This window comes from Lactuca serriola, chromosome 8, assembly GCF_051521515.1.
Source record: "Lactuca serriola cultivar US96UC23 chromosome 8, Lser_US96UC23_V15, whole genome shotgun sequence".
Lineage (NCBI taxonomy): Eukaryota > Viridiplantae > Streptophyta > Magnoliopsida > Asterales > Asteraceae > Lactuca > Lactuca serriola.
In genome coordinates, this window is record NC_136415.1 from 250,050,420 (window position 1) to 250,119,129 (window position 68,710).

Sequence of the window (68,710 nt, forward strand, 5' to 3'; positions counted from 1 at the left end):
CTAGATCTTGATCCATAAGCCATTAATACTTCAAGCTAAGGCATATAAACTGATATCTAGACCCTAGACACTACATGAACACGCAAAGTCTCTGAATTTCTCTCCATGCATGGCCTTTTGGAGCTTAAAAGGTTAAAATGACATCCTAAAGCTTGCATGGGGATTCAATGACCATAAAGTTTGCACCTTTATGCCATGAAAGTCCTTCAAGGCTCAAGATCTGGAAGTATACTCACTTGGGACGTCCATTTCCCAAGGACCATGCTATTTGGACCAAAACCCAATAAAAATGAAAAAAAAGAGATTTAAGTAATCATTAAGCAAGTTTGAGACTTGCCTACCAGAAAATGCTACAAATGGAATGAAGTTTATGGACATAGGTGGATCCAAGGGGATCCTGGGGTAGCCCGGGATACCCCTCAAAAAAAATTTGGTAGTGTAATTTTTGTTTAAGAAGTCTTCAATTTTTTTCAGTATAATGTATATATATATATATATATATATATATATATATATATATATATATATATATATATATATATGTATCCCTTCAATTATAAACACAAACAAATAGTAGAGCTACTGGTTAAGGCGCTGCCTTATTAAAGTAAAGCTCTTTGGTTCAATTCTTGCTCCTTGCATATTTTTTGTTTATTTTTGTTTTATTTTCCAATCTATTCTATCCCACATCGCCAAACATATGTAAACTCAACCATTTTTGTCTATTATATAAGCCTGTTATCCTCATACTTCATTTGATATCTACTTTGAATCCCACATCGATTCAAGTATAAAAATATATTTCAACTTCATGTTTATATAACAAGACTTGAGGTTAGCTAAGGATTCGATTAAGGTTTGGGTTTAAAACTGAAATTGAACCGGGGATGCCAAAGTACACCGGTAAAAATTTTGCGTTACCCTAAAAATAAAATTGGGATACCCCTTTACTATGATCCTGGCTTCGCCACTGTTTTTGGATCTAAAAGCTTTATCTTGGCACTCAAGCTTCAATACACAAGTTTTATCTCAAAAATGACTCACAGGCACACACAAGGCATTAGGTTTTCGGGATTTAGGGTTTGGGACTTGGAGGCTGGAAATGGGGCTAGCAAGAGGGAACTAAAATGCTTAAATAGGGTGTAATACCCTAAAATAGGGTTTCACCTTTGCAGCCTACTCGTTGAGTTGAGGGCTCTCAACTCGTCGAGTAGGTTACTTAAAACCCGCGCCTCACCTGATCTCTACTCGACAAGCATAAAATTTGAAATATATAAAAGTTGTAAATGAATAGGTAGATTATTTTTTTTAGATTTACAAATTATAAAATAAATGATCAATAACTTTTTGAAATATATAAGTTATGTATTAACAGATAGATTATCATTTGAGATTTGAAAATTATAAGACAACTAAGGTTTGGACCATCCGTGCGATGCTACAAAAGTCCAATACATTGAAAATGCATATTGACATATATATAAGGTTTTTGGGAGAAATTTATGTGCATTGCGCCGAAAAACTTCTTTACAAAGTGAATTATAAAAGTATAAAATAACGTTTCGAAGAAAAAAATTATGTTTGGATGATACATACAAAATGAAGTTTGAAAATGTATCTTAAACGTATTAATCATCGTTTAAATAAAAAAAGTAATATTAATAAAAATAAAAACTATAAAAACAATTATGTATAACTTTAAAATATAGTAAGGGATCAAAATTATAACTTAAAATTACCAATAATTTAAATTTAAAATTATAAAGGATAAACACTATTTGATCAAAATTATTTCAGGGTAGAAAATATAAATATAAAAAGTTTGTTGTAATAAGAATAAAACTTGCTATTTCCAAATAAAACCTTATTTGCATTTTGTACAAAAAAAACTTTAAAAACTATAATATGATAGGAATTTAGTAAATTTGGTTATGGAAAAAGAAAAAACCAAATGAAAACCGACGTATACTTGTTGGATTAGTGTCTAAGCCCCGTAACTATATTTGGTATGTACTGGACCTGGTTGTGCATGGTCCTTTTGGGTTGCCTTCACCAAAGCAACTGGACAAGGTAATTTAAGGAGAGAGAGAGAGAGAGAGAGAGAGAGAGAGAGAGAATATTATGGTTTATTAATATATTATAAGAATAATATATTAAAGGAGAAATCATATTTATTCAATTAGTATTGGTCATAAATTAATTAGGAATTAATTTGGTGACTAAAAGAGATTAATTGAATAAATGGGTATAAACTATCAAATGTATGATAGTTGAGTTTTGGGCTGGGAAACCTAATGGACTAAGGGGGGACGAAATTATAATGGAGATCCATCATATTTTCGTCCAAGGCCCTAATATAGAAGGTTCCTTGGGCTGTTTGGTGATTAAGTTGTCCATTAGGGTTTAGACTGAAACCCTAGAAGCATGCAGTATAAATAAGACCCCTAGGCTATGAAAATCGGTGACACTGGATTCCAAGAGAACCCTAGGGTTGGTTTTAGCATCTCTCATCCTCTCTCATATTGCCTTCTTGCTTGTGGGATTTGTGAACCATTAGAGGAGTTACAATTGTGACTCTAAGCTCAAGATCAAGAAGACTACAAGGATTTCAAGTTATTTGAAAGAGGTAAACACTTAGATCTGTTCTTATGTTGTTATTTTCGAATTATATATGATAGATCTAGGTTTGCAAGTCTTGGATTCAAAGCATGTACAATAGAGAAACCTAGATCCAAACATTAGGGTTTGTATGAGCACATATGATTGTTCTTATGCATAAAACCCATCAGTGGTATCAGAGCCTTGATTGGTTTCAATTATATGTGATGCTTTAATTGTTTGCTTGCTAAAAATCATTTTTTGTGCCCACTACTTGATGAACTCGACGAGTTCCATGAGGAACTCGACGAGTTCCAAAGTGGACTCGACGAGTTTAAACGTCAGACAGAAAGATTTTCAGGATTTTGTTGCTGTTTTGTCATGGGATTAATGCCTAAATCATTTTTGAAAGATAAAAACCGAATTTTATATTATTTGCATGATTATCCCTGCCAAAACAATAGATAATTTCAAATCTTTTGAATATTAGTTGTTTATATGATAAATATGGATTATTTAAATTATTTGGTAATTATCTTATGACTAAAATTGGATTAGGTCAAATATAGATAATTATAAAGTTAATTGTTTAATTTAAATTATTTGTTATTTGATCCCTTTTGTTTTGAAAAGTTCAAAAACTTGCCCTCAAGTTTTGAAATTTACATTTTGTGATTAAAAGTTTAATCTTGAATAATTTAAATTTCAAACCCTTAGAATTTTACAAGTTTAAAATTCAACCTTATACTATTATATTATTACAAGCTTAATTAATATATATATATATATATATATATATATATAAAACTTAAAATGCTAGTCTTACCGTTAGTAGGTCTCATTCATGAAGCCAGTCTATAAGGTGGGTATAAGGTTGTTGCCTATAAAATGACGCTTAATGGGTGTACACTCACACCCACCGCTTGCTTGACTGGTGGAGGGTCGTTAGCCGAACGGGTAGGATAGGGCAATCCTCTCCTCATTAAAAGTATAAATTAAGATACAAAGTAACTACAATGTTTTACAAATTCCCATTCTTAGTTACTTTAGGGTAAAATGTGAAAATGATGCTAATCCATGGAATTCCACTATGTACCCTTGTCAAACGTTGGTGAAGCGCATGTGGTTAACCGGCACACTAATTTAGGGATGACATTGGTAGCGAAGGGTGACTCAATGTTTGTCATAGATCAATGGAGCGTGTGTGGTTTACCGGCACATTGATTAGGTGATAGAGACATTGAGTGCACCACGTTGATTCGCATGGTTATTCACAACTTGTTTTCAATCCTCGGTATCCCAGTCGCAAATTTGAAGTGCATATCGAGATTTAAACATTCCATTGAAAAGTTCAATGAATCTCAAAGATCTAGGAGTTTTCAATACATTTAAAACCTAAATCTCTTTTTCGTTTTTCATGGTGAGAATTAGTGAATCGTCATTCACTTACCTACAAATTATTTACTTTTAGAGTACGACATCCCTTTCTAAGTTCTAAATAATGTTGTTGGATCCTAGCCCTAATTTCTCATTTGGGTGTTTAATTAGGGATTCATTTCTAATCAAACTTTGTTCCTTTCTTTTTCAGATGTCTGCAAACAACAACAACAGCGCTTCTGGGTCATTCTCGTTGATGAACCTATGGCAAAAGGTGACATTTGATGGGTCAAACTTCAACAAGTGGATGAGGTACATTCGCATGATCACACACTACAAGGACAAAGAATATGTCCTCAATGAAAAGCTTGAGAAGATTATCCCAGATGTTGCTACTCCTGAAGAGTTGGCCGCCTTTGAGGCTCATGAACGTGATGCTACAAAAGTTCATTGCATCATGTTGGCCACCATGAACCTCGAACTCCAAAAGTCCTATGAGGAAATGTATACGTATGAAATGCATTAGGATTTGTTGGAGAGGTATCACTAGAGCGCGAGGCAAGAGCGCTATGAGATCTTTAATAACATGATCATTGCATCATCCCCTGTTGTGGCTGCTCCTGTGATGGCAATAGGTCAAGGAAAGGGTAAAAAAAGGAAGGCTCCATGTAAGAGCCACCAAAAGGGGAAGCCCCATGATGGTTCATCCTCAAGTGGGACCAAAGCAGGACCCACTAAACCCTCCTCCAATCCCAAGGAAGCAGAGTGCTTCTATTGTCACGAAAAGGGCCACTGGAAATGAAGTTGCCCGAAGTATCTGCAAGATATAAGGGATGGGAAGATTAAGCCCACCTTTGCAGGTATGTATTCTATTAAATCTAACAACTCATCATTTTCTACTTCATGGGTTCTTGATACAGGGTGTGGATTCCACATTTGTTCTGATATGCAGGGCCTAAAAAGAAGTAAGGAAGTGGAACATGGAAAGATGAACCTGATTATGGGAAACAGAAGATCGTCGTCTATGACCAAAGTCGTAGTTTATTCTTTAGTGTTGAGTAATGGGTTAGGGATAGATTTAAACAATTGTTGTTATTCGCCATATATGGTAAGAAACATTATTTCATTTCATTGATTGTTTAGACAAGGTTTCAGATATTCTTTTGATAATAGCAATGGTTCTATTAATCTTTATTTGAATGGTGTCTTTTATTTCAATGCATTACCTTGTAATGGGATTTATGAATCTGTGATGATTGTTGGTAATTTAGGAAATGATGTTTTGAATATTGATTCGTCTACTAGCCTAGACAAAGTATGCTTGTGGTATTGTCTCCTTGGCCATGTCAACAAGAAACGCATAGCCCAACTCCAAAAGGATGGAATGTTGGAGTCATTCAACCTTATGGACGATGGCACGTGTGAATCTTGTTTACTTGGGAAGATGACCAAGTCACCCTTTACTGGAACTTGTGAAAGGGGTGAGGGTCTATTGGATCTCATACACACCGATGTGTGTGGGCCCTTTATATCTACCACAAGGGATGCTTGCCGCTTCTACGTGACTTTTACGAATGATTATAGCAGATATGGATATATCTACTTAATCAAGCAACAGTTAGAAACCTTTGAAAAGTTCAAAGAGTTTAAGAATGAAGTGGAGAATCAGTTGGGCAGGAAAATCAAGATGCTTCGGTCAGACCGAGGGGGAGAGTACCTAAGTCTTGAGTTTCATGACTATCTAAAAGAATGCGGAATTGTTTTGCAATTGACGCCTCCGAGAACACCACAATTGAATGGTGTGGCTGAAAGATGTAATCGGACCTTGTTGGACATGGTTCGTTCTATGATGAGTCGGACTTCGTTACCAATAGCTTTATGGGGGTATGCCTTAGAGACTGTCGCCCATATCCTTAACTTAGTTCCTATCAAGAAGGTTGCCAAGACTCCTCACGAGATGTGGACAGAGAAAGCTCCCTCGTTGGCACATATTAAGGTTTGGGGTTGCGAGGCTTTCGTAAGACGAGAGATTCACGACAAGCTCGAACCTCGTAGTGAGAAGTGTTATTTCATCGGCTATCCACAAAAGTCTTTTGGCTATCTTTTCTATAGACCGAGTGACAATGTTGTCTTCGTTGCTAGAAGAGGAGTTTTCCGAGAAATGGAATTGATAAGCCAAGAAGACAGTGGGAGGCAAATTGAACTTGAAGAGCTTCAAGATCAAAGCGATGAAGGAACCTCTGACACTGGCACTCAACCCAAAGAGGAAACTCCTGTTGAGCCCCGTTGACGAGTCCTTACCTCTTAGACGTACTAGTAGGGTTAGTGTTCAACCCTAGTTTTATGGTTTTCATATTACTTATGAAGGGGATACGTTTATTAGTGATGAAACACTAATGAATTTGGACGAACCTAGCAGCTACAAGGAAGCCATGACAGGCCCGGAGTCTGCTAAATGAAAAGAGGTGATGGACAGTGAGATTCAGTCCATGTACGACAACCAAGTTTGGAATTTGGCTGATAATGTACCGGGTCGTAAGACAGTCGGGTGCCAAGTGGATCTTTAAGAAGAAGACGGACATGGATGGGAAAGTGCATACTTATAAAGCTCGATTGGTTGCGAAGGGCTTTACTCAAACTCCTGGAGTTGACTATAATGAGACTTTCTCACCAGTTGCGAAGATAAAGTCTATTAGGGTAATGCTTGCAATAGCTACGTTTCATGATTATGAAATGTGGCAGATGGACGTAAAAACCGCTTTCCTTAATGGAAAGTTGGCTGAGGATGTTTACATGAATTAGCCAGAGGGTTTTGTCGATGCGAAGCATCCAAATAGAGTATGCAAGCTTGAGAAATCCATTTATGGATTGAAACAAGCATCTCGCAGATGGAATCATTGCTTTGACAAGAAAGTTAAAGAGTTTGGCTTTCTGCGAAGCGAAGATGAATCTTGTGTATATGTCAAAGCCAGTGGGAGTATAGTGAGCTTCCTCGTATTGTATGTCGATGACATACTGCTCATAGGAAACGACGTCCCAACCTTGCAGGAGGTCAAGTCCTGGGTTGGGAAATGTTTCAATATGAAGGACCTCAGAGAGGCTACTTATATTCTGGGAATAAGAATAGTAAGAAACAGGGAAAAGAGACTAATAGGACTCAGTCAGGATACATACTTGGATAAGGTACTAAAGCGTTTTAGTGTGGAAAATTCCAAGAAAGGGGAGTTGCCAATCCAAAGTAATACCAAGCTGAGTAAGACTCAGAGCCCGAGTACAGAGGCAGAGATAGCTGATATGAGTCGAGTACCTTACACTTTCGCAGTAGGATCTATCATGTACGTTGTGACTTGTACTCGCCCTGATGTGGCCTTCGCTTTGAGCATGGTCAGCAGATATCAAGGGAACCCTGGTAGAGCTCATTAGATTGCAGTTGAGAATATTCTTAAGTACCTACGAAGGACCAAGGAATGGTTTCTATTCCTTGGTGGGAGTGATGACTTAAGGGTACAAGGGTATAGTGACGCTAGTTTTCAGACGGATCGGGATATTTACCGATCACAGTCGGGCTGGGTCTTTACCCTAAACGGAGGAGCAATGACTTGGAAAAGTTCCAAGCAAGAGACCATAGTATATTCAACGTGCGAATCAGAGTACATTGCGGAGAGCGAAGCGTCAAAGGAGGCTATATGGCTGAATAAATTCATTGGAGACCTTGGAGTTATGCCATCCATAAAGGAGCCATTGGAAATTTTCTGTGATAATGAAGGAGCGGTTGCCTAAACCAAGGAACCAAGAGATCATGGTAGATCTCGACATATCGATAGAAAATACCATTTTATCAGACATTGGGTAGAAGAGGGACTCCTCGTTGTGAAGAAGTTATCATCAGAAGAAAACCCAGTAGATCCCCTTACGAAGGGACTAAGTAGGGTCAAACACTTGCAGCACGCTAGCAGCATTGGGCTGAAGGATGATATAAGTTTGGATTAGATAGGAAACATGTAATAGATATGTTGTACTTAACATTTGATGAATAAATAAAGTTGTGTTATTTATAAGTAAAGCTACTATCTTATGTTGGTTATTTATCTATTTTTTCAGTTTTGCATGTTTTGACTTCCCGAATGATAGGATTATTCGAACAATCCACAGTCGTTCATATTTTGGAAGTAGATGTAAATGAAGACTGTTATGAATTGTTTGTAGATTGTCTAAAAGGTTTTAGGCATAGAAAAGGTTTGCTGCAAAGTTCATGAGTGCTTATGAATATGATTTGAGCATTGGAATAAACTCGCGTTTGTTAGAATCACTTTGTGGTATTTTACCTTAAATGACCGCAAAGCGATAATATCATATAGTCTTAAAACTTAGAGATATGGTTGTTGTTTGCTGTTTGGTTATCCATTGATAATGTGTAAATGCATTAGTAACTTGATGTTATAAAACACATTATTGTGCATGATTTAATTAGTATATAATAGATGCATATGAGTCAAAGTTAATATGTTCCTTTTACTCTATGAGAATAAAGGCGATGTCTTGGCCACTCGATGATTTGGTTTGACTTATGTGTCGGGCCCGGTCAGAATGAAGTTGATGTGTTCAACTAAATTCTATGTTAAACAAATCAGAAATCGAGAAACAAATGATGGACGATAAGCATTGTCAGCATGATATCTAGAACAGAGGATTATACGATCCCCTATCTGAAGCTACGATTGCTAATCGGATCGCGAAGTCATATGTGAGATATAGTTACAAGACTTATCCAAGTGGGAGACTGTTGGATTAGTGTCTAAGCTCGTAACTATATTTGGTATGTACTTGACCCGGTTGTGCATGGTCCTTTTGGGTTGCCTTCACCAAAGCAACTGGACAAGGTAATTTAAGGAGAGAGAGAGAGAGAGAGAGAGAGAGAGAGAGAATATTATGGTTTATTAATATATTATAAGAATAATATATTAAAGGAGAAATCATATTTATTCAATTAGTATTGGTCATAAATTAATTAGGAATTAATTTGGTGACTAAAAGAGATTAATTGAATAAAGCGGTATAAACTGTCAAATGTATGATAGTTGAGTCTTGGGCTGGGAAATCTAATGGACTAAGGGATGAACGAAATTATGATGGGGATCCATCATATTTTCATCCAAGGCCCTAATCTAGAAGGTTCCTTGGGCTGCTTGGTGATTAAGCTGTCCATTAGGGTTTAGACTGAAACCCTAGAAGCCTGCAGTATAAATAAGACCCCTAGGCTATGAAAATCGGCGACACTGGATTCCAAGAGAACCCTAGGGACGATTTTAGCATCTCTCATCCTCTCTCATATTTCCTTCTTGCTTGTGGGGTTTGTGAACCATTAGAGGAGTTATAATTGTGACTCTAAGCTCAAGATCAAGAAGACTACAAGGATTCCAAGTTATTTGAAAGAGGTCAACACTTAGATCTGTTCTTATGATGTTATTTTTGAATTATATATGATAGATATTGGTTTGCAAGTCTTAGATTCAAAGCATGTACAATAGAGAAACCTAGATCCAAGCATTAGGGTTTGTATGAGCATATAGGATTGTTCTTATGCATAAAACCCATCAATACTCACATACTCGAAGTTAATATATATATATATATATATATATATATATATATATATATATATAGGTAGGTTCAAATGTGGATTAACAAATATTGTGTGGATGTAGGGATTAATATGGGCCAAGTATTATTTAAATTTAAACAATTAATTAAATCTTCCAGCTTTTAATTTAGGCAAATTACTTTATTTAAAACCCAATTGCCTATTTCATCCACACCCACAAAATCGCCTTCGGCTTCCATCGAAGATGTCAAGATCGTCGGCACAAAATCGCCTCCTGCTTCCATCGAAGATGTCAAGATCGTCGGAGGGAAGTTCTCAGATGCGTTGTCTGCTATTCCGGATGTTGTGACCAATCGAGATTGTCTCCGGGGTTCGAAGAGGTTGAAGAGATAGACTGAAGAGGGGAGGTCGTCGTCTCCGGGGTCGACGAGGCCAAAGGGAAAAAGTTGCGCAGGGTCTGCTCCGGCAATCAAATGTGTAGAGAAGGGAGAAGGCTGATCCGAGAGGGTAAGGCAAGAAGCAACAACACACGATCTGGGGAGATGCGAAGGAGGCTGCTGCCCTCCTGACCACCGGGTACCTACAACCTCTTGAATAATCAGAAAGCCCTCCTACAACGGTACTGGAAAGCTTACGAAGATGAAGAGGAGTGTTGCTCCGATTGATAGTAGGTTTTCTTTTTCTTATCCTTCGTCCACATCTTTACATAATTCTGAGTTTTGGTGTCCTTAATTTTTTCTTAAATGTACCAGTTGAGTCGATTCTTAGATGTGTACACCTAATTCTTATGCATAGCAATTTCTATAGAATTGATGTATTTATGTGGATTTGTTTGTCTGTATATATACATAATGGTGTTTCTAAGTGTGTTAGAAGACAATGAATGAACCACATGAATTCTTGAAAATATAATGATGTTGTTTTCTAAAAAGGTCATAACCCACATAGCTTTTAGTAATTGTAAAGTTTGAAGCTGTCAAGTTTTTCTTAATTCAGCCATAAAACTTAATTTCTAAACCACATGTTTTCTTGTTATTTAAATAATCTTATTCCCATACTTATTTTTTTTTAATACAGTTCTTTGTTTACTCGTTAGTTGAAGATCTAAAGTCAAAGGAAATAAATCCCCTTCTAGGAAGAAGGAGAATATTCTTATAGAATGAATATTTTTTCAAGACTTACTTACTATGTGTAATGCCCGTGTTTCTAGGCTAGGCATTAATATTGACATTATAGTCTAGGTTAACCTTTGTAACTCATTTTGAAGAAATGAAAAGGAATTATGTGAATATTATGTGAATTATGTGTTTTATGCTTAATTATTAGGGTTTAATTAATTAAAAATAAAAATAAGCGTCAAAATTAAAGTGTGAGATAAGTCTGATATCTTTACATAAAGTTGTAGTGGTCGAAACAAGGATTTCGGGGATATAAAGAATACCAAAATCCGAGTTATAACGAAGAAGTTATGACCTGTCGAAGTTTCGCGACAAAACCGGCACGGTGTTGAATGTCGTAAAAAGTGATTTTTTTTATAAACTACTTTATAGCCTTAGTGATCTAAACGAAATTCGTAGATTTCATTAAACCGGGAAGTTTGATAAAAAGAACGCCCAAATCTGACTTCGTATGAGGAAGTTATGATTTTTCGAAGTTTCAGCTTAGCAGTAGACAACTAAAAACTCGAATTTTTAGATCGAGCGATTTTTAGCTGACACAACCTAAACGAGAATTGAAGGTCTCGTCATTAGTAGCACAACGGTAAAAAGTCTGACGAAAACGGACGTTGGATGAAGAAGTTATGAATTTTTAACGGATTTCCTGTCCCGATCTGTTAAAAATAATAATATAAAAATTAAAGTCAAAACTAGCCGATGAAGTCTAAACGAAAGCTGTAGAGCGTAATTTTACCTACGCGTGTATATAAAGAACACCAAAAACGGAGCTTGTATGCAAAAGTTAAGGATTTTAGAAGTTTTGGCGCGAAAAACGAGAAAATCCCCAAAACCGAGGAATTTCGCATACGTGGACTTCGGCCACGTGTCCTCGCCTCGCATCCGACGCGTGTCTTGCTGAGTCATCCGACTCGGAGAGCTTATCCGAAGTGGTCCAATGAAGCTGCGACGCGTGCCCCTTCCATCGTGCATCCGAGCTTCGCATGGTGCCAAGGACCCCCTACTTCGAACTAGACCTCGGTCCAATCAGGAGTTGCCAGCAAGCCTTCGCATGCACAGCCATGTGCGAGCCCACGTGCGAGCAGGTACTGCGAGCTCTCTGATCTACGACGCATCGCTTCTTCTCAGCCCTTGGATCAGAAGCCTCCACCCTATAAATAGAAGGCGGCGAGCCTTCCCGGGTAACTTTGGAAATTTGCCACTTTTCACCCTAAATCTCATATTTCTTTCATATTAACATCCCCCGAAGCCCCGGTATCAATTATAACCACCGGAATACGCCACGAAGTGCCCGTGAAGCCCGGAAAATTTATATTTTCGGTTTCGAAGCCCGACCTTTGTAGAGCTCGGTTTCTTAATAAAACTCTCGGTTTTATTAGAAACGATCGTTTTAGGAAACGAATTGATGCCCGATTATCATCAAATCAAGTGAGTGTATAGTCACCTTCATCTTACACCTAGATATGAAGTATTTTACATGAAATTCATGCTACGTGTAATTATATTAATTGTTTGACTGGGGTGACTGTAGAATTCATGTTTTATACAAGTTTTAAACTTTATATGTATTTTTATCTACAAATATGTTGGGTTAAACATGTGTAGATAGTGATGTGTGATAAAATAAAAGGGATGAGAGGCCTCGATGTGTTTTGAGATCTAGTCATCTAGCGGAGTTTGGATGACGACCATGGACTTTCTAGACAGTCCAGTGGGAAACATTAGCAGGCCCGCAACCTGTAGGTGTTAATCAACTTGGGTGTTTATTCGATGTACTCCATCCCCCTCATGGTTGCCTTTAGGACATGTATGGATGAGGAAACCCCTTAGCAGTAGTGTCCATCCCGATGATATTCTTTAGGCTAGGTCCCTTGTGAAACGTGTTTAGGGACGTAAAGTGAGGATAACGGGAACGGGTAATCAGGGTTATTGTTGATTGGTGAACTTAATAAGATTATTATTACTGTGGGTTGAAAACCCTATATGCTCACCAGGATCCCAAGCCTGACCCACTTAGATTTTTATGTTACAGGTAGTGGACCCCGAGCATAGTCGGAGTGCGATAAGAGATTTTTGGATTATAGGCCAGTAGTTGTAAATAACTGTTGAAATGCTTATAATGTCTTGTTTATGCTTTTGATCTGTATCGGAACATGACATCCCGAGGTTTTGATATGAAATGAAACTATACATTTCTTAAATAAGGTTTTGATAAACTTTTATCATGTTTTGTTTTGGGGACCAATTCCGCAACATCTTTTAAAAAGATTTCTCTGATTTTATTTTAAAAAGCATAAATTAAATCGGTCTTTTCTGGCCAAGAAATTAGGGGATGTCACAGTTGGTATCAAAACATTAGTTTAAGCGAACTAAGAAATTGTAGGATTTCTAGACTTAAACTTAGAATGCTAAGTGATGATTGTGAGATGAGTGTCTACCATATTTTAGACACGAGCACTAGTTTATTTTAGGAAAGATGCCTAAAATGCCCTGATGTGCTAAATGTTATATGTTTTCCATATATGCCATTGTTTGTTCGGATCTATGGTCTGTTGTCGACCGGATCTGGAAACCTTATGTGTGTAGGATTCTAACCGTACGATTACAAGATTAGAACTAACATGTAAACGTTTCAGAGGGACAAGGGAATTTAAATACCTATCGAGGGTAAAGACCTAAATTTGCCTTATTTGGTATATAGATTATAATGGCAAGAACTCGTAGTGGAGTTGCAAATGCAAACGGAAACAGGGATCAACAGCCTCAACCTCAAGTAACTGAGCAAGTACCTGTTGTATGAGCTGCACCTGAGCCAATAACGATGGTTGGGGTACAAGCAATGATGCAGATGATGTTAGATCTCCAGATGGAGGAGACAAGGAGATTACTACAACAACATAGGGAAGAGACTACGATACCTGTTGAACAGTCCATATTGAATGAAGGGCAATCAGTAGGAGGGAACTACAATGGCACTCTTGGTCAAGCCAACCCACCGATAGTTAGACAAGACAACCAGGATGGAGGAGTTGATGGACGTGGGTGAAAATACAAAGATTTCATAGCATCTAAACCACCATTTCTTTCTGGGAGTCCGACACCGATGAACGTCATGAATTGGATCTCCGAAATGGAGACGATGTTTGAAAGTTGTGAGTGCAGCGACAAAAAAAAAAGACCGCACTTGCAATTCCTCTGTTAAAGTCTGGTGTGTTGAACTGGTGGAAGTTACTAGCTAATTCAATGCCCAAGGGAGAAGCTAGTAAGATGTCTTGGGAAGACTTTGTACTACAACTGAAACTGCAATACTGCTTTGAGCATGATCTTCTGGAAATTAATAATGAGTTCCAGAATTTAAAGAAGGGAAAGATGAGCATTACTGAATACGCTGCTAGTTTTACTGAAAAGATGAAGCTTGTTCCTTACCTAGTTCCAACTGAACTCTCTAAGGTCAACAAGTTTGCCCTCGGATTACCAGCGGACTTTGGTCCGATGGTCAAGCAAGCAACCACTTTGAAAGCCGCCTTCTGGGCTGCTAAGAACGTTGAGGTTCAGATCAGAGAGAAGGGTCTGGAGAGGGCGGAAGTTGGTGAAAAGAGAAAATTTGAAGGAACTTCAGGTTCCAGCAAGAGAAGCAAATTTTCTAAGTTTAAGAAGTTTGGAGGAGGAGGAGGTGAAGTGAAGTGGTGTGAGAAGTGCAAGAAAAAGCACTCTGGGAAATGTAGTTAGGAGGTGACTTGCTTCAAATATGGAAAGACTGGGCATTATGCCAACGTGTGTCCGTCCGACAAGAGGGTATGTTTTAAGTGCCATGAAGAAGGGCATGTTTTTAAAGACTGTCAGAAGAGGAAGGATGCTGCAAAGCCCAATCTACCACGAAAGCCGAAGGCGAGAGCCTTTCAGATGACACTTGAGGCTGCAAAAGAAGAAGATCAAGTTATAAAGTAGTAATGTGAATAGTAATAAGTGGTTTAGCCTATTAGAGGCATAGTATAGGGTAAACCTGAACCTTTGTGTAATCGTTTCAAGGAAATAATATAAACCCTGGTTTTGTCATATGATGAATTGAATATGTGAAATTCTTATATGGGGATTTGGAGAACTGCGAGACAATACTTGGGACGAGTATGAGTAGGTGCGAATGGTAGTAGAGGCCTATACTACCGGAAGCACAGGACTCGTACTTGGATCAGGGAAAGTCATAAGGTTACCAAGGAGCTATTATTTGATTCCGTCTTGTTCTAGTCTGTCGTTACCATTGTTTCGGTAATGATTAATAAGATGATTGTTATTCCGACCTTAGAGGTCATATTGAATCGAGTCCGACTAAGATGTGTATGTTACGTGGTTCAGAGAACCAAGTTCGATGTAGCATTTGAATTAAGCCAGAAGATTGAAGTGAAAGATGATTAAAGCGATCAACAGAAGTATCACACTCATTATTAAAGAAGTTGATATTTTGGAATGATACATGTTGAACTATGATTGTATCACATTAGAACATGAAGGAAGGTGTAGTTTGTTCCGAAAATTGTCCCTAGGAGATCTGAGTCTAAGTAGTGCAGTATACAATGAGAGATTATTAGAACATGACCCATCGGTCTTTTACAATAAATGAAGGAAAGTACTTATTCCAAGAAAAAGAAGGAGTCCTCAATAAGGATTTATTTTGTAACTCGAAGGTTACGATTGGAAGTCCTATGGAGATCTGAATCTTCTTAGGATTAGCTGGATATTATCACTGATTTATCCAAGGCTTTTCTTCGATCGCGACTCCATTGATAGCTTTGACCCACAAAGGAGTTGTCTATACTTGGAATGAGAAGCATAGGAAGCTTTGAGAAGTTAAAGAAGAAGTTGTGTGAAGCACCGATTATTTCGTTACCTGAAGGAGTTGATGACTTCATAGTTTATAGTGATGCCTATGGAGTTGGGTTAGGATGTGTTCTGACCCAAAGGGATAAGGTGATAGCGTATGCATTGAGGCAATTAAAAGAGCATGAAAAGAACTACCCCACTCATGATCTGGAATGGGCAGTGGTAGTATTCGCCTTAAAGATATGGACGAACTACCTTTATGGTACTAAATGCAAACTTTTCACTGATCACAAGAGTCTTCAATATCTCTTTAATTAGAAGGAATTGAACATGAGGCAACGGCGCTGGCTAGAGTTACTCAAGGACTACGACTGTGAGATACTTTACCACCCTGGTAAAGCAAATGTTGATGCTGATGCTCTCAGTCGAAAGGTGAACCTTGAAAAGAAAAGGCCAAGAGCATTGAGAATTAAAGTTGTCTCTACAATTATGGAAAGTATAAAGAAAGCTCAAGAGGAAGCTTTAGAGAAAAATGACCAAAAGGAGGAACGTTTGAGTAAAACGTTGGTGTTTGATATAAACGGTCAGGGATTGAAGGTATTCAAAGATAGGATTTGGGTACCTAAGATGGGAGGAGTAAGAGATCTTCTGATGGAAAAAGCTCACAAGACCATGTACTCTATTCATCCCGGCAGTACGAAAATGTATAGGGACCTAAAACCCTATTACTAGTGGCTGACGATGTAGCTCGATGTTGCTAAGTATGTGGCCAAGTGTGTAACTTGTGCTAGGGTTAAGGCACAACATCAGAAACCATATGGGAGTTTAGAACCTTTACCTGTACCCATGGGTAAATGGGAAGATATCATTATGGATTTTGTGACTAAACTGCTCAGAACAAGGAATGGTCACGACATGATTTGGGTGGTCGTTGATCGCTTCACTAAGAGTGCGCATTTCATAGCCGCTAACAAGAAATGGTCTATGGATAAACTTGCAAAATTCTTATGTGAAGGAAATTATGAGGCTACACGGTGTTCCGTTAACGATTGTATCCGATCGTGACAATTATTTTACCTCAAGGTGTTGGAGGAGTCTGTAAGAGGAATTGGGTACCAAGTTGTGTTTGGATACAGCTTACCATCCGCAAACCGATGGTCAGAGCAATTAAACGATTCAAACATTGAAGGATATGCTGAGAGCATGTACCCTGGAATTCCAAGGTAACTAGGATGAACATTTACCTTTAGTAGAATCTTTCTAGGGTAACAGTTTCCACTCAAGCATCAAGATGGCAACTTATCACGCTTTGTATGGGGAAAAGTGTTGAATGCCGTCATGTTGGCTGGAAGCTGAGGAAAAGCAATTTATGGGATTTGAAAAAGTCCATTAGACTACTGAAAAGTTGTAAGTAATTAGGAAAAGGATGTTAGCTGCTCAAAAGAGCTATGCTGACAAGGAAAGACAACCGATATCATTCGAAGTTAGAGATTCGGTTTTACTTAAAGTATCGTCGTGGAAGGGACTTATAAGGTTTGGTAGAAGGGGAAAGTTGAGTCCAAGGTTTATTGGACCATTTAAAAGTTCTTCAGAGGATCGGAAATCAAGATTACAAGCTAGAATTACCGGAAGAACTAGAGGGTATTAACAATACCTTTCATGTGTGTTATTTGAGGTAGTTTACGGGAGGTGTTCCCAACATAATTCCCATTTCTGAATTAAGGTTGGATGAGAGCAAGAGGTTAATTGGAGAACCTGAGGAAATCGTTAACCGTAAGACTAAGAAGTTGTAACGTAAGATAGTCGATTTAGTGCTTGTGCATTGGAACATTATAAATGGGCCAAATCCCACCTGGGAAACGAAGAGTGACATGGTGAGTCACTACCCGTAATTGTTTGTCGTTGTGTGATTCCGGGGACGGAATCATTCTAAGGGGGAGAGAATTGTAATGTCCGTATTTCTAGGCTAGGCATTAATATTGACATTATAGTCTAGGTTAACCTTTGTAACTCATTTTGAAGAAATGAAAACTAATTATGTGAATTATGTGTTTTATGCTTAATTATTAGGGTTTAATTAATTAAAAATAAAAATAGGCGTCAAAATTAAAGTGTGAGATAAGTCTGATATCTTTACATAAAGTTGTAGTGGTCGAAACAAGGATTTCGGGGATATAAAGAATACCAAAATCCGAGTTATAACGAAGAAGTTATGACCTGTCGAAGTTTCGCGACAAAACCGGCACGGTGTTGAATGTCGTAAAAAGTGATTTTTTTTATAAACTACTTTATAGCCTTAGTGATCTAAACGAAATTCGTAGATTTCATTAAACCGGGAAGTTTGATAAAAAGAACGCCCAAATCTGACTTCGTATGAGGAAGTTATGATTTTTCGAAGTTTCAGCTTAGCAGTAGACAACTAAAAACTCGAATTTTTAGATCGAGCGATTTTTAGCTGACACAACCTAAACGAGAATTGAAGGTCTCGTCATTAGTATCACAACGGTAAAAAGTCTGACGAAAACGGACGTTGGATGAAGAAGTTATGAATTTTTAACGGATTTCCTGTCCCGATCTGTTAAAAATAATAATATAAAAATTAAAGTCAAAACTAGCCGATGAAGTCTAAACGAAAGCTGTAGAGCGTAATTTTACCTACGCGTGCATATAAAGAACGCCAAAAACGGAGCTTGTATGCGAAAGTTATGGATTTTAGAAGTTTTGGCGCGAAAAATGAGAAAATCCCCAAAACCGAGGAATTTCGCATACGTGGACTTCAGCCACATGTCCTCGCCTCGCATCCGACGCTGTCTTGCTGAGTCATCCGAACCGGAGAGCATATCCGAAGTGGTCCAATGAAGCTGCAACGCGTGCCCCTTCCCTCGTGCATCCGAGCTTCGCATGGTGCCACAGATCCCCTACTTCGGACTAGACCTTGGTCCAATCAGGAGCAGCCAGCAAGCTTTCGCATGCGCAGCCATGTGCGAGCCCACGTGCGAGCAGGTGTTGCGAGCTCTCGAATCTGCGACGCGTGGCTTCTTCTCAGCCCTTGGATCAGAAGCCTCCACCCTATAAATAGAAGGTTGCGAGCCTTCCCGGGTAACTTTGGAAATTTGCCACTTTTCACCCTAAATCTCATATTTCTTTCATATTAACATCCCCCGAAGCCCCGGTATCAATTATAACCACCGGAATACGCCACGAAGTGCCCGTGAAGCCCGGAAAATTTTTATTTTCGGTTTCGAAGCCCGACCTTTGTAGAGCTCGGTTTCTTAATAAAACTCTCGGTTTTATTAGAAACGATCGTTTTAGGAAACGAATTGATGCCCGATTATCATCAAATCAAGTGAGTGTATAGTCACCTTCATCTTACACCTAGATATGAAGTATTTTACATGAAATACATGTACGTGTAATTATATTAATTGTTTAACTGAGGTGACTGTAGAATTGATGTTTTATACAAGTTTTAAACTGTATATGTATTTTTATCTACAAATATGTTGGGTAAAACATGTGTAGATAGTGATGTGTGATAAAAAAAAGGGATGAGAGGCATCGATGTGTTTTGAGATCCAGTCATCTAGCGGAGTTTGGATGACGACCACGGACTTTCTAGACAGTCCATTGGGAAACATTAGCATGCCCGCGACTTGTAGGTGTTAATGAACTTGGGTGTTTATTCGTTGTACTCTATCCCCCTCATGGTTGCCTTTAGGACATGTATGGATGAGGAAACCCCTTAGCAGTAGTGTCCATCCCGATAATATTCTTTAGGTTAGGTCCCTTGTGAAAAGTGTTTAGGGACGTAAAGTGAGGATAACGGGAACGGGTAATCAGGGTTATTGTTGATTGGTGAACTTAATAAGATTATTATTACTGTGGGTTGAAAACTTTATATGCTCACCAGGCTCCCAAGCCTGACCCGCTCAGCTTTTTATGTTACAGGTAGTGGACCCCGAGCATAGTCGGAGTGCGATGAGAGATTTTTGGATTATAGGCCAGTAGTTGTAAATAATTGTTGAAAGGCTTATAGTGTATTGTTTATGCTTTTGATCTGTATCGGAACATGACATCCCGAGGTTTTGATATGAAATGAAACTATACATTTCTTAAAGAAGGTTTTGATAAACTTTTATCATGTTTTGTTTTGGGGACCAATTTCGCAACATCTTTTAAAAAGATTTCTCTGATTTTATTTTAAAAAGCATAAATTAAATCGGTCTTTTCTGGCCGAGAAGTTAGGGGATGTCACACTATGGAGCTTGTATTCTTATAGAACTTGACAAAATTTCAAAAAAATGATATTGTATTTTTATAGAATGTAACAGTAAAATTGTTTTTTGTTTATTTTTGGACCTTAGATTCTTCAATAATATTAATAATAGATGATTATTCTTTAAGAATGTTGTTATTCTCCAACTCATGGTTCAAAATTTGTTATTTTTCAAAATGTTCATTCAATCAGAACATGTATTATGTATTATATTAGAATATGTATTTTAAACTCTTGGTCCAAATTCATCCCTACATCCACACAATACTTATCATCCACATTATAACCTAACCTTTTATATATATATATATATATATATATATATATATATATATATATATATATATATATATAATGGTTAGGTTTTTTATTTGATTTTACTAAATAATATTAAGCATATAAAAAATATAAAGATATGTTTTTTATGAAAATAAAAAATCACCAATTACTGCACAAACATGATGTGTGGAAATTATTTTTAAAATCTTAACTATAGTTATATATTTTGAATAATTATTTGTTTTGATTCGGTTAAATAATAAATAAATAGACAAAAGATGAATAGACAAAAAAAATTATCATCCAACGTGATAAAGTAATCAGGTTTATATGAAATAGGTATATAAAAACTAAAACAAATATTTAAAATTAATTAACATAGAATGATAAAGACTAAATTAATAAATTTCATATATGAAATCTCACAAACAAATGAAATGACACATAGAATGAAGTTGGAATAACAAAAAAAAAAAATAGGGAAAATGAGTAGCAAATAAGTTTAAAAATGAATTGAAAATGCCACGGGAGAAAATGAAATCTTAGAGGGTGTTTATTTTATATATTGTTTATTCCCACCACAATAAGCTAAGTTTAAGTGTATGGATAAAAATCCTTAAAAATTAGTTTATTGTTTGAATTTTGTTTTTCTTATTTATTAAACTGATTTTAATAGAAGTTTAAATGTTGCTTGAATTTTGTTTTTCTTATTTATTAAAATTTAAAGGGAATTTTATATATATCTTCTTTAAACATCAAAATATCATATTTGTCCGCTCTAAAATATAAATATCATATTTACCCTTTATAAACATTTAAAATATCAAATTTACCCCAATCTTTATTTATAATATTTTTAAATATTTTATTATCATTCAAAAATCTTTACTTTTATCGATTTACTATTAAACCACTTCTATAATAACACAAAATTGCAAAAATGGTCCCTGTGGTATGCATTTTTTTAGGGTTTTGGTCCAAACTCTGACTTTTTTGGATTGACAGACCTTTTGAGTTACTTTGTTTATGGTTTTGGTCCCTCGTAAAATTAAAAAGACAAAAATACCCTTCTGATACATTTTCTATGTTTTTTTCTATTTAATATAAAGTTTTTTGAATAAAAATTATGGGACCCACCTATCTCCCCCCCCCCCCCTCTCTTTCTCTCTCTCTCTCTCTCTCTCTCTCTCTCTCGTATCTCACCAGTTGAAGAAAGAAAGCACCGGTGATTGTAACACCGGTCTAGGCTGCTCACCACAACGACTGTCGCCATAGACCACCACAACCCCACCGAAAACCATCCTCGTCTGTGTTGGTCGATCCCCACCACCATTCTCTTATTGTTTCTATCGAGCAAGCTACCAGGCACCACCCTACACCACCATGTTCTTCCCCGTCTTGCTACTGATCAGAGGAAACAACCACCACCATCTTAACCCACCTAATTTTTCAAACACCTCCTCCACCTCCCCATGTCGTGACCCACCACCAAGATACACCCTTCCCAAATACCTCCGGACCATAACCTTGCTCCTCCCAGCCCTCTCTTTTGTGACAATCGTCAAAACTCTGGTCAATTCAAAGTCAAATAAAGTTAACAAGTCAAACCGGTCAACTCAACTAACCCTTGTGTACTAGGGCTTACGTTATGTAATTACTAAACAACTCGCTATTCTAATGAGAGATCATAAATCGAAAAGTATGTACATCTAGATCTCCTTAACCTAAAATTGTGGTAAGTGACGAACCAAACCGATAAAACAATGTTGCATACTCATCGAGAGTGTGTAAGATCCTTAAACAAGGCTTAACGGGCTTTACGGACCTTGCATTATTGCGAATCCGGACACTCACATTTGTCACACACGAAACCACTCTCAATCGTTTTCACTCTATCTCTTCTTATCGAGAATCTCTCCCAAATCTCTCTAAGTATGTGGAATCTCTCCCAAATATCTCTTTGTATGTGAAATCTCTCCAAGAATGTCAAATCTCTCCCAAATCTCTCTAAGTATGTGAAATCTCTCCTAAATATCTCTTTGTATGTGAAATCTCTCCCAAATCTCTCTAAGTATGTGAAATCTCTCCTAAATATCTCTTTGTATTTGAAATCTCTCCAAGAATGTCAAATCTCTCCCAAATCTCTCTAAGTATGTGAAATCTCACCCAAATATCTCTTTGTATGTGAAATCTCTCCAAGAATGTCAAATCTCTCCCAAATCTCTCTCAAAAGTTTCCGTAACTTTTTCAAGTCATTCGGGTCATTCCGACCCTTAACCGGGTCAAAAACGGCTTAAAACGGGGCAAAAACGGACAAAATAGGCTTAAGGACCCGAAACCCCTCTTAAGGACCCGAAACCTGTTAGGGCCGAAAGTCCTCTTAGGGACTGAACCCCCCTGAGCCGAACCCGAACCTGCTGAGAACCGAACCCGAAGGGTCCTCTCAGGCCCGAACCTCGCACAAGACCCGAACCCGAAGCCTCGGTCCATTTCGCTCCATGATGCCTTCGGTCTAGTTCGCTTCTGACTGCTTCGGACCAAGCCTACTCTTCTCGCTGTACCGCTTCGCTTCGCCTCGCACCCAGCCTCAGGAGGACCGAACCTTCGACCCCTTTCCGAGAAGCCTCGCTGGAAGTTCTTTTCTTCCCGGTTTTCGACTACGACTTCATTTTAGCTTCGTTTTAATTGTTTTAATGCGGGATTTTCACCCAAAATTTTATTTTAACATATAAGGACCCATAATTATTAAATTATCACGTTTTTAAGGATAAAACCTTTTCTAAAAGAGTGGGTGAAGTACAAGAGGTGGAGTGTTGACTTTCCTTTATTTTATGACACAAGCAACCACCATACCTACTCCATGACTAACCCACACTCCTCCCCACCATACCTTGTCACTTCCTTGTCCTTTTTACCTCACTCACAAGCCATCCCCACGTTTTTGAGAGCTGAACACTCAACCTCTCTCCTCATTTCTTTCACTTGCGCTCATTTCACCAAAAATCAAACACAACTTTTCTCTCAAACTTTTTCTCTCTATTTCAAGACTCTAAGGCTGATTTTCAAGCTTTATTCTTCTCTTGGTAAGTATAATTCATCCTCCTTGTGATTATTACACCTCATTCTACTCAAATCATTGATTTCTTACACAAACATCATCACATTCTTGTTAGATCTTCGAACCGTCAAGTGATTCTTCAAGTGTTCTTGAGTTGAACAGTTCTTCTCTCCATCATCCATCTTCTGAAATCACTCAAGGTGAGTTCATACCCCTACATTTTCATGTTTTCTCAAGTTTTTAGGGGGGGGGAGGGGAATACAAGTTAAAACACCAAGAACATAACTAAACTTTTCTAACAGCCTTCATCAGAAAAGTTCAACTCCATTCACGGACTGTTTTGGACAACTTAAACATTTTAGTTTTCAAAACTGTTTTAGGTGAAAGTAGTTCCACTTCTTAGCTTTAAAATGACTACTTTCACATCTCCACACGATTTTTCTACAATTTATGGTGATTTTTACAAAACAGCCTGTCCTTTCAAACACAAATCCGGACCAGTCTGTGAATATGAGCATTTTAATACAAGTTAAAGGCTTACAAAAATCATGATAAATATTATGAGTAAACTAGACACATTTTAGGAACTCTCAGAATTTACGGATCTAGTTTTCGACTTCATATGATTTTTCTACGATCTTTCTAAAACAGTGCAGAAAGGTTAAATTTAGTTAACAGCTTATAACTTTCAAAACACTTTGTAACATGTTGAGCAAGTGTTAAATCTTTGATGACTTCATATAGTACATGTATTTCTTGTAATGATATATTTAAATAATAGGAAATTACTTACTGAATTTATAAGAATCCTCCATCATAACTGTTAGTACAAAACAAAACAAGATAAACATAGCTATATTGTACTATACATTTGACTTACATAGAAAGGGTTCTTATACACCACAAATAAACATACTAAACTATAATAAGTATAGTTAGGTTGCATATACATTTCAAACATTTTGATAAACTATAATAGGTATAGTTTATGATCATTTACATTACAAAAAGGTTTTCACACGAATGGGGTACATTCCAAAGTACCGGGTTTTCATATAAAGGGGGTACATTCCAAAGTATCGGGTTTTCATATGAATGGGGTGCATTCCAAAGTACCGGGTTTTCATACGAAGGGGGTACATTCCAAAGTACCGGGTTTTCATATAAATGGGGTACATTCCAAAGTATCGGGTTTTCATATAAATGGGGTACATTCCAAAGTACCGGGTTTTATACAAAAAGGGGTACAGATACAAAGTACCGGGTTTTTAACTACAAATGGGGTACATTCCAAAGTACCAGGTTCACATAAAATAGTTGTTATGATATTAAAACTGTATTTCATCTAGAATTGTTAGACTTCAACTATAATCGTTGAGCGTATATGCTTGAGTCATATAAGAATTTAGTCTTGATTGGCTTAGAATAGGTGGTGCGCGCCTCATCTCCTGTTCCTCGTTGGGTTGTGGACCTAGGGCAGACCCACTATATTCAACATTTTATCTAACTTAAAACTTATATAACTTATATATGCTGTAGGATTATAGGGTAAATCTACGGGTCATTCTAGGGTTCATTAATGCATCATATAGGAATATTCTGTTCACACTTAACTAAGAAAATATTGGATTTTCTGGAAATCAAACTCTATCGATTTTACAAGGAAAACGGTTTCTACTTCAAACAAAACTCTTATGAACTCACCAACTTAATTGTTGACGCTTTTTTAAAACTACTTGTATTCTCAGGAAATCAGTGAAACAGGAAAACTTCAGCGCTTTGAGGATGGGACGTTAAACCGTCAACAATTTATTTTTGTCATCATAATGTAATTGATTTTGGAACATGTAAACATATACTTTGATGTAACTTTTTCAATTATATTTATGATGGTTGTATTTACTTTGAGCACTATTATACACGTTGTTGTGATATTGTACATGAAGTCCTCCACCCCCAGACGTTTCCGCCATCCTTGGTTTGGGGGTGTGACAGATTGGTATCAGAGCATTGTTTATAGTGAACTCAGTATATCGAACCACATAAGATATACAAACTATAAATGCATTGGGACTAAAGTCTCTGATTTAAAGTTTTCAAAACAACTATACTTTTAGAAATAAATAGTTTCTTATTAAAAGTGTACATGCATGCATACATACTAAGGTCAACATCATTCTAGAACAAAACAAAAGTAATGATTGTTGGATATCACAGGTAAGCTCGGGGATGTATGGTCAGTCTTGGGAGTGGCATAGCCTGATCAACTATGTTGGTCCGAGGAATGATTAGCATATGCCCAAGAATGGTTGTGATGTGGCAACAAGTCAAAAAACTTACCAACACTACCACAATGAAATACAATAGGGGTATTTTGCGTTATTATAATTGCTTATCTGAGAACTAAATAGATTTTTATCAATAGGTCAATAATTGCTTAGTGGATACATTAAAATTATATGTATCTAGGACGTCATAGACTTAGAATCTGTGGATCTTTGCTTTACTTCCTGTTCTCGTTGGATTGGGGATTTAGAGTTAGGGTCGCTTATTCGAAGGTCTATCCTATCCCAAATACATATGACTAGTATGCACTAAACAATGTATTGAAGTACCTGATAAAGATCATCTTATAATTATCTAATTAGTACGTCTACTTAGTTATTCCCATTTCTCGCGAAGATGTCCTGGCTGGATTTCATCCCCACGACGACCCGTACTACCCTAACCACGACAATATTGAATGGCTCGGAGAGGATCCAGAGAATGAGTACCTAATCCCTGTGGATGGTCACCAAGCTGAAGGCTTTGCTGACGGTTCCGACTCCGAACCTGAAGTGGAGAACCTACCCCGATGGCTCTTGTTCCGAATCCTAGCCCTCGTCCGGATTTTCAAGGCCCGACGCCTCCTTGGGTAGAGTGCTTGGAAACCTGGAGTGAAGAGCAAGACCAACCTATTTCGTTTAGTAGAGACCGAAGCTTCTACGACATAAGCGAAGGAAGCTCAGCAGATGGAATTCTTCCAATCCTGGTCCGTAGAGTTGCCTGAAACGAGATTCAGGGCAGAACAACTCTCCATCATATCGTAGAGGTCGATACAAATACAAGAATGCATAAAATCCGCATCAATCACCTTGAGCACACTCGTGAGAAATCTGAGAGAGACCTTAAAACCCTGCTGCAAGCACTGGCTGGAACACGAACCGAAGTCATAAGAACTCTGAGTACGCCAGAGGGTGTACGAAAGGCACGTGCTTGATAAGGAGCGACAACTAGTTGAGCTGAGGGTTCACCAGAAGGATGACCGCCGCCAGTAGTAGATACCTTACTTTCTTTCCATGTTAAAAAGGAATCGTTTTTCCTATCAATGTCCTATGTTTCATCCTCTATGAAACTATCTTGTACTATAGGTACTTTTGGTTAGGCCTTTAGGCGGCCAAAAACTCTCCTGCTCCGGATGTGATGTGAGACCCTCTACAAGGTCAATTTTCCCAAGCCTGCTACATCTTAAACATCAATGACTTTGTCAGTCAGCTAAATTCTGTGACACTCTTTGTTCAAATACTTCCATCATGCTACCATAGGAGTCTATCTGAAACCCACTCTAGTCAAGTTGTTGGACTAGAGTAACTTAGCTCCGGGATCATTCCCAATTCTCTTTCAAAGGTTGGATCAAATTTCAAGGTTACACTTGGATACAAAACCTACTAAACTCATGAAATTCATTCATATGGACTTCCTTTATGAATTACATATAAGGCATTCTTAAATCGGAGCATAATGCAGAAAAATCTAATTCAATGACAACTGACTTGTCTTTGCTAGTAGGAACTTACCATCTGATCATTCTCTTGCAAATTTTATGACAGAACCATGCCACCAAGGAAAAGACCAAGACCTTCCAGAAACTCAACACTGCCCCCTCCGCCACCACCTCCGGAGTTTAATCCTTTGATGTTTCAGGCTACAATAATAGCAGCTGTGGCGGCAGCAATGTCGCAAATGGGTACAAATGGTTTCGGCAGTTTCGGATCCGGGAATACTAACTTGAATCAGGGGGACAGCACGGGGGATACTAAGGAGTGTTCTTACAAAGACTTCACGAATGGAAAACCCGATCCTTTCGACGAAAGCGGGGGCGTCATCGCGCTGATGCAATGGTTCGAAAGGACCAAAGCAGTCTTTGAAATCTGTGCTTGTCCCGAAGCGAGCAAGGTCAAGTATGCAACATTCACCTTCACAAGAAAAGCTCTTACTTGGTGGAACGGCAGAGTTAAGTCGCTTACTCCTGCAGTGGATAACTCTATAAGCTGGGAGGATTTAAAAGCTTTGATGCTGAAAGAATATTGCCCAAGAGGCGAAGTGCAAAAACTGGAAGAGGAACTCTGGAACCTCAAAATGTCGGGGACGAATCTCGAAGCTTATACCGCCTGATTCAATGACCTAGCACTCCTCTGTCCTGCAATGGTCACCCCAGAGGAGAAAAAGGTAGAACGATACCTTTGGGGGCTGTCATCCCAGATTCATGATAGTGTATTGGCCTCAAGACCAACTACCTTCGACAGCGCCAAGGAGTTGGCACAACAACTCATCGTCCATCGTGCCAGCCATGACACTATGACAACCACGCCAATTTTTGTTGTTCATGCTGCCACAACCCTCACCATGCCAACTCCCATGAAACAATACGTTGGAACCCTTCCGAAATGCAACAAGTGTAACTTCCATCACACTGGGGCTTGCCGAAAGATGCATTGCAAAAACTGCGACAGAGAGGGGCACACTGTCCGTTTCTGTAAGGCACCAGCACGACCCATCAATCAGGTCCCTGGCTTTGGAGCAAGCCCAGCCTGTTACAAGTGTGGAGAAACGGGACACTTTAAAAGGGACTGCCCAAGAACAAGAGATGCCAGTGGTGGTGGAAGGGTGCTTGCGATCACCGAAGGAGAGACCACCCCGGAACCCGCAAATATCAGTACGTGTTTCTAACATCGACGTTTAAATTCTAAATTTCTTTATATGTTAAATCTAGCATCGATTAAAGCATGCATAGTAGTAATGCCAAGGATTAAAATGAGAGCATAAACAATAAGAAATTCCAAGGCCGACATGTGACATCAGGCGGGTTATTCCTCACCATAATCGATTTCTTGTATTGCGAAAAGTTTCCCCCATCTTTCCTCTGAATTCTTGGATCCCCATTCAAAGTGCAAATTTCGGGACGAAATTCCCTCTAACGGGGGGATGATGTGACAATCGTCAAAATTCTGGTCAATTCAAAGTCAAATAAAGTCAACAAGTCAAACCGGTCAACTCAACTAACCCTTGTGTACTAGGGCTTACGTTATGTAATTACTAAACAACTCGATATTCTAATGAGAGATTGTTAGGTGCATTTCATGTACCCATTTTGTAGCTTTATTTTATAAAAGTACATTGCATATAGGCTTAAACTCATGCATTTTGCACGTTTTCGGGATTTTTCATGAGGCAATTTCATTCAAATACTTTTGTGATATTTCAGGGACTTTTGAGGAAGGATATTGTTGGAGGAGGTAAATAAAAGTTGCGGACAAAATTTCAGGACTTGCGGAGCACCGAGGAGCAATATATCAAAGAAACGAAGATTTTGGCTTTACAGACGTTTACACGGCCGTGTAAATGGAAGCCTTGCGTTTACGCGGGCCGTGTAAACGTAGATTTCTACGCAGTATATTTTTGTGTTTATGCGGGCCGTGTAAATGACAGTGTTAATTTACACGGGCCGTGTAAACGTAAATGCGGGTTTTAAAGCAGTTTTTCACCATTCTTAAAGGGGGGAACCAACTTTTTACCAAGGTGTCGATTTTAGGAGCAAAGAAGGCGATTTTCTAGAGGATTTTGGAGTTGATTAACACTTGGGAACATTTGATTTCATTTTGTAAGAACTTTAATTTCATTTTCTAGATTTGTGATCTTGTTCTAGTCATGAGTGGCTAGAACCCTAGTTTCTCCAACTTCATGTCTTGACTTTTTAGTTGTGATTTCAATCATGTGATTTGATGTTTGCTTCTAATTCCTAACTAGTGAATTTGATTTTGTTTCAATTGAATGTTTGATTCTAATTGTGATTCTTATTGGCCATTTGAATTAGGGTTAGGTCATTCAAGTTATCAAATTGCAAAATCCGTAATTATTTTGTGAATTGAACTAAGTAACAAACACTAAATTGATTTCCATTGAATGGATTTAGTGTAAATCTTATTCACATACACTTTTACACTCCCGAGCTTATGAGGAGTATTGGGTGTTGTTGGGAAACATTCACATAAAGCTTCATGCAATCTTCCAATCTAATTCTAAGAGCTTTTTTAGATTAGGTTAGTAAGGTTAGGATTAATCAAAGAGCTTGTTTTGGTTAATTATTGTGGTGAATGGAAAGTGTTAGAGCTTGTTAACACTTTCAAGTACCAACTTAGGTGGAATTGAGTAGATATCATTTCATCCTTGGAATCACATTGTTAAATTGTCTTGCATAGAGTTGGAGTTCTCACAAATCCTGAATTTGTTTCATTTAATTGATCATTTAGTTATTGCTTTATCCTCTTGTTTAAATCCTTGCATACCAACCCCCCATTTATGTGACCATTATTGTACCTTCCGCAAAAAGGTATAAACACTTGTCTCGTGTCTCTGTGGATCGACCCTGCTTACCTTGTACTACATTATTAGTTCATAGTAGTAGTGTTTAAGGAGTCATTTGTACCCTTTATTTGTTGGGTTTGACACGCCTAACAGAGATCATAAATCGAAAAGTATGTACATCTAGATCTCCATAACCTAAAATTGTGGTAAGTGACGAACCAAACCGATAAAACAATGTTGCATACTCATAGGGAGTGTGTAAGATCCTTAAACAAGGCTTAACGGGGTTTACGGACCTTGCATTGCGAAGCCGGACACTCACATTTGTCACACACGAAACCACTCTCAATCGTTTTCACTCTATCTCTTCTTATCTAGAATCTCTCCCAAATCTCTCTAAGTATGTGGAATCTCTCCCAAATATTTCTTCGTATGTGAAATCTCTCCAAGAATGTCAAATCTCTCCCAAATCTCTCTAAGTATGTGAAATCTCTCCCAAATATCTCTTTGTATGTGAAATCTCTCCAAGAATGTCAAATCTCTCCAAAATCTCTCTAAGTATGTGAAATCTCTCCCAAATATCTCTTTGTATGTGAAATCTCTCCAAGAATGTCAAATCTCTCCAAAATCTCTCTAAGTATGTGAAATCTCTCCCAAATATCTCTTTGTATGTGAAATCTCTCCAAGAATGTCAAATCTCTCCCAAATCTCTCTTCAAAGTTTCCGTAACTTTTTGAAGTCATTCGGGTCATTCCGATCCTTAACCAGGTCAAAAACGGCTTAAAACGGGGCAAAAACGGACAAAATAGGCTTAAGGACCCGAAACCCCTCTTAAGGACCCGAAACCCCTCTTAGGGTCGAAAGTCCTCTTAGGGACCGAACCCTCCTGAGTCGAACCCGAACCTGCTGAGAACCGAACCCAAAGGGTCCTCTCGGGCCCGAACCTCGCACAAGACCCAAACCCGAAGCCTCGGTCCATTTCGCTCCATGATGCCTTCGGTCTAGTTCGCTTCTGACTGCTTCGGACCGAGCCTACTCTTCTCGCTGTACCGCTTCGCTTCGCCTCGCACCCAGCCTCAGGAGGACCGAACCTTCGACCCCTTTCCGAGAAGCCTCGCTGGAAGTTCTTTTCTTCCCGGTTTTCGACTACGACTTCATTTTAGCTTCGTTTTAATTGTTTTAATGCGGGATTTTCACCCAAAATTTTATTTTAACATATAAGGACCCATAATTATTAAATTATCACGTTTTTAAGGATAAAACCTTTTCTAAAAGAGTGGGTGAAGTACAAGAGGTGGAGTGTTGACTTTCCTTTATTTTATGACACAAGCAACCACCATACCTACTCCATGACTAACCCACACTCCTCCCCACCATACCTTGTCACTTCCTTGTCCTTTTTACCTCACTCACAAGCCATCCCCACGTTTTTGAGAGCTGGACACTCAACCTCTCTCCTCATTTCTTTCACTTGCGCTCATTTCACCAAAAATCAAACACAACTTTTCTCTCAAACTTTTTCTCTCTATTTCAAGACTCTAAGGCTGATTTTCAAGCTTTATTCTTCTCTTGGTAAGTATAATTCATCCTCCTTGTGATTATTACACCTCATTCTACTCAAATCATTGATTTCTTACACAAACATCATCACATTCTTGTTAGATCTTCGAACCGTCAAGTGATTCTTCAAGTGTTCTTGAGTTGAACACTTTTTCTCTCCATCATCCATCTTCTGAAATCACTCAAGGTGAGTTCATACCCCTACATTTTCATGTTTTCTCAAGTTTTTAGGGGGGGGGGGGGGAATACAAGTTAAAACACCAAGAACATAACTAAACTTTTCTAACAACCTTCATCAGAAAAGTTCAACTCCATTCACGGACTGTTTTGGACAACTTAAACATTTTAGTTTTCAAAACTGTTTTAGGTGCAAGTAGTTCCACTTCTTATCTTTAAAATGACTACTTGCACATCTCCACACGATTTTTCTACAATTTATGGTGATTTTTACAAAACAGCCTGTCCTTTCAAACACAAATCCGGACCAATCTGTGAATATGAGCATTTTAATACAAGTTAAAGGCTTCCAAAAATCATGATAAAAATTATGAGTAAACTAGAAACATTTTAGGAACTCTCAGAATTTACGGATCTAATTTTCGACTTCATATGATTTTTCTACGATCTTTCTAAAACAGTGCAGAAAGGTTAAATTTAGTTAACAACTTATAACTTTCAAAACACTTTGTAACATGTTGAGCAAAGTGTTAAATCTTTGATGACTTCATATAGTACATGTATTTCTTGTAATGATATATTTATATAATAGGAAATTACTTACTGAATTTATAAGAATCCTCCATCATAACTGTTAGTACAAAACAAAACAAGATAAACATAGCTATATTGTACTATACATTTGACTTACATAGAAAGGGTTCTTATACACCACAAATAAACATACTAAACTATAATGTCACACCCCAAAACCATGAACGGCGGAAACGTTCAGGGGTGGAAGACGTCATGTACAGTATCATAACAGTGTAATATAATAAACAAGCAACAACATCATCCATTGCATTATCAGTAGAGTTTTAATACATGTGTGTTATTTCATAATGTACAACAATAATATGAATAATCAAAATAAGGCGAGTCTTGTCTGTGCTCCATCTCCTCAAAAACCTGACCACCGCACCTGTCTAACTCTCGTACTCCTGGACAGTCTCCGTCCTAAAGTTCATATTAGAATTCATACGTGATTCAACGATCACAATTTCGTGTATATGAGTCGTATATAATTAAGACTGAACAGGTAGTTGAATAACTGATTCTTCTTTAATCTCACATCCCACCGAGGGAAAAGAAGTTAAAGTGGAATCATCAATTGTAAACCTGTAGAACATTGATTATATATCACTCTCATGTATACATTCTTCAGTGATAGATCACCCGTATGAATCCTGGAATTGAACTTGACGTACTGCATGAGCAATAATGTGGGGATTCCTTCAGAAAGGAAAAGAACTATAAGGTACTCCTTGTATGAGTACTTCGGTGTTCTGATATAACGGCTTTGCTAAAAGGCGATTTCTGAGAAAGAGATGTACTTATAAAGCTGGTATTTCGAAGATTAATTTACTCGAGTCGTATGATAAAGTCTGAAACATATGGAAACTAAAGACATTAGATTTGAACATAAGGCGTTACAGACAAAACACAACAGTGCAACCATTAACAGAGTTACTGTACTTAGGATTTATTACAAAACTATTGCTGCGAAACAAGGTATACTACAAAAGACAAGTATACGCAGCACGAGAGTCCCTTAACGGACGGAATCTCGCAAAAGATTAGACTCTGGTTGCACTAGTTTTAAACATGTTTTTGTACATACAAAATACTGACGATTTGGAGAGAACCTATACTATATTAGGTTCCTTAACTGCCTTTTTGCATTCTGAGGTCAAACTCATCCGGATTTGCCGTTGTCCTTCTCCGATGGGCAGTCCCTCTTGAAGTGTCCCATGACGCCACATAGATGGCACATCTGAGAGGTTTGGACATTGGTGGTTGAAGAAACGTGTTGGATTTGGATCCTACAGTTACTAGTTGTATGTCCATTCCTGTTGCAGTGTGAGCACTGCATCTCCCTACAAGGTCCATGGTGGTGATAATTGCATCTGCTGCATTTTGGGAGTTTTCCAGCATAAAGTTTGGCTGGTTTGGGGACCATTGGGACGCCCAAAGGGATGGTAATTGGAGGTACTGATGTCGTAGCTGTGAAGGTTGTTACTGGTGGTTGTTTCTTGTTCGCCCTTCGAAGCGACTTGTCCTTAGAGTTAGTCCAAGTCTTTCGCTTGATACTTGGATTGGAATGATTGTTAACAATCCCGCTAACACCTGCGTCGTTAGCGTTCAGGTGGGTCAGAATAGCTAACACGGCAGCCGAGACTGCAGCTTGAAAGGTAGCTGCATCAATCTGAAGAGTTGGTGTTTGGTTGATGGGCTGATCGTTCTTCTTGGGAGCCATGATTCTGTTACTGAAAGAAAATGAATTTGTGAGCGAAAATGATTGAATCTGAACGTAGTTCGATCGCTCATGACAAGAATAGAAGTATGTTCTCTAAAGTTCGACCTACATCCCTATGATGCAGTCCTAGTATGGAATGGAAGTATGTTCAGGAAAGTTCGACCTACATCCCTATGATGCAGTCCTGGTAAAGATCGGAAGTAAGTTTCTTAAAATGGTCTCAAGATGTTTGTCGTTCGAGCCGAGGTATTTTTGGTTGGTGAATAACATGATCCAACTATTACCAGAGACTTGGAGATGTCTCCGAAGTTAAATTGCTATAGTCCAATGACTTGACTAGAGCATGTTCCAAATAGAATCTAACGAAAGTATGATAAGAGTATTCGAATAAAGAACGACACAGAAGTTAGCCGACTGTCAATATCTTTGATATTCATGACGTACAAGTTCAGGAAATGACCTTATAAAAAGGTCTTACATCATATTCAGAGGAGATAGTTCTTGACAGCATATAGACCTAACTAGAGTACTTATAGTACAAGATAGTTTCATAGTAAATGCCACATCGGGCATAGACAGGAACACGATTCCTTTCTAACAAGGAATATAAAGTAAAGCATCTACTACTGGCGATGGTCATCTCTCTGGTGAATTCTCAGTTCAGCCATTTGGCGTTCCACCTCAAGTAGGTGTCTTTCGTACTCCCTCTGGCGTACCCGGAGTTCCATGACTTCAGCTCGTGATTCAGCCAGTGCTTGCAGCAGGGTTTCATGGTCTCTCTCAGACCTCTCACGAGCATGTTCAAGGCGACTGGTGCGAAGCATATGCATTCCCCCATTTGTATCGACTTCTGCGATACGTTGTAGAGCTGTCCTACCCTGAATTTCGTTTTGGGCAACTCTTCGAATCAGAATTGGCATGATTCTGTCTGCTGAGCCCCCATTGCTCAGGTCATAGAACCTTCGGTCACCATTAAATGGCATGGGCTGATTTTGTCCTTGGCTCCAAGTTTCCAAACATTCCACCCACTCAGGCGTCGGGCCTTGAAAAGTCGGACGAGGGTTAGGAATCGGAAAGGGAGCTGCCTGGGGTAGGTTCTCAACTTCGAGTTCGGAGATGGCATCGTCTGAAAGGTCGTCAGCATGGTGATCATTCAGAGGGATTGGATGATCATCATCTGGTTCTTCTCCAAACCATCCAGCAATCACTTCGTTTGGAAGGAACAAGTTGTCGTGGGGGTGGAATCCAGCCATGTTATCTACGCGAGAATTTGGAGATATAAGAAATAGCTATATAGACGAATTAACTAAGATAATTACAGTAAGACCAAATACCCATATGGTATTTCTTTATGGTGGTGTTGGTAAGTTTTTAGACTTGTTGCCATATCACAACCATTCTTGGGCATATGATAATCACTCCTCGGACCAGCATAGTTGATCAGGCTATGCCATTCCCAAGACTGACTATATATCCCTAGGCTTACTTGTGATATTCAACAATCGTAATACTTTTGTTCATGTCATTGTGAAACTGATTTTAGTATGAATGCAGGAACGTATACTTACTTAAATATTTTATTATTTAGAAGTATAACTCTTAGACAGAGTGTTTTTAATCCCGATGTATTTATAGTTAGTATATCTTTTATGGGTTGATATACTATATTCACTATAAACAATGCTCTGATACCAATCTGTCACACCCCAAAACCACGAACGACGGAAACGTTCAGGGGTGGAGGACGTCATGTACAATATCACAACAGTGTAATATAATAAACAAGCAACAACATCATCCATTGCATTATCAGTAGAGTTTTAATACATGTGTGTTATTTCATAATGTACAACAATAATATGAATAATCAAAATAAGGCGAGTCTTGTCTGTGCTCCATCTCCTCAAAAACCTGACCACCGCACCTGTCTAACTCATCGTTTATGTGAATATATCACAAAATAAAGTAAAATAGGAAAATGATATGATAGTCTTCTACCAAGACCCTAATGTTCTGTTATGACTAAGTAGTCTTCTACCAAGACTCGAATGTTCTGTTATGGCTAAGTAGTCTTCTACCAAGACTCGAATGTTTTGTAAGTAATATGATAACTTTTCCTTTCTATTGATTAGTACTAGAGTACTTAGTCTAACTCATCGTTTATGTGAAAGTATCACAAAATAAAGTAAACAGGAAAATATAATCATGTAAGTGTTAGCCGGAGGTACTGGTGCTAACATAATACATATAACCTAATGAACATCCGAAGATTGTCCACTCATCCTCTGTAGCGGCAACAGGATGGAGGGAGGGTTAGTCCTCGCATCGATCTCTTAATACAGATCGTCAACCTAATGATCCTCCGAAGATTCACATCTCATCCACTGTTGCAACAGTGGACAGAGGGATGGTTAGTCCCGTCACTGACTACTAAGTAAGTGACAACCTTAAACATCCGTAGATATTCATCGACCACTGGTGCTAATCAGTGGGATTCAGAATGGTCAGTCCCGCCGAGTTATCCCATTGAACTGGGGTAGGAAAGATAATTTACACAGTAAATACTAATAAATCATCCTCGTATTTCTAAGTACAAGTATCCAGGTAAGTAAATATAGGATAATGCACCTAAGTAACAGTCTTTCTGTATGGTATTCATGTAAGTGTGTTCATGTAACAGGTAAGTATATGTAAACATATTCATGTATCAGGTAATCCTAAGTAAGTGTACTCATGTATCATGTAAGGTATTGGTATGGACTCATGAATGAACTGACTCTTTTGTGATTCCTTGTAATAGTAGTAATGTTTGGTATCTTCTGACTATCCTTATGATAGCTAACTGGAAGGTAATTGGTTGTTTACGTAGGTTTATGCACTCTTGCTACCCAAGAGTATTGGAAACTAAATGAAGGGTGAAAACTATAATCTCTAACATATATATGAACATATGCGCATAAGTATAGTTTGATTCAAGAAGGTAAAATAATGGTTTTGTGAGATATCTAGGAGTTTTGAGCAATAATTTAGAGTGACTTGATGTCATTAAACATTTCAAAACTAATACTTTTGTTATCAAGGTATTTTAAGATAGAAAACCACTTCATGTGTCACCTTTTGAAATATGTGAAATCTATCGAGTGAAAACACAGTTACAAAATACATAAGATTGATTTAATAACATATTGTTTTCTACTAGTATCCCCCCATTATAGCATTTAAAATCATTTAAAACATTGATTAAGGGGTATGAACTCACCTGCAGTAAGTGACTGGAATTGAACGGACTGTTATCGTACGGAAGGATCGGACAAGTGCTTGGTGTCAAGTGAAGACTTAGACACACACAATGATCCTAATTACATATGAAAACATATGTATATAAATAATTAGTGATTAAAACACTAATTATACAAGTATAAACATTTAAACGCGAGGAAAACACTTTTTGTCAAGTGCTAGGAAGCTAATGGGTTGCAACAAAGGAGTGCAATGCCCCTATTTGGAGTTTAAGGTCTAATGACCATAATCATTGGAGTTTACGGCCCAGGGGAGTAAGCTCCTGGCCGTAAACTCTCAACCAAGGCCTAAATGGAGCTTAGAATTATCACAACTCTAGTGGGGAATTGTTTCAAGGCTTATACAAGTGTTTGGGCACCATATTGACTCCTTTGGGGAGTTTACGACCCAGAGACCACTTTCCCTTGGAGTTTACGGTCGTAAACTCCCTTGGGAGGGTTTTTATGGTGTTTTCAAGTCTCAAACATTTCTAGGAACTAAACTAGGCTTTGGTACTTGGCTTTAGAAGAGTTTATGGCACATTTGGCACCATTCTATGGAGTTTACGGCCCTGGAACCTTTTGGGCCGTAAACTCCCTCACTCATGGAGTTCTAAGTGTTTTTACTAGTCCATAACTCATTTAGGTACATGCCCAAATTGTTTCTTGGCTCAAGGAAGGGTTTAGGGTGTCCTTTGACCCCTTAATAGGAGTTTACGGCCCAAGAATCACTCTTGGCCGTAAACTCTTCAATACTTGTGCTTTTCTTATGTTTTCTAGGTTCTAAACACTTTAGGGTATTTGTCTAAAATATAGTCCAAGCCTTAGGTGCCTTAAAAGCACCATTTGAGCAACTTACATGGGAGTTTACGACCTAAGCTATTCTTGGGCCGTGAACTCCTAACTTGGGTGTTTCTTGGTTGATTTCTTGTCTCAAATGTACATATCTATTATCCTTAACTAGTTTCCTAACAAGGAAATGGGACTAGATGGCCTTTAAGCTTGATCTTGGAGTTTACTCCCCAAGAACGTTCTTGGGCGGTAAACTCCCGGATCTCATGTATTTGACATACAATCTATGTTAATAAACATAAAACAAGCATTATAACACAACTAGAGAAGTGTACTCACGATTTGGGATGAAAACCCGAAGATCCGTGAGAGAGAATTTGGCTTTTCTCTAATTGGAATTCAACTAATGAACCAATTTGGTTCAGAATTCTATTTATAGTCCTGAGATTTCTGGCAGAAAATATTTCTATTCTCGGAATGAACTCTAATGTCCTAGAGTATTTGGAATTACAGTGTTGCACAAAACCCTAGTGCATCCACTCTCCTAATATCTCCTTAGATGTAAAATCCTGAAAACTGTCAAACTTATACTCGAAATCTGAGTTTTCACTGTAACTGTTCTACTTCTATTTGCTTGGTGTGGTTTGTTCAGAATGGAAATTTCGGGTTGTCACATATAATAAGTATAGTTAGGTTGCATATACATTTCAAACATTTTGATAAACTATAATAGGTATAGTTTATGATCATTTACATTACAAAAAGGTTTTCACACAAATGGGGTACATTCCAAAGTACCGGGTTTTCATATAAAGGGGGTACATTCCAAAGTACTGGGTTTTCATAGGAATGGGGTACATTCCAAAGTACCGGGTTTTCATACGAAGGGGGTACATTCCAAAGTACCGGGTTTTCATATAAACGGGGTACATTCCAAAGTACCGGGTTTTCATATAAATGGGGTACATTCCAAAGTACCGGGTTTTATACAAAAGGGGGTACAGATACAAAGTACCGGGTTTTTAACTACAAATGGGGTACATTCCAAAGTACCAGGTTCACATAAAATAGTTGTTATGATATTAAAACTGTATTTCATCTAGAATTGTTAGACTTCAACTATAATCGTTGAGCGTATATGCTTGAGTCATATAAGAATTTAGTCTTGATTGGCTTAGAATTGGTGGTGCCCGCCTCATCTCATGTTCCTCATTGGGTTGTGGACCTAGGGCAGACCCACTATATTCAACGTTTTATCTAACTTAAAACTTATATAACTTATATACGCTGGACGATTATAAGGGAAATCTACGGGTCATTCTAGGGTTCAATAACGCATCATATAGGAATATTCTGTTCACACTTAACTAAGAAAATATTGGATTTTCTGGAAATCAAACTCTATCGATTTTACAAGGAAAACGGTTTCTACTTCAAACAAAACTCTTATGAACTCACCAACTTAATTGTTGACGCTTTTTCAAAACTACTTGTATTCTCAGGAAATCAGTGAAACAGGAAAACTTCAGCGCTTTGAGGATGGGACGTTAAACCGTCAACAATTTATTTTTGTCATCATAATGTAATTGATTTTGGAACATGTAAACATATACTTTGGTGTAACTTTTTCAATTATATTTATGATGGTTGTATTTACTTTGAGCACTATTATACACGTTGTTGTGATACTGTACATGAAGTCCTCCACCCCCAGACGTTTCCGCCATCCTTGGTTTGGGGGTGTGACATCTCTCGTCGAGCTCTTCTGAAAAGAAAGGAAACGAAGGTAGTGAAGCTGCCACCACAACTCCGTCACCACCCACCGTTGAAAAACCTACTTCACCACCCACCACCTCTGTGACCTTTGGTAAAACCCACTTCACCACCCACCACCCACCAAACGCCTCCATCATGTCGTAATCCACCACCACCAAACGTCATCGTCGTTGCTGCTTCGTCTTGGTCCCTCGTCGAGCATCCACCAACAAAAAATAAGTAGCAAGGCTGCCTACAGCCACCAACTGCAGCCACCTATTGTTGCACTTCCACCGTCGGATCAGGTAGAAGAAGAAGAGAAGGTGGGGTTAGGATCGTTTCTTCTCATCCTGACGCAGACTAAGTCGGAGGAGGAGCGGTCATCGTCTGAAATCTTCGAGCTTCCTTTTGATGCGTTGTTGAATGCAATCGATGGTGGGAGGATCGAGCGGAGTCATTGAAGGTTAACAAGTGGCGACTGCTTGTATATGTGGAGTTTGTGTATCTATATGTGTGTATCGTGGAGTGTGTGTAGGTTCTTTATGGTGATCAGGGGGAGGACGAAGAGAGAGAGAAAGAGAGAGAGAGAGAGAGAGAGAGGGAGGGAGGGAGGTGGGTCTGATTTTATATTTAATAATAATAATTTTAAAAAGTGAAAGAAAAATGAAAACTAAATTCATTAAGGGTATAATAGTCTTTTTAGTTTGGACAGGGACCAAAACTGCATGTAAACTAGCTCAAAATGACCACCAATCCAAAAAAGTCGAGGTTTTGACTAAAACCCCCAAAAAAATGCTACCACAGGGACCATTTTTGTGATTTTGTCTAGATAAAATTGCAAAAACAGTCCCCGTGGTTAGCAAATTTATGTACTTTTGGTCCAAAACGAAATGTTGTTGCACCATTGGTCCAATTTTGAATATCTTGTGCGACTTTGGTCTCTATGATTGACATTTTTGTGTGGTTTTGGTCCACACCCAACATAAAAAGATGGATATGCCCTTATATTTCTTTTACTAATTTCCTTTTTAATTTCTTATTATTAAAAGAAAAAGAAATAACACCTACCCCACCCCTCGTACTCACCTTTAACCCCCCCCCCCCACACACACACAGCAACACCATCATCGGTCACCCTACCACCTACTGAACCACCATCTGTTAGACCTCTACCTGTTGGACAGCCATCTTTTCATTTCTAGATCTGCAAAACGAGACCAATGTCATCATAACACCCCTCTTCCACTACCGACGTTCATCGTTGTCACCTCCCTTCACTGCCTCCGAGTCCGACACCATCACCCCTTACCATCCATACCCTCACCGGCGACCATTATACCACCAGAATCGACAGAAAACCATAGTCCTATTGTTAGAAGACCACCAACCCGTGGGATCTACCATGGAAAGTCTCAAAAAAATCCCACCTTCTTTCTCTCTGCTCTATCTCTGATCATCATCTATGAGACTGGAGGAGGTGGTGGCTTAACAATTGAGAATCGAGAAATCCAACCTATCTTTCCATTTGAAACGAACCTTTCGATCAAGACCAAGTTCATTTCATCTATCTGAATCTAATCATCAGCGAAACCATTTTGATTACCAAATCGACGTAGTGAAATTCGTACCACTGAGATCGACAACAAATTGAAAACCATTAATCAAGATCTAAATGATTTAAACATACATAAATATGACAAATTCTAGAAAATGAAGAGCACGATGTGAGGAAAAACAAAAAAATTAAAATCAGTATCCACTGTGTTTGATGCTCAAATAATAACCATCTTTGGCCATCATCATCTCTCTTCTCTGTTTTTCAGTAACAATCTATTTAAGAACAACAGTGGTGAAGGAGAGATTTTTCAAATTTGAGTTTTTCAGATCTGAGGAGAGGTCTCATCGAGTTAAGGCCAAGGAGATATGGAGGTAAGGGTAGGGAGATGAAGGTGGTTAGTGGCGGATGGTTGTAGCGAATGGTGATGGCTAGAAAATGGTGATGCCTGTGTCGACTTCTCTGTCATCACCGTTGCCCCTTTCTTTCACCGGCTATATGGTGCAGAACGAAGTCTATCACCGCTCCTTCCCTAATGTAGGAACATATTCGTGGCGTCTGGTGGTGTTGGAGGATGGTCGTGGCAGTGGGGGTGTTCTTGAATGCGTTTTCTTGAAAGAGAGAAAGAGAGATGAGAGGTGAAGAAGATGAAAGCTACCACCAGAGAGAGAGTGTGTGTGTGTATGTGTGTGTGGGCCATTCTCTAATTTTTAATTCCTTAAAATCATTAAAATTTATATAAAAATAAGAAAAACAAATATGAAGGGTATAATTGTCTTTTTAAGTGGATGGGGACCAAAATCACTAAAAATATCCAATTTTAGACCAGTGGTGCACCAAAATTTCATTTTGGACCAAAAGCACAGAATTTTGACAACCACAGGGACCATTTTTGCAATTTTGTCAACATATTATAATCACCGTGCTTTTCATCCAATTTCAGTCTCGCTAAATCAACACTTGACATTCATTTTATCCACTCTGAGTTCCACCTCCAGTGACACTTATCGACATTTCCACACAAATTCACCCAAATTCTCAGTGATTTTCCCCGAAATCACCCCACAACAAAGCTTAGTGAAAACCCTAATGTCTGATCCTCACACGGTCGCCCGGAAATTACAAAAAACTGGTTTGTGATGCTATGTTTGAAGTTCTCTCCATGGATTCGTTGTCAAAGATAGAAATGTCTTGATTAGTTCACCGTCTTGTGGAGTTCTTAACTTCAGCCATGTAATTCGTCGAAAGTTATCGAATTCAATCCATTTACTTTGTAGTTTTGTAAGTTTCCGTGAGTAATTCAGAGATTTGGGCATAATTATATGTAGAGTTCTGATTACAATTGAATTTTCACAGATTAGGATTTGGAGTGGAACTTGTTCATTCTCCAATTGCATCATTACCAAATTCATTCCCAAGAGTCACTGTAATCAATCTTGTGAGTTGGCCCCATTTCCAGTGAGTTACTGGATCGAGTTAGTTTGGATGGCAAGTTTTTGCAGGCCACTCACTGAAGGTTTTTCTCACAAATGATTTGTTCAAAGCTAATTTAATTAATATAAAAATGAAAATGATCACATTCTCTTGAAATCACAAAACTAAGAAAGTGGACACCACTACCTCCAAGATTCTAAATATACACTCCAGGAAGCTACAGATTTGAAAGAATGAAGTTTCTTTATATGGTAATTAACATTTTTTATAATTTTTGTGGAAATGTAAATAAATGTGACCGGAGGTGGAGGTGGGAATGGATAGAATGTATGTTGATGTTGATTTGGGGCAATTTAGTGGTGATTATGAAATGTTTATGGAGATAGATTTATTATAAAAAGGTATTAGGGATGAGCATCGGAACCGGATACCTGCTTTCGGAACCGAAGCCGCTTTGGAACCGCCGGTTCCAGTTCCGATTCCTAATGTTTTGAAACCACCTTAAGCGGTTCCGGTTCCGATTCCGGTTTTTATTTTTCCAGAACCGCTACCCGTTGGGTAACCGTCGAAACCGATTATATATATATATATATATATATATATATATATATATATATATATATATATATATATATATATATAGGGTTGAGATCGGTTGAGAACTCATAGTATCCCGAGAACCCGAGAACTAAAAGTGGAGCGTTAGATCAAAACTAATTCATTAAGGGCATGATCGTATTCTTATCGATTTCATTTAATGTTTAATTTTTTGTGTTATTCTACATATTAATAGAAATGTCTAAAACATTACACAATAAATCAAAAATTCGGATTTAAAAAAAAAATTCAGTTTTTTTTAAGTACAAATTTTTTAATTTTTTAAAGAAAACATGAATTTTTGAAAAAAAAATCAGTTTTTTGTAAATTTTTTTAAAAATAGTATTTTTCAGTTTTTTTTTAAAAAAGTGCAGATTTTTTAGTTTTTTTAAAGAAAACATGAATTTTTGAAAAAAATTGAAAAATTTTTTTTTTTAAAAAAACTGCATATTTTTAAAACCTTTTAAAAATCAATAAAAAAAACTGGAATATTTAAAAAATACTATATTTTTTTAACCAAAAAAATCGACATTTTTGGTACATTTATGCATATTTTTACAAATACATATATGCATATTTCATATACTATAATATATGTAAGAAAATCATAAGAAAACTCATTTTATTTACTAATATATAAACACAATACAATAAGTATTTTATTCGATATAATATAAAATATAAAAAACAAAAAAAATGCTAACACTCACAAAAATACATATGTGATTTACATGTGAATCACATTTAATTTATATGTGAATTAAATGTGATTTACATGTGAATCACATGTAATTCATATGTGAATCACATGCGATTTACATGTGAATCACATGTAATTCATATGTGAATCACATGTAATTCATATGTGAATTTCATGTGAATCACATGTAATTCATATGTGATTTACATGTGAATCACATGTAATTCATATGTGAATTGTGAATTGTGAATTACATGTGATTTACATGTGAATCACATGTAATTCATATGTGATTTACATGTAATTCATATATGATTTATATGTGATTTACATGTGTGTCACATGTGATTTACATGTGTGTCACATGTGATTTACATGTGAATCACATGTAATTCATATGTGAATTACATGTGAATCACATGTAATTCATATGTGAATTACGTGTGAATCACTCGTAATTTATATGTAATTCACAAGTGAACCACCAAGTTAGTATGTGAAAAAATATGTACATGTATAGATACCAAGTTAGTAAACAACTATGTGAAAAAAATATGTACATGTATAGATACCAAGTTAAAAGAGGAATATCATCGTCCCTCATACGAATCTAATTATTAATTTCATCAATTTGGAATTTTTAATTTCATGGATAATAAATAAGGATAATAATAATGCATACTTGTGATCCAGTGAAGATTGCAGGCTCCTTTTCTACTAAGTGTGTTGTAGTCATGGGATTGGCTGAGAGCTTTGTGAACATTTTTTTACCTGATCCATAACATCTTCATGTTTAACAGCTCCTGAGGCAGAAATTACCTGAAAATATTCATGATTCGTCATATAAGAATTATATGTCACTTTGAAGTACTATGGAGTTTCTGCCCCTGAAGGTTCACTTGCTCAGGTTTGTTAACATTTCCTTTGGCTCCATTTACATTTTTATTTACATCTGATTCACCAGTTGGATTTTGCTTTGAATGTTCTTCTATTTGCATAGTGTCTGCAATAAGCAAAAGGCAAATGCATTGGGTGCTAGTTTTGTGTATTTACCTGCTGGAGAGAACCTAGAGTGGATGGCTTATTTGCCATAAATTTGAAATTAATGTGTCACATCGACTTACTAGATGAAGTAAGCAACAATTTTTTTAATTGATTTGCCATAAATTTTACCTGAATTTGACAATTTGTACATGCACATATATTCATCCAGACCTTATTTGATTAGATAAAAATGACACAAGATAAAATTAGAAATATGATACAAACAGATTAGGCCAACTTTAAGAATATAAAAGTTAAAATATGATACAAACTTGAGTTTAGTGTTTACTATTTTATATCTTGATAAAAAAACACCAACATTATTAGAGTGATATTAATTATATGTATCTTGTATCCAGTCAATGAAGTTGCTGAAATTCTTATAAGAGTGGCTACCTTTACTTAATCTTCGACAAAGAACAAAGAAAAAATTTGACAAGATAATTAGAGATGAATTGTTCAATAGTTCACTAAGGCATTTTGTCAAACACCTAATAGGCAATACAACTCGTCACTTCAAATAAACTCAAACCGTAACATATTAGCAATCAAAAAACACACCTTAAACTGTAATTAACTCCAAATTATAATGTGAAATAAGTCCTATGATTAAGAAAAAGAATTAGCTTCAATGATTGAACAAAATTTCACCTGGTATACTTAATGATGAACTCAACATGGATGCATTGATGGTGACGAACAAGCTGAGCCGGAAGCTTTAAATCAAAGCAATGTCGGTTGAAATCAAACACGTATAGACAAAGCAACGTGTGTTGATATTGCAGAAACACACTAGAGATCTCACTTTGAAATACAGAAACATGAGCAATACCTTCATAGTTGGTAATGGCTGTTTCAGAATAGATTAGATTTGTTAACCCGCAGAATGGTGTCAATTTGTTGATTCATCGATTATCTGCAGACGATTTAGAAATTAGGTATCATGGATTGGAAGTCAAAGCAAATTAGAACCTTTAAAAATCTCGATTATCAAGTTGAGATGATGAATTTCTGATTTCCGTAAAGAATAATAGTGGATCGTTGATTATTCATCGATGATTTGGAGATGGATGACATTGGATTTGTAGTAGTCTGCAGAGGTATAGGTGGTCGATCAATCGAGGAAGGACGAATAGGGAAGAGATACGATGAAGAAGATGATGTGAGAGAGAGAGAGAAAGAGATGTAAATTAGAGGTTTAATTGGGGAATTAAAATAATTCCTAACATGACCTTGATTCATTTCAATTTTTTACCCCTGTGTCTTGTTTTCTCTAACTATTTACAAAAATGCGATAGATCATCTTGACCCTCTATTATTTTGATCTAACATTCTTTGTTTGGTTCTCGGGTTCTCGGAAAACTATAGGTTCTCAAATGATCCTTTCTCTCTCTCTCTCTCTATATATATATATATATATATATATATATATATATATATATATATATATATATATATCATTATTCTATTCGATCGATATGTTATATGTACATAATATAATTGTTAGGAAGTTTTAATTATAGTTGTTATTTTCAATAAAGAAAAACTTAAAAGTTCTTTTATAAAAAATACAGTTTAATTGTGACAGTGGGTAATTTTAAAATAATAAAAGAAATTTGTCATTATAAATGTAAACCTCGGATAAACGACTAATCAGAGGAATTGAGAAAGAAATCATTACATAATATGTATGCATAAACTTATTAGAAAAATGGCAATATATTAATTTGCTTTAAGGAAGCAAAAACCATATATATTAACTTCAATGTCCATGCCTATGTAATTGTTATCATCGGCGTTGTTGTAGTGACGAAGGATAAACATTGGTTTTAAGGCTTCACGGAGTGGGATGCGGTTTGGAACCGCGACGGTGACATGTGGCCAGGGAACACCGCCCCCAGGGTGTGGTTAGGTGCGGCCAAGACCGCAGTGCGGTCCTTGAAGACTGTGGTTTGTGATTGGTTGTTGGTGGGTGTGACCGTTGGGGACATAAATGAATTGATTTATTTATATATTTTTTTCTTTTTTGCCTTTTGAAAGTGTGGCACCACTCCCTTGGTGTGGCAAGAAACCACACATGTGTGGTAAAAAATGACATGACGCTGATGTGACGGGGGAGAGAGTGCGGTTTCGGTGGCACCACACCCTAGCCTAAGAAAGTATCCCATAACGCGTGCGTTATTACAAAATACATGTATCTTATGCTTATATAAAGGAACGAATAAGGGAGCAGGTAGTAAAGATGATATCTTATTTTGTGGTAACCTTTTTGATTCTCAAATAAAATTCTCTTAAACTTCTAAGATTTTATGTAATCTTTTTTCATATATTACAGGTTTTATAAGCTTTAACTTGTTTCTAAAGCTAAATTTAGTTTAAAAAATTTTAGCAAGCGGGTATCTCGAACCGGTTCCGGCGGTTCCAGAAGTGGTTCCAAAACATTAGGAACCAATATAATCGGTTCCAGTTCCGGTTCCAATATATTTGGCCGGGTACCCGGTTACGCTCATCCCTAAAAGGTATAATAGTCAATCCTTAAAAATAAGGATTTTTAAATGCTTATAATATGTTTAAAAATATTAAAAATAAGGATTTGGATAAATTTGATATTTTGAATGTTTATGAAGGATATATACGATATTTAGAAATTAAATTGGATAAATATGATATTTTAATGTTTAACGATTTCATATACGAAATTCTCTAAACATAAAAATCAAAGAAATTAATGTAATAATTATTTATATTATTAAAACCAATAAAAACAAAAAACAATTAAAATGAATTTGGTTGAGTATAATACACAACATATATATTTTATTATTATGGTCACGGTTACTTAATAATATTATTATATAATTATAATTATCTAAATATAGATAATAATATTCATGTAATATAAAAATAATAAATTTGATAGGAGTGGAGAGTTAGTATAAGTATCTTCTCTTTTAATAAAAGAGTCTTAAACATGTCACATTACATTTATCTACAAATTCAATTTGCTACGTGACATATTTGGTAGAGTCTTCCCTTTAATTCCCGTCTATGTGCTTTGTTCATCCTTAATCTTTAAACTTTAAATATTTAATCTTTAGCCTTTAATGTGATCTTATAAAGTAGCATTCTCGTTGAAACAAAATCACCTATTATCCCTGTAATTGAGGAGATGAGTTATACATTCAATTTTAAATCCCTAAGATTATCTCCAACCCATCTCTATTTCCCCTCCTCCATAAATGGAGTAAAAAATGAAGTAAATAGTCTTTCATCTCCAACCATACTTCATTTTCTACCCCATTTTTTACCCCAAAAAGTATATTCCTAGAATATTCCATTTTTATAACTTCTATATATTGTCAAATACACCTCTCTACAAATTAAACTCTATATTTATGATTAATTAATATAAATTAGTATATAACATGATATTATAAATATTAAATATTACATTTAAATTATAATTAGTAGATAAAATAAACTAAAAATGTATAAAATAAAAATGAGAGAGACTAAAGTTGACAACCAAACTTCACCTCCATTTTTTGAGATATGAATAGTATTCCCCCATATATGGGGGAATACTATTCATATCTCAAAAAATGGAGGTGAAAATGGAGTAGGGTTGGAGAAGAATGGGGGAAGAAATGAGGGAAAAAATGGAGTTTGGGGATGTGTTGGAGATGCCCTAATACTTCTCCCCTTTCCTTATCAGATTTCATTTTGAATCCTGATTTTCTCCGTCTCGACACTTATCTCTCAAAACTCCCCCCCTTTGTCTATAATTGATGTCTTATGTTCTATTGTTTCATCATCTACTGTTATTTTCTAAACGCAACGTCGCAGCCTCCTTCGACAAATCGCAGCTTCCATAAACGCATCTCAGTTCTGCTTCTGCACGGCTTCAAGCGATTTTGTATTCTATAATTTTCATAGTGTTGCTGATTTTTATTCTACTCAATCTCCATTGAAGGTAATTTTTTTTCACTTTTAGGATTCAAGCAAATTGATATTAGGTTTGATGTTAATTTTTTGCTGAGTTTATTTGTTATTTTTTGTGATTTATGTATTTGCTTATTAATTATCTGCTAGCATAAAATGGCTCGATGCCATCAACTTAATATGAATATTATTTTTCTGGGGATCATGTTTCATTATGTGTCTAACTGGTTGAATATCGTGCTTCTAGGACTGGTGTTTCATTTACTCTTGATATTCTTTATGATATTGATGTTGTTTGTTTTTTGTAGGATTTTACTTTGCAATATCATACCTGAAGATGAATGGTATATGTTCATCTGTATGACCTCCACGTGTTCGATGGAATGTCTGGCAAATAAGTTCTATCTTGGGCTTCAAAATTAAATAAGAAGGAAAATTTAAAGGACAATAATTATGAAGCACTGGATTAGACTGATGATGCTATAGTTGACCAACTAAAACTATTTTTTATTAGAATTATTAGAATAAGAAGATACAGGGTAGTTGACTAGTTGTATCCTGTGGCAAATGTTGAATTACATAAGCAAAAGCAAAATGTGGAATTGGCTGCTAGGAAAAAATTGAAGGACCAAATGTGGAAAGAAGTTGCTTATAAGGGCTAAAGAGAAAATGTTGCGTTTATAAGTGTTTTCTCCAGGAAGCTGAGCATAACCCTAATGGAGCTCTCTCCGTCGTTCCCTCTAACAGCAGATAATTTTCTGATCTTGTTTGTGTTCTGATGCTGTCAACGAACCGATCTAGTTGATTGTGGTGAACTGTAAGATCTAATTGATTAGTTGTCAACGTACCATAAGATCTTTTTGGAGTTCTGTTAGTTGATTTGTGGTCAACGAACCGTAAGGTCGAAACTCGTTAAGCTTTTTGCAAAGAGAGATGGCGTAGCCACCGTGAGAGCGCCTTACCAGTTACGCAATCCGTCAGCGGCCGCCAGACCTTCGAAGAATGTGCGTTAGTTTGACCTCATTTTACAGCCATCCATCAGGTAGTCAGTTTTACGGATTTCGGCTTGAATTACCGACTGTCAAATTTGGTAATTTTATCACTTTGCATAAATTTGGGTTTGAGAATGAAATCCGATGTGTGTTTGGGTTTGGTTATTTTATGTTTTTGAATTGTGGGGTTTTAATTTAGTTTAATTTTATAATTATGTTTGATATTAGGATTCATGATTGAGACGCAGAAGGAAAAAATTGTAGGCAATACATACAAACAGAGCTACATTGAACTTAATAGAAATCACATCCCCCCATTTTAAGGTGATTTCATATCTGTTTCTCGCAGTTTTCTGATTTGGTTTTGATTATTACTATTGTGACTTAATTTGGATTGTAGTTTGCTTCTATAGAAATGAACACATCAAGAGAAAGCTCAGAGGAATTTGATAAAGCCGGTTTAGACCTTTTCAAAGCATCAATGAAAGCTGCTAAGGACATTTTAGACAAACATGAAGGCAATGATGGAAAGTTGCCACTCCAAATGGCAGATTTTTGTGGACCCTTTGATATGTTGGCAAATCTTCAGGGAAAGTCTGAAAGAATGAATTCGACAGAAGAGAGTCGAGGTGGTGTGCTCTTGGCGTGTGTTGAAGCTGAGCTATTCGGTAGCTAGATTTTACTGTCTTGATCTCTTTCCACAATAAACTCTTATTCTAAGCATCAAATACTTTGCAGATGTGGCACAACAAATTGTGAAGGATTGTCCTGAACTTGCAGTGAGTGAACGCATTATCCTCAGAATTCTTGCAATTCTTGCTCGAAAACCTCATGCATTTGGGAAAAAATATAATCCGATTCAAAAATACAGTAAAAATCTCTACTCCTTAATATATATACACACACATAAATAATGGAACTGAACTTAGAATTTAATATAAACATTATAATAAATATTTTTGGTAGCATGTTGGAACGAACATAATTGACCTTTTGTTACCATTTAATGAAATAAATATTGCCAAAGAATTTACCCATGTTTTGAAGACCGGACTGGCCGGTTCGACCGGAACTGGTCCCGGATGCTCTCTCTCTCTCTCTCACATATATATATATATATATATATATATATATATATATATATATATATATATATATATATATGCTCTCTCTCTTTCTCTCAATAGTTGAACAAGTAAACAAGCCACATGCTCTCTTTCTCTCTCTCATATATATATATATATATATATATATATATATATATATATTCTCAGTCAATATGCATCCCTTACCCCTACAACTTAAATTACTAATGTTTATGTTTAAAGTTTCAACATTAAATAAATAAAAAAATGCAAATACAATAGATAAGGGGCAGAATAGTCCTTTAACATGTGATGGGTACTAAAATTGTTATGAAACTTTCCAATAGGGACCAAATGTGCAACAATTTTTTTGGACATGATCCATAATGAACACCTAAACACATGCACCAAAAATGTAATATAGTCTAATATCATTTATTTGGTTTCTTAGTTTATCAATACGATGCGAATGATGGGAATGTTGATGAGGGAAATCAAGCAGTGCAGTTGCTTAGAACCATTTTGCCAAATATTCCCAAACATGAACTTGATGACATGCCAAGTGGTTCTTTGTATCCGATTATGGAAGGAATATCTTCATCCAGTGTCCTATTTGTAGCTGCAGAATTAGGCAACACGGTATTTGTAAATGAGCTAATCCATCATTATCCTCAACTAGTAGTAGAGTTGAATGATAATAAGCAAAGTATATTTCACATTGCTGTCTTACATCGTCATCTTGGAATCTACAACTTATTGCATGGCATAGGCTCAATCAAGGATTCAATAATTAATCTTGAAGACAAAAATGGAAATAATTTGTTGCATTTTGTTGGAATCCGAAAGGAGCCGCTGATGGATAGTCAATCACAGTACCTTCAAGGACCAGCTGTACATATGGAACGAGAACGACAATGGTTCAAGGTAAGCATTTTTTCTCTTTGTGTCTTTTCATTCTCACAAATGCAATTGACTTTAGATTTAGTTTTTGTGCAAAATACCTTCTTTCAGTTTGTTATATGTAAAATGCATGTTAAAGGTAAAAAAATGTGCCTAGAGTTGAGGTTTTAGCATGACACAACCAAAAAAATATTGACGCAAGACAATAAAATTGGGATGGGAAAGCTACATCTTTTTCTTTCATGTGGCGCCTATTATTTATAATGATTGATATGGTCTTTGATCATAACTACCTAATCTATATGTTTATAGATGGTTTCAGATATGCTCCCTCCCTCACTTAGGGAAAAGAAGAATAAAGCTGGCCTAAGGCCACGTGAATTGTTCACCAAGAATCATAAAGAGCTACTTTCCAAAGCTGTAGATTCTGTGGAAAAGACATCTCTTGAATTAATGGTGGTTGCATCAGCTATAGCCATTATATCTTGTGTGATTGATATTGCATTTGTAGGCAGATACGGAAAAGACACAGGCAGGAGTACGTTTATGTTTCATCAAAAGAACTGGTCCATTATATGGAATGGTACCTCTCTTCTATTAGCCTACACCGCAATCTTCATTTCGTTATCCATAGTTCGCTCTAGCTATGTTGAACGTGATTTCTTCTCTTCATCACTTCACAAGCTCAAGTCGGCTGAAATAGTACTTGGCATATCTTTCATGTTCCAGACTTTAGCATTCCTTCACAATTTCGTTCTGCTCTTCCAAGACATCTCTCTGAAGATCCCATCCCTTATGCTAATAATCTGTATCGCGGTCTTTTATCTATTTCGCCATCGCTTCAATTAGTCACTCCCAGATTCCTTATCCAAACAACGGCTTCTCATGTCAATGGTATTTCATATTGGGACCTGAAATATGCTATATTTGATATGATTCCTAATCTATTTCGTCATACATATGGTTGCTTTAATTAGTCTGTGTCAACTTCCTTATCCAAACAGTGGTATCTCATGTTGATGGTATGTAGCTTCTACAAGGCATACATGTTTTCAGGAGATATGTGGATGATAATACATGTAGTTTCTCGTGTGGATGGATCTTGAAATTGCTTAGTGAGCAGGATCCAAAATAAATCAAGGTGTGAAGATCCAAATAAAACTAAGAGTCTTTGTTATATACATTTGTACAGGCCACAATGAGAGTTGTGATGAAAACGTAACAATTTGAAGTGTTCATGTCTTCCAAAATTTGCAAAATCCAAACACACCCTGGACCTTAAACCTTGATGTGGAAAGAAAAGCAGGTCCAGCTTTTATTGCATAAGGAAAATTCCCATGAAAGGGAAAAGACGAAAATAAAAACCAGTTGCTAGGACTATGTTTGAATATAATTCAAACGTGGTTATCATCTGGTATGATAGATAAAAATGTTCTCTAGTGACTAGTAAAACCTTAAGGAACAAACGGCCCTTGAATACTTAACAAAAAAAGTCTTACGCAAAACTAACAAAATTGGTAGAAATTGACGTATGCATAAACTTCTAATCACCCATCACGGGATTTATTATTTGCAAAAGACAAAATTATGTGATTGGTCTGTGCTTTGTAATACAAAAAGTTATGGGGTAAATTACTGATATTTTTTTTTTCTGATGATGAGGGGCTTGAGTATTTAATTTTGACCCACTTAGAGATTGTAATGTCATTTTTTTTATCCTTTTTATTAAATTATAATTTATAATAATATTAAATTATAAGGGACCCTAGAGACCCTTTAAACCGCACCCAAACCATTCCTCTCTATTCTCCCGTCGCCCTCCTGGCTCCTTCACCATCACCACTAGTTTTAAAAATCACCAAATTTAAAATTGAAAGCAATTTTTTTGTAATTTATTTTGTCATGTGTCAGCAAAACGTGTTAAGACCATTTCCTAATGTTTTTTTTATGATAACAGTACGTTTTAATATTGACCTATATGAAGAGATTGCTTTATCATTTTTTTATTAAATTATAATTTATAAGAATATTAATTTACAAAGGACTCCACATACCCTTTCAAACCCACCAAACCCTCTCCATTCCTGTCGCTCTCATTCACCATCACCGGTGTGAACAGTTAGCATGAGGGTGTGGTTGACCTTCGATTTCAATTTCAACGAGGTCAATGGTGTTGGTTGCATGTGATTGGAGTGGCGTTGAAAATTTTCTTCTCCTTGTCTTCACTAGCAGAAGAAGCACCATACTCCATATCAACGTCTTTTTTTTTTTTTTTTTTTAATAGCGTCTTCACCATTCTCATTGGGCTCTATTCTTTCTTCAAGCAATGACTTCTTTTCAGACTTAGATTTTTGTTTGTAACCACTGTATTTTCTTTATCACCATCATCACTAGCCTCATTATCTTTAGATTTCCTTTTATTGCTTTTCTTTGATGTGGTTCCAGAAACATTTCCACCTCCATTACTGTATCTGAAAACAAAATAGAAATTCATTATACTAACATATAATCCTAACCAAAAAGTTTCGATCCATTTAACATTCAAACCATTTTTTTTTTCCCATTTTTTTTTTCATTTTATCCATTTGACTCGTAAGAGATAAAACATAATGCTAATCAACCCACTAATCAAATACATTATCAAGTATTTTTAATCCTAACCTTGATGTGAATCATGTTCGATAACATCTTTCATGACATCAATATTTTTACAAGGATCAGCACCTGGGTCATCAAATCAAGCCCCTCCTCAACTTGTTCACAAAGTTTATCACCAAGTAGTGTCGTCCTTTTCCCTATCAATACCAAGAAAAAGAAAATCATGAGCCACATGCCCACAAACACATATAAACTGTTGTAAAACAAACTAATAGACGCGCAAGGAAACCGACAAATAATATTGAGAATTATATGTCGATTAGTTGCGAATAATAGATTCAATTATTATTATTATATATAGCAAGTTTCGTCCAGAAATCAGATCGATTCTTCTCGATTACATCTGATTATAAGAAAGGTAGAAGAAGACTGTCATGTTATTATTGGACAAATTAACCATAAGACAGAAAAGTAAAACCGACCTATTGATTGCTGATCTTGATCTTGAAGCAACTGCACGGATCAGACTCCTGTCCTTAAAGGTTTTCACTTTGCTTCTACTGGCTGTAAGCAACAGAGTAAAACCCCAAGATTTAATGCAGCTTGATTGATATTCCAACAGCACTGGAAATCGACAAACACAAAACGACTACTTGGAAACCAGAAAAAACGCAGAGAGAGAGAGAGGGGAGAGCTTTCAGATTTCGTGAGGTGTTAATGCGGCTCCTAGGGAGCTGTATTTATAGGTATTGTAACCCTAGAAGGCATCAAACGGGCCCCCATAGGCCGGCCCCAGAAACCCTAGGGCGATAGCTTGCTCTCCAAGCAAGCCATTTCCTGATCCTTCTAGAATACCCTGACTTGTCCTCCACGAAGTCAATGCGAAGTCAACGCGGGTCAACCATTTGACCAGATCGGTCAAACCGGCTTGACCCGAGCTCGTCAAAAATAAAAGCTCCTCAGCTCTCAGCGACCGATGCGTCGTACGAAGTGCAAAGTGCGCCTAAATCGCGCACTCGCGGCGTCAGCTAGTGCTAGGCTAGGCTAGGCGCGCGCGTGGGCTTGGCCCATTCCTTTGATCCACTAAAGCCTTTGAAGGCTTACCAAGGGAATAAACTTATAAACCCACAAAAGTTTCTTCCCCCCACCAATGTGGGATACAAAGGAAATTGCGAACTTGCAATTCCTTTATATATAAAGTTCCAACAATCCCCCACCAAGTTGGTAAGTTTCCTTTCACTCAGACAGATGATGTCACTCGGGTGTCACGAAGATTAACCCTAGTTTAATGAGAACAAACAAGAAGAGATCGATTCAATGGTATCCTTATAGGTTTAAACCATGAACCTCAATGACCTCTCCGGTTTACCCCCACACATCACAAGTCATATTTGTGTTCTCCCTGAGCGCTATTATGGCCATGCGCTATAAATCCTTTTCATGACCCTTTAGAAGATAAACCACTAATCTTCACTTGAGGCGACACCACCTCTAGATCATATAGGAAAGTTTTACAACATCTTCTTTGCTTAGATGTCTCCAAAACTATGTTAAGAGTCGTAACTCAACCTCGTTCTCGGCAACGACGTACTATCCTACCTCACATCAATCTATCATGAATGATAGTACCTTCTATCGTTAGTGATTTCATTGTTACCCGTTAAACTTGAAAATTAGGAGCACTAATGTCAACTTGGGTTTCCATCACTAAACGATTCTATTGTGGTTTTAGACCCACGACTTTCGTGGTAGATATAACCAAATCTCTTGTCAGAGGTTTGGTAAACGGATCTTCCAAGTTCCTACTTGTCTTGACATAGACAACCTTGATGGTACCACTTTCAATTAGTTGTCTCACAAAATTATGTCGCAGACCTACATGTCTTGACTTCCCATTATATACCGCATTATATACTTTAGACAGTGTGGCCTCACTGTCACAGTACATGGGTATTGAAGGCATCAGAATATCCCACAAACAGATATCCATAAGTAGATCTCGAATCCACTCTGCCTCTTTGCCAGCTGTTGCTAAGGCAATTAGCTCTGCTTCCATCGTTGAATGAGCTATGCATGTCTGTTTCTTGCTCGCCCAAGAAATAGTACCACCAGCTAGAGTATAAATCCAACCACTTGTTGATTTTGAATCACTAGTGTGTTCAAGCCAGCTGGCATCAGAATAACCTTCAAGTATTCCATTAGATGACGAATATGTCAATTCAAAAGTACTTGTCCTTTTCAGGTATCCTAGTACTCTACCTATTGCCTTCCAATGCTCCGTCCCTAGATTAACAGTGTACTGACTCAATTTGCTTACAGCGAATGCGATGTCAGGTCACGTGCAGTGAGTAGCATACATCATACTTCCTACTGCACTAGCATATTCTAGTTGAGCCATTGCTCGACCAGAATTCACCTTCAGTTTTACACTTGATTCAAAAGGAGTATTGAATTCCTTAATGTTCAAATGTTGAAACTTTGTCAGAATTTTCTCTATGTAATGAGATTGACTCAGAGAAATCTGACCACCTGTCCTCTTCACCTTGATACCAAGAATAGTATCTACTTCTCCAAGATCTTTCATCTTAAAGTTCGAGGATAGGTATTTCTTCGTCTCAAGAATACCTTCTAGGTGAGTGCCAATGATCAACATATCATCAACATAAAGACATATAACTACTATATAATCAGGTGTATATCTAGAATAAATACACCTGTCAGCACTGTTGTGCTGAAAACCAAATGCAGTCACAGTGGTGTCAAATCCCTCATGTCACTTTTTGGGAGCTTGCTTCAACCCATACAAAGACTTAACAAGTCTACATACTTTGTTTTCTTGTCCAGGTATTACGAAACCTTCAGGTTGCTCCAGGTAAATCTCCTCTTTGAGATAACCATTCAGAAAGGCTGTCTTCACATCCATTTGATGAATGTACAATCCTTTCAAAGCTGATATTGCTATGAGAGTTCTAATCGAACTAATTCTAGCAACTGGGGCATAGGTATCAAAATAATCGATCCCTGCTCGCTGCCTATAGCCCTTTGCAACCAACCTTTCTTTATAGGCAGATATGGATCCATTAGGATGATATTTCTTCTTGAATATCCATTTGGATCCTATGGGTCTTCTCCCCTTGGGTAGATCAGCTAACTCCCAAGTTCCATTACCCATAATTGAATCCATTTCATCATTGATTGCTTCCTTCCACAGAGGAGCATCCCGAGACGTCATGGCTTCAATAAAGGTCTTAGGATCATCATCCAAATTAATTGAAAAGATGACCTCTCTCGTCCCTTTCTTTTGTGTTCCTTCGACCAAATAATAATAGAAATCATCTCCAAAGGTTTTCTCAATTCTAGCCCTAGTACTTCTCCTTGGTTCCTCCACAATGGGAGGAGGTGGGAGTATTTCTCGAGAGGTACTTGTAGGTGTTGTATGACTAGAGTTTTCTTCATCCTTAGAAAACTTGTCCTCAAAGAATTCCACATCTCTGGATTCCACAACAACTGAATCAATATCTAGTAACCGGTAAGCCTTGGTATTTTGAGCATATCCAATAAATATACTCTTATTAGCTTGTGCTCCCAATTTGGTTCGCTTAGGATCGAGAGTCCGATAATAAGCAACACACCCCCACACTTTCAAATAGTCTAGGTTAGGCTTTCTACCTTTCCACAACTCATAAGGGCTTGTAGGAATCACACGACTAGTGATCCTATTATGAACATAACAAGCAATCAATAGTGCATCCCCCCACAGATTGTTTGGTTGACCCGATTGGTTTAACATACAGTTGACCATCTCACAAAGGGTTCGGTTCTTTCTTTCAGCCAAACCATTCTGTTGGGGAATGTATGGTGATGTTCTCTCATGTTTGATTCCATTCTCTTCGCAGAATGTGTCAAACTCTTGGTTGAAATATTCTCCGCCTCTGTCAGAGCGAAGAATTTTGATGTGTCTTTCGAGTTGATTTTCGACCTCAGCCTTATATCGTTTAAATGCATCAAAAGCTTCATATTTTGATCTCAGCAAATAAACATGTAGATATCCACTGAAGTCATCACAAAATGTGATGAAATACCTTTTTCCTCCTCGAGTAAGGATTCCATTTAACTCACATATATCAGAATGAATCAACTCAAGTAATGAAGTGTTTCTCTTCACTGATGGAAATGGTTTCTTAGTGAACTTTGATTTTACACATGTTTCACATTTTTCAAAATCTTTTGTGTCATATTTTAACATACCTTTAGTTTGCATTTTTTCAATGTTTTTAACATTAGTGTGAGCTAAACGTTTATGCCATAAAGAAATTGAACAAACAATATAACCAGAAAATTTCACTTCATTCACATTAGCAACCAATCCATCAATTACATCATTACCAACACTCGACACACTAGTAACACTAGAAACACCAGTCTCAACACTAGGACCACTCATATTACCCTTATCACTAAGACACAAGCAATACATTCCCGAAGTATTGTTCGCCCTCCCAACATGTCTTCTGCCTTTAGTGATCACAATTTTGCCTCTCTCAAGCACCATCTTGAACCCACCCTTGTCAAACTTGTCCGCAGAAACCAAACCCTTCGAGATAGCAGGAACATGAAGAACATCTCGAAGAGTCACCCATTCACCACGTGTGAACTTCAACCGAACATCATCCCTTCCTAGAAATTCAGCTCTGTGGCCATCAGCACAAACGACAACCGTCCCATGAGGCATGGGGTGGTAGGTGCGAAAGCTCTCTCGTTGCCCACAAACATGCACAGTGGCTCCAGTGTCCACGAACCAACCTCGAGCACAAATTGCTCGAGTAAGAGATGAGATCATGAAAATCTCTCCAAGGTTCACACTAGCCACCATGTCAATTACCTTCTCGACTGCATGTGCAACCGGTACTGATTTGCGATCTTTGCATTCTCTCGCATAGTGCCCAATCTCTCCGTAGACGTGGCAAGGACCGACCCTTTTTGGCTTTGAGTTAGGATTCTGATGAACCGGTTTCTTGAAGCTTTGTTTCTTGGGTCCAAAGTTCTTCTTGTTCTGTCCCCCAGATTTGCCTTTGTGGCTAGAACTCCCAGCTGACACATGATGCACACTTTGTCCAACTTTACCTCGCTTGTCCCTGATGCGAGTTTCCTCCTCAATGCGGAGGTGTTTCATCAGATCATCCAAGGAGTAGTCCTCATATTTGTTCATCATTCTCTTAGAGAAAGCTTTCCACGAGGGTGGTAGTTTTGCGATGATCGCACCAACCTGAAAGAGTTCTGGAAGAGAGATGGAGAGTGCGTTCAACTTGTTGACCATGACTTGGAGTTCATGCACTTGCTCCATAATTGGTTTGTCATCAACCATTTGAAACTCAAGGTTCTTGGACGCAAGGTACTTGTTAGTACCTTCCTCATGTGCCTTATACTTAACTTCCAACGCACTCCATAGCTCTTTTGGATCATTGACCGGTGAGTAAAGATCATAGAGTCGATCAGATAGGGAATTCTTGATGTGACCCACACACAATTCCTCGGATTCTCTACGCAAAATCCTTTGCTTTTCCAGTTCTGTAATGACCGTTGGGTCCACAGATTCCCCTTCCTTGGGAATTGGATCATTAGGAATTGGTGCCAGTTTTGGGTCCAACACAAAGGAGAGCTTCAAGACATGAAGCATGAACTTGACCTTTTCGGCCCAACGAATGTAGTTCTGACCATCGAATTGGTCAAGTTTGGCAAACTCTTTGTTCATGAAGTGGAGGCTAGCAGTAGAGTCCATTAGTCTATTGATTGAACACAAATAATAAAAAACCTTTAAGATTGTTGTAAAACAAACTAATAGACGTGCAAGGAAACCGACAAATAATATTGAGAATTATATGTCGATTAGTTGCGAATAATAGATTCAATTATTATTATTATATTTACCAAGTTTCGTCCAGAAATCAGATCTATCATTCTCGATTAGATATGATTATGAGAAAGGTAGAAGAAGACTGTCCTGTTATTGGACGAATTAACCATAAGACAGAAAAGTAAAACCGACCTGTTGATTGCTGATCTTGATCTTGAAGCAAATGTACGGATCAGACTCCTGTCCTTAAAGGTTTTTACTTTGCTTCTACTGGCTGTAAGCAACAGAGTAAAACCCCAAGATTTAATGCAGCTTGATCGATATTCCAACAACACTGGAAATCGACAAACACAAAACGACTACTTGGAAACCAGAAAAAACGCAGAGAGAGAGAGAGAGGGGAGAGCTTTCAGATTTCGTGAGGTGTTAATGCGGCTCCTAGGGAGCGGTATTTATAGGTATTGTAACCCTAGAAGGCATCAAACGGGCCCCCATAGGCCGGCCCCAGAAACCCTAGGGTGACAGCTTGCTCTCCAAGCAAGCCATTTCCTGATCCTTCTAGAATACCCTGACTTGTCCTCCACGAAGTCAATGCGGGTCAACCATTTGAACATATCGGTCAAACCGGCTTGACCCGAGCTCATCAAAAATAAAAGCTCTTCAGCTCCCAGCGACCGATGCGTCGTACGAAGTGCAAAGTGCGCCTAAATCGCGCCATTTCGCGCACTCGCGGCGTCGACTAGTGCTAGGCTAGGCTAGGTGCGCGCGTGGGATTGGCCCATTCCTTTGATCCACTAAAGCCTTTGAAGGCTTACAAAGGGAATAGGATTATAAACCCACAAAAGTTTCTTCCCCCCACCAATGTGGGATACAAAGGAAATTGCCAACTTGCAATTCCTTTATATATAAAGTTCCAACAATCCCCCACCAAGTTGGTAAGTTTCCTTTCACTCAGACAGATGATGTCACTCGGGTGTCACGAAGATTAAACCCTAGTTTAATGAGAACAAGCAAGAAGAGACCGATTCAATGGTATCCTTATAGGTTTAAACCATGAACCTCAATGACCTCTCCGGTTTACCCCCACACATCACAATTCATATTTGTGTTCTCCCTGAGCGCTATTATGGCCATGCGCTATAAATCCTTTTCATGACCCTTTAGAAGATAAACCACTAATCTTCACTTGAGGCGGCACCCTCTCTAGATCATATAGGCAAAGTTTTACAACATCTTCTTTGCTTAGATGTCTCCAAAACTATGTTAAGAGTCATAACTCAACCTCGTTCTCGGCAACGACGTACTATCCTACCTCACATCGATCTATCATGAATGATAGTACCTTCTATCGTTAGTGATTTCGTTGTTACCCGTTAAACTTGAAAATTAGGAGCACTAATGTCAAGTTGGGTTTCCATCACTAAACGATTCTATTGTGGTTTTAGACCCACGACTTTCGTGGTAGATATAACCAAATCTCTTGTCAGAGGTTTGGTAAACGGATCTTCCAAGTTCCTACTTGTCTTGACATAGACAACCTTGATGGTACCACTTTCAATTAGTTGTCTCACAAAATTGTGTCGCAGACCTACATGTCTTGACTTCCCATTATATACCGCATTATATACTTTAGACAATGTGGCCTCACTGTCACAGTACATGGGTATTGAAGGCATCGGAATATCCCACAAACGGATATCCATAAGTAGATCTCGAATCCACTCTGCCTCTTTGCCAGCTGCTGCTAAGGCAATTAGCTCTGCTTCCATCGTTGAATGAGCTATGCATGTCTGTTTCGTGCTCGCCCAAGAAATAATACCACCAGCTAGAGTATAAATCCAACCACTTGTTGATTTTGAATCACTAGTGTGATCAAGCCAGCTGGCATCAGAATAACCTTCAAGTATTCCATTAGATGACGAATATGTCAATTCAAAAGTACTTGTCCTTTTCAGGTATCCTAGTACTCTACCCATTGCCTTCCAGTGCTCCATCCCTGGATTAACAGTGTACTGACTCAATTTGCTTACAGCGAATGCGATGTCAGGTCGCGTGCAGTGAGTAGCATACATCATACTTCCTACTGCACTAGCATATTCTAGTTGAGCCATTGCTCGACCAGAATTCACCTTCAGTTTTACACTTGATTCAAAAGGAGTATTGAATTCCTTAATGTTCAAATGTTGAAACTTTGTCAGAATTTTCTCTATGTAATGAGATTGACTCAGAGAAATCTGACCACCTGTCCTCTTCACCTTGATACCAAGAATAGTATCTACTTCTCCAAGATCTTTCATCTTAAAGTTCGAGGATAGGTATTTCTTCGTCTCAAGAATACCTTCTAGGTGAGTGCCAATGATCAACATATCATCAACATAAAGACATATAACTACTATATAATCAGGTGTATATCTAGAATAAATACACCTGTCAGCACTGTTGTGCTGAAAACCAAATGCAGTCACAGTGGTGTCAAATCCCTCATGTCACTTTTTGGGAGCTTGCTTCAACCCATACAAAGACTTAACAAGTCTACATACTTTGTTTTCTTGTCCAGGTATTACGAAACCTTCAGGTTGCTCCAGGTAAATCTCCTCTTTGAGATAACCATTCAGAAAGGCTGTCTTCACATCCATTTGATGAATGTACAATCCTTTCAAAGCTGATATTGCTATGAGAGTTCTAATCGAACTAATTCTAGCAACTGGGGCATAGGTATCAAAATAATCGATCCCTGCTCGCTGCCTATAGCCCTTTGCAACCAACCTTTCTTTATAGGCAGATATGGATCCATTAGGATGATATTTCTTCTTGAATATCCATTTGGATCCTATGGGTCTTCTCCCCTTGGGTAGATCAGCTAACTCCCAAGTTCCATTACCCATAATTGAATCCATTTCATCATTGATTGCTTCCTTCCACAGAGGAGCATCCCGAGACGTCATGGCTTCAATAAAGGTCTTAGGATCATCATCCAAATTAATTGAAAAGATGACCTCTCTCGTCCCTTTCTTTTGTGTTCCTTCGACCAAATAATAATAGAAATCATCTCCAAAGGTTTTCTCAATTCTAGCCCTAGTACTTCTCCTTGGTTCCTCCACAATGGGAGGAGGTGGGAGTATTTCTCGAGAGGTACTTGTAGGTGTTGTATGACTAGAGTTTTCTTCATCCTTAGAAAACTTGTCCTCAAAGAATTCCACATCTCTGGATTCCACAACAACACCTGAATCAATATCTAGTAGCCGGTAAGCCTTGCTATTTTGAGCATATCCAATAAATATACTATTATTAGCTCGTGCTCCCAATTTGGTTCGCTTAGGATCGGGAGTCCGATAATAAGCAACACACCCCCACACTTTCAAATAGTCTAGGTTAGGCTTTCTACCTTTCCACAACTCATAAGGGCTTGTAGCAAAGTGGGCCTGAATCGCGCCATTTCGCGCACTCGCGGTGTTGGCTAGTGCTAGGCTAGGCTAGGCGTGCATGTGGGCTTGGCCCATTCCTTTGATCCACTAAAGCCTTTGAAGGCTTACCAAGGGAATAGGCTTATAAACCCACAAAAGTTTCTTCCCCCACCAATGTGGGATACAAAGGAAATTGCCAACTTGCAATTCCTTTATATATAAAGTTCCAACGTAAACAAAGCAAAAATCTTCTTAAACAACCCTAAACTCACCTGAAAAGCAATAATAGAACACTTGTTTGCTAGATATCGAGCCAGCCGACCCTTGTTTTTAGCAAATGCACGTCCAATAAAAGATGAAAGAAAAATCAACCCGCATTTCAATGAAGGTGTTATTATATTATATCTTCTGTGAAAATTTGAAGGAGCATGAGAAACTCGCAACTTTCAGTAAAATCACGAATGAGACAGAAATTTCATTAGTCTCCACATGTTAATTAAACGAAATTATTCAAACAAAGGATATCGATACATATATACAGGTACCTTTAGAGACTACATTGTATTAGTTGAGAACATCAACGTTAATTCAAATGGATAAAAAGTGACAATCCTTACAACCATTCCAAATTGATTAAGTGGCAATCCTTACAACCATTCCAAATTGATTAAGTTGAACTACTGATCGGTTATGAACAACTTATGTGTTCTGCCCGATTTCATCCATACTGTGGGCCAAAAACAGTTTGTATCGAGGCATAGATTCGTAGAGAAGATACATCATTGGAGACAACAATCTCTATGTTAGTGGCAATGTGTTTTATTTCAACCTCTAAAAAAATGAAAAAAGGGTTTATGTTGAGGAAAGCAGCTCGGTTTTCAAGGTTTAAGCGCCGATGTTTCAGGAAAATATTTATCCGTCTACTTTTAAAGGAAATAGTTATGGAATTGTAGTAGCCAAATCACGAAAATGGGTTGGTAGTTGGGTGACCGGATACAATAGGTAATAGTGATGGAATAAGCAGGTCAATATCAATTTTGTCCCTCTTGAAAGCAAAAAAATTAAGTTTAGAGACAATTTAAACCATAAGCAGGTCAATATCAATTTTTTGCCTCTTGAAAGCAAAAAATTAAGTTTAGAGACCATTTAAACCAAAACCAAAAAATTGGTTGGGATAAAGTAGTTAACCCAAAAAGAAAAAAAGATAATGTGGGCAGACAAAAAGGGGAGAGAGAGTATGTCATAGAGACGATCCATCAAGAGGTTGAGAAAGGTGTCATCCGATGAAAAAGGAGAAGGAGAAAAAGGGGTTGGTCTTTTTGGTCTAGCATATGTGAGAAAGAGAAAGGTAATCAAAGTTTTAAGGTTTTAAGGTTAGGAGGGTGTTTGGAATTCCTTTTCAAAGTGACTTTTTGGACTTTTAATTTTTTCAAAAAGCTAATAGTTTAAAAAAGTGTTTGGTAAATCTAAAAGTCTTTTTAAATGACTTTTTGGCAAGAAGAAAAAGAAAGGGTTTTTAAAAGCTAGGATTTGTGACTTTGGTGACTTTTGGCTTTTTGGCATTTCCTCTCTTAAAAGTTAATCCAAACACATTTTAAAACCATCTTTTGGAAAAAACTATAAGTCAAAAAGTCTTTTGGTTGAAAATGACTTGTTAGGCTAAAAAACAATCCCAAACACCACCTAAGGTGGGCCATGTGATGCAAACAATCTAAAAAATAAGAGTATATTAGACTATCCTAATATATTTTTCTAACTATGAGAGTCCATGAGGTATGCTTTTGTTTTGTGGTTAGTTAAAACAAAATTTTTAAATAATTTTATTTATTATATAATGATTTATATAATTCATTTATTCAAAAAATTATTTAACAAATTGTTTTATTTCCCATAACACCACCGCCACCATCCACCAACATCACCTCCACAATCATTATTGTTTTGGTCAAAAATTACACAAATACTAATCAACCAAATTGAATGAGAGGTTGTGATGTTCAGATTGTGTAATAGCAAATGATAAAAGAAAGTGACATAATTGTTTACAAGGAAAGCCCTTGATCCTTGCTAGGATCTCCGGCACAAAACCTTGGGAGGTGATAATGATCACCTGCCTTGATGATTTTATTAACCATCCACAGTCGGTCATATGTTGGAAGTAGATATGAATCAAGACTGTCATGGATTGGCTTGTAGAGGTCTAAGATGTTGGACAAAGGACTACAACACTCATGAGTGCTCATAAGTTCTGAGTATTGGATTCAACCCGCGCTCATTGGAATCACTTCATTGATTTTATCACGAGTGATCATGAGACGATAATATCTTATATTCTTCAAAACTATAGATATGAGTTGTTACTATGAGTTGGTTATACATTAATTGCACGAAAACGCATTGGTAACTCGATGTTATAAAATGTGCCTTTGTGTATGATTTAACAAGTAGTAGAACAAGCCATATGAGTCGAAGTTTATCCATCCTTTTTACCTTCGGGATAAAAGAGATATATGTGGGCCCCTCGATGATTTAATGATGATACATGTGAGTGCTTGGCCAAGCCAGGACTGATTTGATTTGTTCAATCAGTCAGTCATCATGAATCGGAAATCGGGAAACAAAAAAAATAGACGGAGAGAATGATTTATAATCCATGTCTTAGTCCATATGATATCTAGAATGGAGGAATATATGATCCCTTATCTAATGGACAAGTCATTGACAAAGGTCAGAGATCATCAGCAAGGTTAGAGTTCGACGGAAGCTTTTGAGAAAACAAAAGTTTCAATTGGGAAATAGTTGTTTTGCTATAATTAAAGGAGAGGAAATTATACTTCATCTCAAATCTAAAAGCTTAGATTGAGGTTTTAATCGCATTTAGTCAAGGATATATATATATATATATATATATATATATATATATATATATATATATATGAATTTCATGTTGGAATGGCTCAACATAAGGAAATTCTGTATATGGGTCCATTATTTGCATTCTAAAATTCGATTATGATTACGGCATCCCTTTTCATAATCTGAATTATGAGAACTTGGCAAATTGAAATGGAAATATTATAGCAAAAGACTGGTTTAGTCTTTATGTGAGACATCATGAATCGTGTCCCATATGCTTCGGATATAGGATCGATTACATGTGCTAAATTCATCCGTTCTAAAATTTTCCAAATGCCTGGGGCATTAAGAAGGGAAAAAGTCTAGAATTGGATATGACTAAAAGGATTAAACAATTGTCGAGGACAATCTAAGGTTTACCAAAGATTGGTTGCTCAAGGACAGTTGGAAGTATAGTGATAATTCTGGAAGGACCATATTGACATAATTTGTAAGGAGGCAACTCTTGTTCAGAAGTGATAGTCAAAATGGAATATGGAAATGTTTCAAAGTTAGAAATTATTCAATCTGTGTAAGATTAGGAAACTTAATGCAAGAAGGATGTTTCCAAGGAGCTGATCTTCTTTGGAATGCTCTGTAATGGTTGTTGTCAAATCTTTCTGACTTTGTGCATAATCATTACAAGAGGATCAATGCATATAAGTTTAGAATCTAATAGATTTCAGTAAATGGCATGAATTTGGAATTCTTGCATTTGCAGTAAGGATTTGGGACTGTGAAATGAGAATCATTGGAGTTATGTTCAATTGATCTATTTCACAAAGTAAAGATCATAGACAAACACAGTATGCATACTTGGTGTATGGCATGACTAGTGTTTAGAAAACATAGTGTACATGCTTGGAGCATAGGACAATTGTTGTTTTAAATTCAAGAATAAAGTTGATAGCTGAAACAGTATACAATGAATAATGTGTAATCATATGGTGATAAATAAAAGGTGTTTTATTTATGTTCATAGGTTTTGATACCATATTAGATTCAATTATTCTTGTGTTTCATTTTGCATGTTTTGACTTCCAGAATAAACTAAGTTATCCTTCCGGAATGACTAAGTTATTCAAACCATCCACAGTAGGTCATATGTTGGAAGTAGATATGAATCAAGACTGTCATGGATTGGCTTGTAGAGGTCTAAGATGTTGGACAAAGGACTACAACACTCATGAGTGCTCATAAGTTCTGAGTATTGGATTCAACCCGCGCTCATTGGAATCACTTCATTGATTTTATCACGAGTGATCATGAGACGATAATATCTTATATTCTTCAAAACTATAGATATGAGTTGTTACTATGAGTTGGTTATACATTAATTGCACGAAAACGCATTGGTAACTCGATGTTATAAAACGTGCCTTTGTGTATGATTTAACAAGTAGTAGAACAAGCCATATGAGTCGAAGTTTATCCATCCTTTTTACCTTCGGGATAAAAGAGATATATGTGGGCCCCTCGATGATTTAATGATGATACATGTGAGTGCTTGGCCAAGCCAGGACTGATTTGATTTGTTCAATCAGTCAGTCATCATGAATTGGAAATCGGGAAACAATAAATAGACAGAGAGAATGATTTATAATCCATGTCTCAGTCCATATGATATCTAGAATGGAGGAATATATGATCCCTTATCTAATGGACAAGTCATTGACAAAGGTCAGAGATCATCGGCAAGGTCAGAGTTCGACGAAAGCTTTTGAGAGCTACAACTGCCAGTCGGTTCTTGAAGTCATACGCAATAATAGTTTTAGACTTATCCAAGTGGGAGACTGTTGGATTTATGTCTAAGTCCATAATTATAATTGGTAAGACTTGACCCGACCCGGCATGGTCCATTTGGGTTGCATGGCATCATGCGTTTGGATAGACTATAATGAGAGAAATAACACTTAAGGTTGGTTAATATATTATAAGTTCTAAAATATTAATAAGATTATTTAATTAGTATTGATCAAGAATTAATCTAGTATTAATTAAGTGATCAAAAGAAGACTAATTAAATATATGGGTTGATTGTG

The 68,710-nt window shown here is 37.3% G+C and overlaps 1 protein-coding gene across 5 annotated transcripts; it reads left to right on the forward strand.

Moving 5' to 3' along the window:
• Positions 1 to 49,633: 49,633 nt before the first annotated feature.
• Positions 49,634 to 53,167, forward strand: LOC145068397 (uncharacterized). Of its 5 annotated transcripts, none has more exons than XM_079015362.1 (6): positions 49,634 to 49,982; positions 50,161 to 50,256; positions 50,333 to 50,600; positions 50,671 to 50,802; positions 51,469 to 51,941; positions 52,240 to 52,517. In XM_079015362.1, the coding sequence occupies exons 3-6, from the start codon at positions 50,348 to 50,350 to the stop codon at positions 52,285 to 52,287; spliced, it is 906 nt and encodes a 301-aa protein (XP_078871488.1). In that variant the 5' UTR covers positions 49,634 to 49,982; positions 50,161 to 50,256; positions 50,333 to 50,347; the 3' UTR covers positions 52,288 to 52,517. The 5 variants fall into 5 exon arrangements, with proteins under 5 accessions (XP_078871488.1, XP_078871486.1, XP_078871487.1 ...); XM_079015360.1 differs by having other exon boundaries at positions 49,635 to 50,030; positions 52,230 to 53,167; XM_079015361.1 differs by having other exon boundaries at positions 49,635 to 50,030; positions 50,346 to 50,600; positions 52,230 to 53,167.
• The last annotated feature ends 15,543 nt before the right edge of the window (positions 53,168 to 68,710 follow it).

Excerpts from the sequence above, each read along its gene's own strand:
- LOC145068397 (XM_079015360.1), top strand. The coding sequence starts at position 50,348 with ATGAACACATCAAGAGAAAGCTCAGAGGAATTTGATAAAGCCGGTTTA. Across the intron at positions 50,601-50,670 it reads TGTTGAAGCTGAGCTATTCG|ATGTGGCACAACAAATTGTG; the intron begins GTAGCTAGATTT and ends AATACTTTGCAG. Across the intron at positions 51,942-52,229 it reads GAGAACGACAATGGTTCAAG|ATGGTTTCAGATATGCTCCC; the intron begins GTAAGCATTTTT and ends ATATGTTTATAG.